The sequence below is a fragment of the Aethalodelphis obliquidens genome, unplaced genomic scaffold (assembly GCF_003676395.1).
Source record: "Aethalodelphis obliquidens isolate GAN/ISIS:26980383/991018 unplaced genomic scaffold, ASM367639v1 scaffold43, whole genome shotgun sequence".
Lineage (NCBI taxonomy): Eukaryota > Metazoa > Chordata > Mammalia > Artiodactyla > Delphinidae > Aethalodelphis > Aethalodelphis obliquidens.
The window spans coordinates 14,815,411-14,869,656 of NW_020837987.1; the positions used below are offsets into that span (position 1 = coordinate 14,815,411).

Genomic DNA, 54,246 nt, shown 5'->3' on the forward strand with positions numbered 1-54,246 from the left:
GGGGGAGAGAAGGAGTGGGGCTCAGAAAGGAGAAGCGGGGAGAGAGGGAGAAACTGAGGGAGGCAGAGAGGAGGGAAGGGAAGGTTTGCCCCCTCCCTCTCGAGTGATAGCGCGCCGAGTCACGGGACAGTGTCCCCGTGTCCCAGTTAACGATGAGCTGCAGGCGGCAGAAACGTGCAGCTGATGGTCCCAGGACCTGGCAGAACATGAAATGAATTCCGTAAGCTGTGAAACATTAATCACAGGACCGTCTGTTCCGAGACAGGATAAAAATACCACCAGCGCGGGGACGCAGCCGTCCCCGCCCCCGTTGGTTACCGCACGGGCCTCCCCAGCTGTGGGAGTCGAGCAAGGACGGGACAGGGACGGGGGACAGGGGCAGGGAGAGCGGGGAGGGGAGACGCTGCAAACCCCAGCTGTATGGCAGCAGGTGTGGGAGAAAGAGACCATGAGAGACGGAGACGAGGCATGCGGTGAGGGCTGAGGGGGCGGTTGGCCCCTCACGCCAGGGAAGGGAGGGCACAAGGACAGGGTGGTAGGAAGGGCAGCGCCGGGAGAGAGGCGGGGAGGCGGGGTACACGGCGGAGGAGAGAGTCAGGAGTAAAAAGCCAATGGAAAGAAGATACAAGGAAAACTGAGTGAGAGCGAGGCTAGGAAGGGAAGGAAATAGGAGCCCCTGTGGGGGAGATGGGAGGAGCAGGAGAGGCTGGTGTGAGACGTAAACGTGAGAAATAGGGACGAGGCGAAGGGGACAAGGGTAGAGAGGAGACACCGCAGCAGCCGAGGAAGGGGGAGCGGAGGGCTAGCCCGAGAGCCCAGAGCGGGAAGCCCAGGGCTGGGGACTCCGCACCCCATCCCATCGGGGGTAGGAGGATGGACGGGGTGGGAGCCAGGAGCGGGGGGCGGGGCAGAGGCAGAAGGAAAAGCAGAAGGGCTCCCAGAAAGGCTGAGAGTGACAGTGCAGGGGAGTCGAGCTGGGGCTGCGGCGGAGGAAGGTGTAAAGGACGGATAGGAGCGCGGTTTAAGGAAGAGAAGTGGGGTGGGGGAGGAGCGTGGGGGTGCGTGAATTAAAGAGGAAGAAACTGAGGATCAGGGTGAAAGACAAGGGTGAGAGGAAGGAAACCTGTGAGCGGGTGGCTGTGGAGAGACGGACAAATGGACAGAAGGTCGAGACAGATCAGAAGGGGGAGGAGGAAGTGGGAGGAGGAGGGGGAAGAGGAGGAGCGGCTGCAGGAAGAAAGAATGAAAAGGACCTGATCTAGGTGTGCGCGAAGCAAACGGCAACACTGTGAGGGAAGTCCTTTCCGGCGGGACGATGCGTGTGTCAAGAGAAACTGATGGGGCAGAGGCAGAGGAAGCGTGTGAGAGACAGGGGAGGAGAGAAAGAGAAAAGATGGAGCGAGAGGTGCGGAGAGAGCGAGGTCCAGAAAATGGGGGGGAGGGGAGAAAGAGCTAGTGAGAGAGCGAGATTGGGAATCGGAGGGAGATCCAGAGAATGGGGGAGAGAGGGGGCCGAGTGGCGGGCGATTCTCCCCGCCCCCCGCCTGAGCCTCAGTTTCCTCAGCTGCTTCTCGGGGGCGGGGGCGGAGCAGAGCGCGCAGGGAGGTGAGGGAAGGGGCCACGAGGGCGACAAGTCAGGACTCAACGACCAGAAGCAGGATGAGCGCCCCTCCTCCCTCCCGTGGGCTTGTTCTAGCACCGTCTATCCTCCTTTCTCTCCTGGTCTCCTTCAGTCACCCCTCCCTCCCCCGCCCTAGGGAGTGGCTATTGTGATCCACATTTTTTTTTCCCCAATGAGGAAATCCAAATGGAGCCCCAGTGGGTCATCAGCTCGCGGTGCCCAGCACCATGAGGTGAAGATGATGGGCCCCTTCTACAGCCGTGGTGGCTGAGATCGCTGCCTACATCCCTTCCTTCTGGAAAAATTGAGAGCTTCCGCTGCAGAGAAGGAAGAGGAGGGGGCAGGGGAGAACACAGGGTCTAAGGAGAGGCAGCAGCGTGTGTGAGCTGCCCAGCACGCAGTTGGTGCTTAATCAGTGCCCCTACCCTTTCCTGGTGGAGCACGCGGAGAGCAGGAAGGGAGAGAAGAGGCGGTAGAGAGGAAGGGAAAGGGAGAGGGAGAGAGTGTGAGGAGGGGACGCTGGGCTTGTGAAGAGCCTGGCACACAGCTGGTGCTCAATCAATGCCCATTCATTCCCTTCGTCAGGAGAGAGGAGCCAAGTCAGAAAGGAAGTGAAGAAACCACCACAGAGGAGAAACGGGAGGAAAGACAGCCAAAGGAGGGAGGGCCAGGGGTGGAAATAGCTAGGAGTACGGTTGGTGCTCTTCAGTGTTGGTTCTCTTCCCGGGAGAAAGAAGACAGGAAGAAAAGGAGCGGGGAGGGGAAACGCCAGCAGAGAGAACGAACAGGAGAAGCTGTGCTGGAAGGAGACAGTGTAGGTAAAGCAGTGGGCATACAATAGGCACTTAATAAATGCCTGTCCCCTTTCCTAGCAGCGAGCAGAGGAGGCAGCCAGGAGGAGGAAAGCAAGCAGAGAGGGAGAGAGAAGGGAGCGCAGGGCCTATGGGGCAAGCCGGGACAGACAGACAGCTGATAGGAGTAGCACACAGCAGGCGCTCAGTACATGCCTAGTTCCTCCCGCAGGAGAGAGCTGACAGGGCAGAGAGGAAGGGGAGAAGCTGGAGGAGAGCAGGAACCAGGGAGAAGAGAGGAAATGAGGAAGAGACCATGCGAGTGTGTGGGTGAGGCACACAGGAGGTGCTCAATGAATGCACACTGTCTTCCTTGGAAGAGAAGGCAAACAAGAGGAAGAGGAAGACACTGGTGAGAGGAAGGTTGGCCGAGGAGGCAATGGGATGGAGCAGAAGGGAGGAGGTGATGTCAGAGGAGGCAGTTCCGGCAAATCATGGGGCACATAGAGGTGCTCAGTTAATGCTTGTTCCCTTCCCCGAGGAAGGCCCAGAAAACACAGGAAGGGAGAAGCTGGCAGAATGAGCGGGGCAGGGAGAAAGAGGCAAGAGAAGATGAGGTGGGGTGTAAATTGCCTGGCATACAATAGGTGCTCCATAATTGCTTGTTTTCTTCCCCCAAGAAAGGAGAGACAGCAGAAAATAAGTCAGAGATGAAGGAACACGGAGAATCGAGGGGGAGGGAGGGGGAGTGGAAGGAAATTACCAGGCACACAATAGGTGCTCTATAAATGCCCAGTTCCTCTCCTGGCAGAGAGCAGAAAGAAGCAGAGGACAGCAGAAACCACGGGTCAGTGGAGATGAGAGGACGAGAGGAGAATAGAGAAAGCACAAGCAATTGCTTGGTATACCATAGGTACTCAATAAATGTGTGTTCCTTGCCTTGGCAGAGAACAGAGAGCCCAGAAAGACAAGGAGAGGACAGAGGAGAGACAGGGAAGGAAGACGGTGTGAGGAAGGGTGAGATGGTGTGCAAACTGCCTGGCACACAGTAGGTCCTCAATATATGTTCATTCCCTCCCCTAGGAGGGAACAGAGTCAGAAAGGAGAGGAAATGAATAGAGAAGGAAGAAAAGAATTAGGGGAGAAAAGGGTGTATATAATAAGAGAGGAGACAGGGTTTGTAAATTCCCTAGCACACAGTAGGTGCTCAATAAATGCCCATTTCCTTGCAGGAGAGACCAGGCAGATCAGGAAGAAGGGAAAGGAAACAGGGTGGAAGGGACAGGAGAGCAAAAAGAGTATAAGGTGCAGAGACAGTGTATGGAAATTGCCTGGCAAACACTAGGAACTTAATAAATGCCCATCTTTTCCAAGGAAGGGAGCCAGAAGCCCAGGAAGAACAAGCAGAGGGCACAGAGGAAGGGACAGGGGAGACAAGAGGGTGTCGGGAGGGGCCGGAGGCATTTCAGGTACATCCAGCAGGTGCTCTGTAAATGCCTGTCCCCTTCCCCGGCAGAGCAGAAAGCAGGCTGGGAGTGCGCAGAGACCCCAGAGGGAGGCTGGCAGGAGGAGGTCGAGGGAGGAGGGAGAGTCTGAGGGTGGAGGCCAAGGCCAGGCTTCTGGTGGCCGCCCCTCCCCCCCAACACCGGGGCCCAGCCAGCCCAGCCCCCAGCTGCCGGACAGAGTCAAGGCCCTGTCAGGACAAGGGCCCGTTGTCTGGGGCCTGGCACCGCCTGGCGGGAGGGGGAGGGGGCTGCCCAGCCCAGTCTGCCGTGTCTGGGGGGATGCGGGGCACCGTCTAACCTCTGTCTCTCGACCTCCCAGTCTCTCTCCGTGTCTCTGCATCTCCCTGTCTCTGAGATGGAGATGTCGCCCTGTCTCACTCTCTGTGTTTCTCTGCGTATCTAGGTCTTGCTGTCCCACTGGCTCTCCCATCTCTGAGTCTGTGGCCCCCATTCCCGTCTGTCTTTCTGTCTCTGAGTCCCTGTCTCTTGCTGTCTCTGGGTCTCTCTCTGCATCCATCTCTCGGTTTTTCTCCCTATCTCCTCCATCTGTCTCTCAGCCTCTGTTTCTTGCAGTCTCTGGGAGGGAGGAACCCCGACCCCGACCCCAGCCCTGGGTTCCCGACCTCCACCCACCCGGGTTCAGGGCGGGGGTGCTGAGCTCAGAGGCAGAGGGGTAAGAAAGGAAAAGAGGCGAGAGGAGCGGAGAGGTGAGGACAGAAACAGCTTTATTCAGCAGAAACCGCAGCAGAGGGCCCAGGCGGCCTCCATCCGGGGCGATGGAGAGGTAGGGCCAGAGAGAGACGGGGAGAGAAAGTCTGGGAGAGGCAGAGAGACAGAGACAGGGAGCGACTGAGAGAGACCAAGAGAGAAGTGAGGAGAGAGACAGACACACACACACACACACACACACACACACACACACACACACGGAAGAAGGGAGAGTGACGGGCGGAAGGGTCAGAGATGGGGAGACAGAGACAGACAAAGAAATGGAAAGAGGAGAGATACACAGAAAGAGATGAAGAGAGATTAGATAGACATGGGAAGACAGAGACAAGAGAGGATGGGGCAAGAGAGACAGAAAGAAGGACAGAGGCAGAGTTAGGAACAGGATGGGGAGAAATGGAGAGCGGGAGGGTCGGAGATTGGAAGAGACAGAAAGACAGATGGAGAGACGAGAGGAAGAGAGAGAGAGAGAGAGAGAGAGAGAGAGACAGGAAAGTCAGAGAGAGAGGGGCAGCGCTGTGCAGGCGGGACGCGGGGAGTCAGGAAGGAGCGCGGCCCCTCTCACCTGGCATCGCTGGCGGCCACCCGCCAGGGCCCGACCGGGTGATTTAAGGGGTGCCCTGGGGGCGGGGCTGCACCCCTCACTGCCTTATCTGGCTAGCCCCGTGCTCCGTCCAAGAGCTAAATTGGGCCTCAGCTGTCAGCACCCGGGGGCACGGGACAGCTGTCACCTCCCCCTGCACCTTCCGCGTGACCGGACCCCCTCCTTCCCTCCTGCAACCAGGCCGGCACAGAGACGCCCCTGGGGGCCTGCGTGGGGCGCCCCCAAAGGGAAACTGGGGATCCCCAGGAGCCCCCGCCAACCGATGCTCTGGGACCAGCCTGGCTGGGCACCCTGGGACAAGGGACAGCCTGACTCAGGCTTGTGCGAAGTGGGGTGGCCCCAGCAGGTGGGGGCTTTCAAGGCTGCATGGGCCCGTCTGCACCCACCATCAGGGGCAAACAGTAAGCGCTCAATCCATGCGCTGGCCCAGCCTGCAGAGCAGGAGGCGTTAGCGCCTGGGGGGGAGCTGGGAGCAGGAGGAGGGAGGCTGCAGGGACCCCCACGCCCCCTGCCCAGGTCCCACCCTTGCCCTCTGGGCTCCCGCTCTGACCATATTAGGCCGCCACTGAGAAGGCACCTGGGGAGGTCACTCAGGCCCAGGAATAGAAACACTCAGGGAGCCCCGCCAGGCTGTCTGGGACCAGATGGGACAGGCGACAGGCACAGGGGGCAGGAGGGGGCCCCAGAAGCTGAGAGCGACACGGAGAGACAGAAACACCCAGAAAGAGAGCCCAAGAGAGGGACCCAAAGGGAGGGACAGAGGGAGTCAGAGACTAGGCGGGTGTTGGGGGCACCCCTGAGCTGGAGTGTCCCGGGACCCCAGCAGTTTCCCCTCACGTGCTGCTTGACTTTTTACTTTACAAGTTGCCCTTTGACCTCTGAGGTCTTGGGAACCAGTGCCCCCATCACCACGGGTCAGCGTGTCCTGCCGGCGCCTGCTTCTCCCGCCTTCTTTCCTGTGTCCCTCTCAGAATTTACTGTCTGGGTGGAGCACAGCCTGAGGCGGGCCCGGGGAGACGCCCCCAGCGGGGCCCTGCCTGTGCCTCCAGGTCCCCCATATCTGCCCGCCACCTAGTGGGGGCCCCCTCTTTTGCCCATGTTCCTCCCTCACAGTTTTAGGCCCATGACCCCTAAAACCATCTCCTGGGTCCCTGACCCTGGTCCTCCTCCCCTGATGTCACCCGGCCTGTCACACTCCTTACACCCCCCTGAGCTCAGCATGTCCCCCACAACCACTCCTCCTCCCTCGGTCCCATCTGTCCCCCAGGCCCCAGGGCCAGACACCGGGTCCTCCTTCCCTGCCCGTCTCCCACCCCCAGAGCCTGCCCTGATCCTCTTGTCACCTCCACTCTGCCCCCAGGGTCCTGAACTCAGGCCCTGACTCGTCCTCTCCCACTGGGACCCTCAGCCTCCTCCCGGGCCTCCCAGCCTCCAGCCTTCCCCCACGTGTCTCCCACTGGGACCCTCAGCCTCCTCCTGGGCCTCCCAGCCTCCAGCCTTCCCCCACGTGGCCCCAGAGGGTCTTTCTGCACTCAGGACCGACCTGCCCCCCTGCTCACAGCCCTACCCATTGCCCTGGACCAGGTCCAGCCCCTCAGCTGCTCTTGGAGGCCCTGTGGGCTGTGGACCTGCCAGGATCCACCCTTATCTCTTTATCACCTCCTCAAATAGCTACTGGAGAAATCATTTCCCTCAACATTCCAGGTCTCAATCTGGGCTGTTTCTAATTCTGGAATGGGCCCTCCCTCCCTTCCCACTGGCTCCCTGGAGAACGCCCCTCAGCCAGCTCCCCCAGGACCCCTCATCTTCCTGTGGCCCCCCACCTTGTCCCATGGGACCCCTGTTAAAACACCCCACCACTGGGACTGGGGGTCTTTACATCCATCCCCTTGTGTCTTCCTCCCAGCCCGAGAGCTGAGGAGGGCAAGCATCCAGCTGCACAGGCCAGACCTGGAGGGACAGGGGGCCCTGGGGGAAGGGTACAGGACAGGATGGGGGCTGCTCAGGGGAGACTGTGGGGAGGACACCCAGTGGGAGTCTGTCCTTCCTCTGCTCAAGTCCCACTGGCCACCATCTTCCCCCTCCGTCACCTCTCCACCCTTTCTCTCCCTCGCTCCCTCAGTTCCAGCCACACCAGCATGCCTCAGGACCTTTGCACTGCCTGTTCTCTGCCTGGAATGCTTCTCCTGCAGACCTCTCCGTGCCTGCCTCTCTCCCTCCCCTTCTTCCAGTCTTTGCTCAAACACCTCCTCAGCAACACCTTCCACTGCCCTGAGGAATTCTACGCTGTGTTCCTTTTCCTGGTGTTCCTTTCCCTGGCTACTCTAGCAAACGTAGTGGCTTATAACAACACACATTGATTCTCTTACATTTCTGGAGGTCGGAAGTCCAAAATGAGTCTCACTGGGTTAGAGTCAAGGTGTGGGCAGGGCTGGTTCCTTCTGGGGGCCTGGGGGAGAATCCGTTTCCTTGTGTATTCCACCTCCTAGAGGCTGCCTGCGTTTCCTGGCCCATGACCCCTCTTGTCTCAAAGCGCCCCCCTCCGTGTAGCATCTCTTTGATGCTGCTTCCTTAGTCATGTCTGAGATTCTCCTCTCCTACCTCCTTCACTTTTTTTTTGGCTGCACCGCCGTGCATGTGGTATTGACCAGGGATTGAACCCATGCCCCCTGCCGTGGAGGAGTGGAGTCTTAGCCACTGGACCACCAGGGAAGTCCCATGCTCGCTTCACGTTTAAGGGCCCTCGGGATTACATCGGGCCGACTCAGACAATGCAGGATAATTTCCCGATTTTAAGGTCAGCGGATTAGCAACCTTCGTTCCCGTTCCCCTTTGCCACGCATCTGAACATATTCGCAGGTTCCGGGGATGAGGATCTGGACATCTTTTGGGGCCATGACTGCAGTTGGTAGATGAGTTGGGAGTCAAGAAGTAAACCCTCTCCTTCTCCTTGGGGCTTATCTCCCTAAACACCCTGGACTGCGTCTCTCTGTTCACTCCTGGTCTCTCCCAGGTGCCTCGAGAGGGCAGGCATTTGCATTGTTTTCCCCTGGGCCCACCCCCATGAGGAAACTGAGGCCCGAGAGATGAGTGACCAAGCCGGGAGGTGGCAGAGAGCTCGGATCCTGGCCAGGCCTGCCTGGGTCTCTCTGATAAACCAGCGTAACTGAAGGAAAGGGGCCCCCAGTGAGACTCAGGCCAGGCTGGGAGCAAATCATCCATCTGGTTTATTGAGGCAGCAGTGGCATGTGGCGGGGGCGGTGCGAGGAAGGGGCTGGGACCTCCGCTGGGTCCAGGAGGTGCGGGGCCTGGCCCTTCCCCCGGCGCTGGGAACTGGATGTGGATGCGCGGGGGCCACGCCCGCGGGCGGCCGTGGTCCCCTCCTCCTCGGGGTCAGTCTGTCCGCAGCCAGGAGCCCTTCTCCTCCACCTCCTTGGTCACCACCAGCAGCACCTCGCACAGGCCCTGAGCCAGCGCGGCTGCCAGGAAGGCCCTGGGCAGAGAAACAGGGAGACTGAGGCCTGGGGGGTGCCTGGGGGTGCCCCCCGGGGAGGGGCGTCTGGCGCCCAGCCCTGGAGTCACCCCCTCTCCTCACCTGACACCATCCTCGTTGCCCAGGACCTCGGGCGCCCGCAGCTTGGAGTCCAGGTTGTAGTAGACGCCGTCCACCTGGCGCAGGGCCACCCAGTGCCGCCGGCGCAGCGGCAGGGAGAGCAGCCCCAGGGACACGGGCGAGGGCAGGTTCAGGATCAGCCCCAGCACCCGGGGCAGCGCCAGCTGGGACAGGGGCCTGCATGGCGGGGCAGGGATGCCACGGTCAGGGCCCGGCCTCCGCAGGCGCCCGCCAGCCCGGCGTTACCGGGTGTGGGGGGCCCAGGCTGGTGGCAGCGGTGGCTGCGCGAGCCACCCAGGGACTCTCTTCCACCGACCCACCCCTTGCTTCCTTCTACTCACCTGCTCCCCCTCCCCACCCAGACCTCCCAGTCAGCCACCCCCCACCCGGCAACTCCCCCTTCACCATCCACCATCTGCCTGTCCATCCATTACCCGTCCCTTATGCACCTACCTCCATCCATCCAAGCGCCCAACAACTCCACCACCCACCCCACTCCCCATCCGCTCCTGACGCATCTACTGCTGATTCTACCCATTATCCATCCATTATACAGCACCTGCCCACCCACTCACCCATCCAGGCCTCCCAGCCATCTAACAATCACCCACCATCCAGCCCATCAACGCTTCACCCCGTCACATCCACCCACTGATTCAATCAACCAGCAGCCAGCCAGCAGCCCAGCGGCTTCTCCACCGTCCACCCAACTCTTCATTCATCCTTTCCATCCACGCATCCATCCATTGATCCGTTCGTCTACCCGACCGCCTATCTGGTAACCACTGCCTACCAGCTGTTCATCCTTTATTCACTCAACCACTCAGCCACCCAACCATTCACATCATCCCATCACCCAACCACCTCCCCAGCACATCCAGCCGCCCGCTCACCATGCATTTACTCACCCAGTTACCATCAACCTATCCCATTGACCCTCGGTCTGCCAGCTGTCCATGACCCACCCATGCAAACCTTCCACCCATCCCCTCCTCCTGCTTTGTCCCACACTGACCACCAACACACCGCACCCACTGTGCCAAGCTCAGTACACAGGACACAGTGCTTTCGGTCGCACCTCCTTCTATCCCACCACACGGCGGCCAGGCCCTGCCCCTGCAGGGCGGCCATGATCACGTTGACGTCATAGTTGCCGGTGCCCAGGAGGCTGCGATGGGGGTTCAGCCGGGAGTCTGGGGCCAACCTGGTTGGGAGGTGGTCAGGGCCTCCTGAGTTGGGGGTTCCCTGGAAAGGCCTCCTCCTCCCCCACAAAGCCAAAGAGTCCCAGGGTCCGTGAGTCACCCAGCCTTGGGACTCTTCCCTCTCTCCAATCCCCTGACTCATCAGCCCCAAGCCCTGCTCCTGTCCCCGTACCCTCTCTGCCCTGGCCTCAAGGATGTGTGCCCTGTCCCTCCCCCAGCTTCCAGTCCTCCCCCTCCTGGGGGCTCTTTCTACACCCAGCATTGCCTCGGCCCTGCCCCTGCTCCCAGCCCTTCCTGGCACCCCCGTCACCCTAGGAGAGAGCCCCAGCCCTTCAGCCTGGCCTTGCAGACCTGTCCCCTGCTGGCCTCCTGGCTTCAGGCCCATCCCACCCGTTGCAGCCACCTGTCCCCAACCACATCTCCTGTGCTGCTACCCCCAGCCTTTCGTCCAGCTGTCCCCAAGCCCAGGAGGCCCACCCCACCACCACTTGTCTCTCTGGGCTCTGCCTCCTCTGGACAATGGCACCTTTGTTCTGTCTCTGGGCCTTTGGTGGGCAGGGCAGGGGGAGGGGTCGGAGAGGGGAAAGCTGTGTATTCTTTTTCTGTGTATCTGTTTCCCTGGCTTCCCTCAGCGCAGGGCTCATAGCGGACTCATCTCTGGGTCTCCAGCATGGCTTTGCCATGGAAGAGTTGATTGATCCCTGTTTTGAACGACAGAGGAGATGAATACATTCTAAAATAATCAGTCTGAGGGGCTGGGACTTTGCCTGAGGATGCCGGGGCAGGGGCACGGGCACGGGAGGGCTGTGAGCAAGAGATGGGGAGAAAGGGTCTAGGAGATGATGGGGCCAGAGCTGTGGGGACAGAGAGGAGGGGATCTGGCAGAGAGATAACAAAGGAGTGATGTTTGAAATCTTGAGTAGTGAGGAGGAACATTCCAGGCTGCCGAGAGGAGAAAGCTGTGCCTGGCAGAAAGAATAGCCTGTGCAAAGGCCCAGAGGCACCGTGGCGGGGCTCCTTCAGGGACTGGAGAGGAGTTTGCTTGGAGGGGAGCAGTGAGATATGAAGCGACAGAGACGGGTGGGGATCACAGCACACAGGGTTTTGGTTATCAGACTGCAGAGCTTGGGACTTCTGCCGGGGTGCTGGGGAGCCATGGGAGCACTGAGAGCAGGGGAGGGGCAGGGTCATCGCGGGAGCTCTATGTAGCCTGGACTGAACGAGATAAACCGGAAGCTGGGAGGCCAGAGGAGAGTGGGGGATGAGGGCCCACATAAAAGGATGTGGCCTGTTCTGGGGCTGAGGAGAGAGGGGTGAACAGGCGCAGGAGGCACTCTCAATCTCTGAGTCCCAGAGTCCAGCCCAGGCAGGGGATGGGGCAGCAGAAAGCCCCGGGGCTCTGCCCCTGCCTTGCTCTGAGACCCAGGTGGGTTGCCCCACCTCTGTGAGCCCTGCTTCTCCAGGGGTTGGGGCGGGTGATGGTCACCTCTTGCAGATCTCATCGGCAGCCTCCTGGCTGAAGAGCTGCTGCTGCAGGACGTTGTTGAGGGCGTGGACGGCACAGAGCTCCAGGCGTTGCCGTTCGTGGTAAACGGAGGGCGGGCTTGGCTGAGCTCCTGGGGCCTGGGACATGCCGTCCTCGGCTCCTGCTTGGGGGTGAGGGTGGGGGAAAAGGTACTCAGGGGCCTGGGATCAGGAAGCCGAACCTGCCAGCAGGCCCTGGGGGCACCGTCATTGAGTGGGGGCTCAGGCAGCCTGAGCGGCCACCGGGCCACTGACTGCTTTCCTGGCGCTCTCCTGGCAACAGAGTACCTCCATCCCCTATTTCTAGGAAAAAAGCTCTCTCTTCTGCTCACTTAGCAACAGAGGACCACCCCCGCCACATCCCTAAGTGAAAGGGTCCCCTATGGTGGTCACCTAGCAACAGAGAACCCCCCTCCCCTGTCCCTAGGAAACAGGCTCCCTCTGGGTTCCCCCAACCAAAGGGCCCCCCCCCCCCCAACTAGGTAACCAGTCTCTCCTCAGGTTACTTAGAGGAAGCAATAGAGGAAGGCTCCTCCCCTGTCTCTAGGTAACAGGGTCTCTTCTGGTCGCCTAGCAACAGAAGACTCCCCTCCCCTGTCACTAACCAACAGAGTTCTCTTCTCCTGTCACCTGGCAACAGGGCCCCCTCCCCGGACACCGAGTAACAGAGCCCTCTCCCCGACCCGTACCCCAACCGTGGCGCTAGCCCGTTGCCTGGCAACGACCCTCACCCCGCCTGCCTCTCTGTTCCCCCGAACCGGGGGCTCCCGCATCCCCCTGGCCGGCAGCTCTGGCCTCCGAGAACAAGGCGGGCAGCACCGCGGTGACTGGGCAGGAGGGACGACCTACAGCTCCCGGCGGCCCCCGCGATCCGGACTACGACTCCCGGCGACCCTCGCGAGAGCTCTTGCTCCGCACGGAACGCCCGGGCGGCGTGGCCCGGAAGTTCGCTGTCGCCCCCGAGAACGCGGGACTACAACTTCCGTCGGCCCCCGCGGTGAGTCCCGGAAATGTGCCCTGAGGCGACCCTCTCCTTCGCACACTTCCACGCCCCCTGCTACTCGAAGGATTATGGGAAATGTAGTGACTAGGCTCTCGCGATAGCTTCCAGGGGTGTTGCTACTCTGTATGCCCGCTCCCTGTGATGACATCATGCCTAGTGTGAAGACAAAGCGTGACGTCACAGAAGGGAAACAAGTGATCAGACACCAGACTATGCAGGGAGAAGCGTCTCCAATATTTACTGAGACAGGAGGGAGGTCTGGGGATACTGAGGCAGCAGCGGGACGGTGGCGGTGGGAGGTAAATAATGAGATGAGGATGTCCTCTTGGGAAGGAGGAGGCTTCTTAGCAGAGATGGATCCCCGGCTTGGAGGGCAGGTGGCAGCAGCCTGCGGAGGAGATACGGGGAATGAAAGGCTGAGACAGAGAGATAAGGAGTGACAGACACTTGGAAGAAGGGACAGACCAAGGTGGAGACCTAGAGGGAGGGACTGAGACCCAGAGAGAGGGACCAAATTCCAGAGATAGAGGGACGGAGACCTGGGGGGTAGACAGAGACTCACATGCTAGAGGCCCAGAGAGAGGGGGACACAGAGGCTCAGAGAGAGGAGACTTGGACAGAGATAGAGATCTATAAAGATTCAGCGTCGTGTAGTAGAAGGTTAAGGAGACTCAGGAATAAAGATGAATCGATAGAGACAGAATCAGAACTGCAGACTCAGAGAGCCTGAGACCCAAGCTCTGCAGAGCACAAGAGCCCAGGGCTTGGGGAGAGGAGCGCCGGGGAGGAGCATGGCCGCACCCAGGAGGCTGCACCAGAAGGTGGTGATGGTGGCAGAACCGGTGACAGCGCCTGGCTCGCTGGGGTTCTCTCTGTGGGTGTGCACAGCAAAGCTTCGGCCTTTGGGGCCCGGGGGTCCGCTCAGCTCCACATCCACCACATGCATGTCCTTGAGGCTGGGGCAAGCAGGGTGGTCAGTCCGGCTGGCCTGGCCCCAGCCCAGACCCCCGCTCAGCTTCGCTCACCTGAAATCGGCCACAAGCACCCCGATCACACGGTCGAAGCCCAGGCTGGGGGCGGCCAGGGCAGCAGCAGCCATGGTGTTGGAGTTTCGGGGGGCAAGGGGGCAGAGCCCGCGGACAGGGCCTTCATAGAGCACAGTGCGAGGCCCAGTGCTGTGCGCCGTAGCCAGGGGTCCCTCAAGCCGGAAGCCATCAGGGTGTGTGGCCATGGTGACACGGAGGCTCTGGAAGTGAGAGCCAGAGTCGGGGGGACTGGGGGCCTCTGTTGGCCCCCTCCGGTTCCCAGGGAGCCCAGCAGGCCCTCACCTGGAGGCCCCCGGCTTCGTCCAATCTGGCGATGTCCTCAGTGCCCCAGAGGGCCCCCCGGGCCACGAACACAGCGTGGCCCCAGCAATGCGAGGCCTCCAGGAGCTGCCGCTCTGTGGCCTGGTCAGCCAGGGCTGAGGGGGATCCCACCTGGGGCAGATGAAGGTAGGGAGGGGCTGAGGTCAAGAGATGGATCCCACTTTAGGGCGGGGTGATGCCAAGGCAGAAGACACAGAGCTCACCAGGAGATTGGCATAGCGCAGGATTTCTGCCCCAGATTCGTGGATTATTTTGGGATGGGCCACTTCCACCACAAGGTCAGGGTGCCTGGGAGAGCGGAGAGAGGCAGCGAGGACCTTGAAGAGGTATTAGACCTCCCCTCCCCAGATTCCCAGAGTCTATGGAGGCCTGTCACTCTTCGCCCTGGCCTGGGAAGGGAAATAAGACAGAGGCTTGTCCTATTTCACATTTGGGTGAACCAAGGTCCAGAGAGGGTAAGGGAATCACGTGAGAGCACACAGCACCTAAGGGAGGCCAGAACAGGAGCTTCAGAGAGTCCCATTCTCTCACAGCGAGGTCACTGACCTCTCCCCGAGGGCAGCAAGGTTCTGGAGCTGAAGGGTAGGGGGCACACTCCCCGCCATTCGTCCTGGGTCACGATTCCAGACAAAAACAAGTTCTAGGCCCAGTTCTGGTCCCTGAGTCAGCAAGTGGGAGACCAGGGACTGTCCTGGGGAGAGGGAAAGAGACTCAGAGAGAGGGGCACAGAGACCCAGAGAGAGGGGGACAGAGACCTGGAGAGAGGGGGACAGAGGCCCGGAGAGGGAATGACAGAGGTGAGGGAGGGAGTACATTGACCCAGAGTCGGGGGACACAAAAACTTAGGTGGGGGGCAGAGACTCGGAAAGGGGAGGACGGAGATCCTGAGGGGGCTGGAGCCCCGCGGTGAGGAGTGGAAGACACTTAGTCAGCCAGAGGCAGCCGAGCCACAGATAAAGACACAGAAGAAAAGTATGTTTGTGGAGGACAGGGGCTTCTGGGGCTCTAGAAAGGGGCCTGGGGAGGAAGCCCCAGACAGTCAAGGACTCACCGAGGCGGCCGTAGCCCAGTACCCCGACCTTCCTCGGGACCGTGTTGAGAGCCATGCCCGCGGATTTGGCGGCCTGCGGTCTGAGCTCCGCAGCTTCTTGCTGCCTCCCATCCCCCCACCTCACCCCACACACGAGGTTTGGGCAGCGGCTGAACTTTGGACATTTGACCCTTGAGCTTCTCTGGAACCCTCCCCCTCCCCCGCTATGGCCCAGAGGTGGGGGTGTGGGGGGTGCCACCTGGGGGCAGGATGAGAATCCTGGGAGGCAGTGGGCGAGATGTTTTGGGGTTCCAGGGCCCTGTGTGGCGCCCCCCCCCCCCCATGTATCCAGCCCATTCCTTCTCTGCATCACATCCTCTTCCTGCTGATGTGGAAAATTTCCTCTGCAGTCCCCTGCCCCCCTTTCTGGCCGGCCAGGTTGTCATGGAAACTGCATCCTGCTTGGGTTGGGGTAGAGAGGATTGGGAGCAAGAGAGAGGAGATGGTGACGGGGGACTCTGGGCTCTGTCTGTCCCCTTGCTCCTGTGTTTCCAGTCCCCACCCTGCGGCCGCTCCCCCCCCCCCCCCCCCCGCCCCCCCCCCCGTGTCTTGGCACCCGTGTTTGTCAGCATTCCTCCTCCAGTGTTTTCCTCCCTTGTTTCTGTCTCCATCTCAGATCTCTCTCACTCCCATCGCTGTCTCTCCACCTTTTCCCGCATCTCCATCCCTCCAGCTGCCGCCCCTGACTCCTCTGGGCTGGCTGCCATTCTGTCTCCAGCCAGGCCCTCATCTCCCCCAAGGTCCGAGGGAGGCCTGGCCTGGTCATGACCCTCTCCCCACAAGACTGCAGGAGCTGGAGTTCGGCTCATCCTAGCCTCAGTGGGCCCCCAACCCCACCAGCTCCCATGGAAGGGTCCCTTCCCCCGGCCCCTCCTCGAACCTCCCTCCCTCCAGCCTGATCATCCTGTTCACCTTGACTTCTCACCTTTTATCCTCCCCTCCCCCGGCCACGATGCCACCAGCCACCCCTCTTTCGCCCCCTTATATTCTCACTCCTATGCCCACCCCTCTGCTCTCCCCACCTCCCATGGCCAAGGAGAAGCCTCCGAGGCCTGTGGAGGCGCCGAGTGCCCCCCCCCCAATGAGCCCCAGCCACGGTGCCTCGCGGGTGCCTGGCATCGGAAATGGCGGAGACTGCGGCAGTGTCGGCTCCCTGCCCCCCACCACCACCTGGTACTCGCTGCAGTGATACCATGGCAACCAGGATCTGGGGGCCCTGAAAGAGGACGAGAGAGAAAGAGAGCATGAAAGCGGGAGCGAGGGGGAGCCAGGCGTCGCACTAGAGGAGAGTCCCAAGCAGACAAGCCAGACAGATAGGGCCAGGGACCCCAGACACGTCGCTGCAGAGGCAGCTGCCACGGGTGATAAGGCAAGAATTTGCTTTAAGAGCTCCAGATGGGGGCGGTGGGGGGAGATAAGATGCTGTGGGGCAGAAACAGGCAGGGAGGAGGCGCAGGGCCAGGCGCATGGACCCGGTCCAGGCCCTCTCAGAGGACACAGGGCCCCGGTGGGGTCGTGGGGGCTTCCTGCCCGCTCCACCTTCAGTCGTGGACTCCAAAGGGCCTGGCCGTCCTGCGCATGCGCCAGGACTGCCCTGTACGCGGGCCAGTCTGGGCCGAGGGGAGGATGGGGCTGAGACGAGAGCTGCTCCCGGGGGCCCAGCCCTGTGTGCCCGCAGCTGTGTCTGCCCAGAGCAGTGCCTCATCCTGCTTCCACTGGCCTCTGTCTGTCTAGACAGCACGAAGCGGCGGCCCTGGGGCGGGGACCTGGCCCTCTGAGGCGGCAACGCTGGTACCTTGGGCTGCCCCAGCCGTACCAGCACCTGCCCCGTGGCCTAGCCGATAGCTGGCATTTGCTGGCATTTGCTCCCACTCGCTGGCTTTTGTCTCTCCGAGGGCTCTGCGTGTGAGCTGCCCTCCTGAGCTGCAGCGTAGCCCCCCCTCCACTTCCTGGGCCTGGGCTCTGCCTCCTGCTGCTGAGTTAACAAGACAAAAGTGCAGCCCCTCCTGCTCCGCTGGCCCCAGCTGGCGCACCCCTCCCCCAGCTCACTCCTCGCCCCCCCTTCGACGTGACCCGCTTTCTCCGCGCGGCAGTGTCTTGAATGGGACCCCTCTGGTTTGGCTCTGAGATGGGATGAATTGCGTCCTCACCTCCACGACCTGTGAATGTGACCTTATTTGGAAATAGGGTCTTTGCAGATGACCAGGATGAGGTTGTACTGGAGTAGGGTGGTTCCCAATCCAATATGACTTATAAAGAGGGGAAATTTGGACAGAGACACACATGCACAGAGGGAAGGTGCTGTGGAGACAAGGGAGAACGCCTTGTGGAGACTGGGGTGACACTGCCACCAGTCAAGGTACATCTGAGGCGACCAGAAGCTGGAAGAGGCAGAGAAGGACCCTCCCCTACAGGTTCTAGAGGGAGCGCGGCCCTGCCCACACCTTGACCTTGGACTCTAGAACTGAGACACTAAATTTCTGTCGTTCTGAGCCACCCAGTCTGTGGTACCTTGTAAGGGCAGCCCCAGGAGATAGGCCCCCTAGGTTTCTTTTCTTTTTTTTTTTTTTTTTGCGGTATGCGGCCTCTCACTGCTGTGGCCTCTCCCGCTGCGGAGCACAGGCTCCGGACGCGCAGGCCCAGCGGCCATGGCTCACAGGCCCAGCCGCTCCGCGGCACGTGGGATCCTCCCGGACCGGGGCACGAACCCGTGTCCCCTGCATCGGCAGGCGGACCCTCAACCACCGCGCTACCAGGGAAGCCCCAGGCCCCCTAGGTTTCTGCTGTGAGGTGGGAGGTTGGGGGAGAGGACCCTAGTACATGCCTCAAAAGGGGTGCAGGCAGAATAAACACAAATGCCAGGCGTGCTGGGTGACCAAGCCCCTCTCCAGGGCCTCGGAGGTGAAAGGGTAGGGGCCTAAGACCACTCAGAGGTGCCGGCTCTCCCACTGACCTTCCACATGGGGCCTGGAGTTTTCCATCTTCTCATTCTACTGCCCACCCATGTTCCCTTTCTTTTCTCTCTCCTCCACGCTTTCATAACCAAAAAAAAAAAAATTTTTTTTTTTTTTTTTTTTTTTTCCGTGTTTTTTTTTTTTTTTTAAAGTAATTACAGAGCAGGTAGTCGTTGACGCAAACCTCCCTTCAGTATCAAAAGAGTCTGTGGGGCAGGAGAGGGCTGGGGGCAACGGTGGGGGGCGGGCTGAGGCCGCCCCGCCCCCGGCCAATGGGGACCAGGGGCCGGGAATGGACTCCCCCAGGGCAGGGCCAGGGGCTCGGGAGGCTCTGACCACGTGGCTGTCTCTTCAGTTTAGAGGGCGGGGCTGGGGGTGGGGTGGGGACAGGCGTCAAACTGCAAAAACTGAATCGTAAAAGGAGGGCTGTTGGGCGTGAGGGGAGAGGACACCCCTGAAAAAAGCTCCTCTCTCCCCCGGAAGGCGGAGGGCCGGGAGCAGTTGGTCGGGAGAGCGAGGAGGAAAAGCGGAGGGTTCCGGCCACTCCCGTCCTGCGTCCCCTCCCGCGACCGGGGAGGGGGGCGAGGCCGGAACCCCGGGGGTTCCATTCCCGGAGCCCCGCACTGTCCTCGCTGGGGCGAGATGCCCTGGGGTGCGGACGCGGGTGGGGCTCCGAGCTGCCTGCCCCGACCTCCCCTGTGCGGGGCTGGGGCTGGGGGCAGGGTCTCGGTCCGGCCCCCGCCCCGGGGGTGCCCCCCTGCCCGGCAGGCCGGAGGCTTCAGATCTGCGTCTCTTGCACGTTCTCCTTGGAACCGCTCTTGAAGAGCAGAGGTTCGTGGATGGAGTTGAGGCCGGGCGGACCCTTGCCCCCGCAGCTCCCGCCACTGGGGTTGCTGCTGTAGTGCGCCTTGAAGGCGGCCGCCACGTAGTGGTGGTGGTTGATGTGGTCGCGCTCCAGGGCGGGCAGGGCCAGGTGGCTGTCCCCGCCCACGCCGCCCCCGCCGGCCACAGCGGCGGCGGCGGCCACGGACACGGCGGAGGCGGCGGGCAGCTCGTCCTCCACGTTGATGATCTCCACTGTGCGCGTGGGCCCGTGGTGCTTGTGGAGCTGGTGCTGCTTGCGCAGCTTGTAGAAGGCCACGAGCATCACGGCGGCCATGAACGTGATGGCCACGAAGCAGCCGATGATGATCTTGGTGGTCTTCATGACGTCGTCCAGGTCCTTGAGGGCGTTCTCCGTCACGTCCGTTATGGGCACCGTGAACGCCTTCTCCGTGGGGCGCGAGGAGCGCGGGGCGGGCGCCGTGGTGGACGACGAGGCCGGGCCGGCCGCCTCCCCCGGCCGGCCCCCGCCCCAGACGCCGTCCGTCGTGGGCCCCGGCGGCTCCTTCTCGGTCCCCCGCGGCTGCAGGGCCTCCTCCCCGGGCTGCGTTTCCAGGGTCTCCACCGTCACCGTGGTGAAGTAGGTGTAGCCGCCGCTGCCCCCGCCGCCGCCCCCGACCCCGGGGCCGCCCCCGCCGCCCCCGGCGCCTCCAGCCGCCACGGGGTCCACGGCCGAGACGTTGAGCGTGGCCGAGGCGGTGGTGTTGCCGGCCGAGTTCGTCACCATGCAGGTGTACTGGCCCGTGTCCTGCACGGTGACGTTGGTGAAGTTGAGCGTGCCGTCGTGCAGGACAGAGATGCGCACGCGGTAGGAGCCGTGGGTCATGAGGGTGCCGTTGGGCGTCAGCCAGTTGACGGAGGTCATAGACGTGCCCGTGCGGCACTTGAGCTCGGCGGCCATGCCCTCGGTGACATTGAGGTCCGTGGGCGGCTCCACGATGACGGGCGCGTAGCAGGTGAAGTGCGACTGGTCCAGCTCGCCGATGTAGCGCCCCTTGAGGCCGGCGGGCGCGTGGCAGCGCGCGCAGCACGTCGTGTTGCTGGGCACCGTCTCCTTGAGCCACCAGCTCAGCCAGAGCACGTCGCAGTTGCAGTGCCAGGGGTTGTGGTTCAGGTGGACGCGCTCGAGGCGGTGCAGGGGCGTGAAGAGGTCGTGGGGCAGCGACATCAGGTTGTTGTGGGACAGGTTGAGCTCCTCCAGCGACTTGAGGTCGTCGAAGGCGTTGCGCTCGATGGTGGCCACCTGGGCGTGCATCAGCCACAGCTTGCGCAGGCTGGTCAGGCCCTGGAAGGAGCCCGGGCGGATCAGGTCCAGCCGGTTGCCCGACAGCTCCAGCTCCTCCAGGCGCACCAGGGCCGTCAGGTTGGGGATGTCCTTGAGGTTGCACATGCCCAGGTTGAGGTAGCGCAGGTTCACCAGGCCCTCGAAGGCTGCCTCGGAGATGTACTCCAGCCGCTTGAGCTCGCCCAGGTCGAGGCGGCGCAGCGAGGGCACGCGGTTGAAGGCGTATGACGGGATGCTCTCGATGGGGTTGTTCCGCAGCCAGAGCTCCCGCAGCTTGGACAGGTACTCGAAGGCCTGCGTGGGCACTGTCGTCAGCCGGTTGTCGAACAGCTCCAGGGTGTTGAGGCTGGGCAGCCCGTTGAAGGCGCCCACCTCGATCTTGCGCACCAGGTTCTTACTCAGCTGCAGGATCTCCAGGTGCCGCAGGTGTTTGAATGTGTCCGTCCGGATCACCTGGGGTCGGGAAGGGGCGACACCATCAGTGATACTGATACTAACGGAGTCGACCGCAGAGGGTTTTTAAAATTTTTTATTTTATTAAAGTATAGTTTATTTATTTATTTATTTATTGGCTGCGCCCTGTGGCTTGCAGGATCTTAGTTCCCCAACCAGGGATCGAACCCGAATCCCCTGCGGTGGAAGCACGGACTCCTAACCACTGGACCGCCAGGGGAGTCCCTAAAGTATAGTTGATTTAATGTTCATTTCTAATGTAAAGCAAAGTGATTCAGTTGTACATATATGAAAATATATGTACATATTCATATATGAAAAAGAATATATATACACATTCTTTTTCACATTCTTTTCCATGATGGTTTATCACAGGATATTGAATATAGTTCTCTGTGCTATACGGTAAGACCTTGTTGTTTATCCATTCTATATATAATACTTTGCATCTGCTAATCCCAAACTCCCACTCCAACCCTCCCCCCTCCCCCCTCCCCCTTGGCAACCACGCGTCTGTTCTCTATGTCTGGATCACAGAGTTTTGAGTGCTGGTGAGGGTGCCGAGCCTCCCCGTCTCTCCACCTTTGCTGTAAGACCATGAGCTCACTGTGGAAAGCAGTTTGATGGTTTCTTATAAAGTTAAACAGAGAGTTAGTTACACAGGACCCGGCCATTCTACGCCCGAGTATTTCCCCAAGAGAAATGACAGCAGATATCCATCCAAAGGCCTGTGACGGGTGCTTGCAGCGTCTGTGTTCATTACAGCCTAAGCCGGAAATGACCCAGCGTCCGGCAGCAGGTGAAGGGCCCACGCTCTGTGTCTGTAGGATGGAACACTATGGCTCAGCAATGACAAGGAATGAACTTGCCACACAATGACTGGGATGGATCTCATGGGCGTCAGGCTGAGCAAAAGCAGGCAGATGCCAAGGAGCACATGCCGTAGGACCCTGTCCATTCCACAAAGGTGTGTGTGTGTGTGTGTGTGTGTGTGTGTGTGTGTGTGTGTTGGGGCAGGGGGAGGCCAGTCTGGGAAGGGGCACGAGAGAACTTTCCGGGCCGATAGGAATGTCCCTAGTTGGGGTGGTGCCTACAAGGGTGAGTGTAACTGTCAAAACTCCCCAGACTGGGGACTTCCCTGGCGGCCCAGTGGTTAAGAATCCACCTTCCAATGCAGGGGATGTGGATTCGATCCCCGGTAGGGGAAATAAGATCCCACATGCCGTGGGGCAAATAAGCCCGCGCGCCAACTAAGCCCGCGGCGCATTACAGCTAGAGAGAAGCCCGCGTGCCGCGACGAAGAGCCCGCATGCCGCAACTAAGACCTGATGGGGCCAAATAAATAAATATTAAAAAGAAAACCAAACTCCCCAAACTGTACCCATCACATGAGAGGCATTTTATTCTATGTAAATTACACCTCAATCAAAAAGATTAAAAATAGGGAACTCCCTGGCCGTCCAGTAGTTAGGACTCTGCGCCCACCCTGTGGAGGACCTGGGTTCGATCCCTGGTTGGGGAACTAAAATTCCACAAGCCGTGTGGCATGGCCAAAAAAAAAAAAAAAGATTAAAAATAGTTATACCAGCAGCTAAGATGCATCGGGCACTTCCTGGGTGCCGGACGCTGTTCTAAGGGCTTTAGAGCCGACAACTCAATCCTCCAAACTGCCCTGTGAGATAGGTGCTTCTTCAATACACACGACTCTGAAATCCACAGAGCTCTGAAAGCCACATTTCTCATAACTTTGGCACCAAACCTGATCAGAAGTCCTGTGAAGCTGTTTAAAGCTTTTATTGATCCCACTCATGTGACGATTCAAAGATTCCACTCTAGAAACATACCCAGATTTGATAAGGGGTATAAGATCAACTGGGGGTGCTGTAAGAATCTATGCTGTATATTAATACCTTTCTAATATCAGGGGCCCAATCAACTAGCCTCAAGTGTTTCACATGAGGGATTAAGAATTATCTCCATCTAAGCGGGAGGAGACGGAGGCACAGAGAGGTGCAGTGACTTGCCCAGGGATGCACAGGAGGGGATGGCAGATCTGGGATTGGACCGAGCTTGTCTGGCTCCAGAGTCACGGCTCTTAATCCCTGAACTTGGCTGCCACCTCTCAGGCCTGAGGCTGATGCACCACAGAAGGGGCAGTGTTGGGCTGGGCACGGAAGGCAGAATCTTACCAGATTCTCCCCACTGATCACTGAGCCAGGTACACTGAGGCACAGAAGACCATGCAGCCATCAGATAGCGTTTCTGAAGCCTCGTTAACGCCATGGAAACACTTGCATTATAATGTTAAGGGGATAATGGTGAACTCTAGGTAGCATACTGTGTGCTTGTCACTTTGTAGAACTAAAAAAAGCAGCTGAGGAATTAGGTATCTGCGTCTATGCACCGAGAAAAGACTGCAAGGAAATGCCCTAACCACTTCTTAGTGGTGAACTCCAGCGGATGAGGATTAGGGGCAATTTTAACTCGTTATTTTTTTCTTTAATGAACAAAAATTACTTTTTTTTTTTGGCCGTGCTGCGCGGTATGTGGGATCCTAGTTCCCTGACCAGGGGTCGAACCCGTGCCCCTGAAGTGGAAGTGCAGAGCTTTAACCACTGGACCGCCAGGGAAGTCTGCAAAATTATTTTTAAGTAGAAAAACACTGTAAAAACTTTAAGAAAAGACTCTACCTGGGAGGCACCCAGCATAAGGAAAATAATATTCCTGGTACAGTTATCATCATAATAACAGCCACCATTTCTGCCAGCGCGATCCAACAGAAATACGACACCAGCTACCTGTTTAATTTTAAATTTCCTAGAGGCTACATTAAAAAAAAAACCAAGACAGATGAAACCAATTTTAATAATTGATTAGCCCAATAGGTCCAAAATATTATGATTTCAACATGTAACCAAGAGGGAAACTTACAAATGAGATATTTTACTCTCTTTTCACACTAAGTCTTCGGGGGTCCGATGTGTGTTTCACAGTCCACGCCCTCGGCAGCAGGTCCTGCATTTCCCCTCAATAACAGTATATTGTGAGCGTTTTCCCATATCATGGGTATGCTTCTAAAACCTGACTTCCGTGGCCACCTAGAATCCCTCCCCGGGGCTACACCTCCTTTCTGATGTTGAGATGGAATTGCCAAGGTCAGTTTTTTGTTGTTGTTGTTTGTTTTTGTTTTTTTGCAATATGCGGGCCTCTCACTGTTGTGGCCTCTCCCGCGGTGGAGCACAGGCTCCGCACGCGCAGGCTCAGCGGCCATGGCTCACGAGCCCAGCCGCTCCGCGGCATGTGGGATCTTCCCAGACCGGGGCACGAACCCGTGTCCCCTGCATCGGCAGGCGGACTCTCAACCACTGCGCCACCAGGGAAGCCCTGACAAGGTCAGTTTTTTATTTTCCTTAACATGCTTCCGCCTCCTCTCATTTCTGGCAGCGAACACGGGCTAATCTTTAGAACTGGACGAGGATCACGAGGGCTGGCCTGGGGTCTCTGCAGCCTGCCGGCGGTGTGGCCCATGCGGCCGTGCCTGTGTGCGGTGAGAAGAAGGGGGCGCCGGAGAGCCTTGGCCAGACAGCCCTCGGGCCCTGGAGCCGCAGCTCTGCTGCGTGGGCCGCTGGAGCCTTGGTTTCCTCCTCTGAGGGACCCCGGGAAGAGCCCAGCCCCTCGCCTCCCACCCCTCGCCTCCCACCGTGTTCTCTTGCTGCCTGTCCATCCCGTGAGGTTCTAAACAGCACAACGAAAAGCTTTCCTGATCAAACAGCCCCCTTTGCTTTGCTCGACTCTTGAGTTTCCCAAATATAATAACCCGAGAACCCTTCTCACAGGCTGCCTTTCATCACTGCCCCGGGAAACGCTGGCAAAGCACCAAGCAGGCCTCTAGTTGCTGTTTCTAATAATAATAATAGTGGTAATAATAATAATAATAATAATAATAAGAGGATCCAGGCATTACTAATCGCTAGGGAGAGAATGAAGTAATGATCCAGTCATTACTAATCGCTAGGGAGAGAATGAAGTCTGAAGGTCAGACTTGAGGGTTTGGACGGACAAATTGAGAACAAAGGGATTGCTGGCCCAGGTGTTGGAGTCGCCCCCTTGCCTGGTCTGAGTCACATGTAGTTCCGGGGGCTCCCCAGTTCCCAGCAAACCCATCTGCATGCCCCACTCTGCCCCCGCTCCTCCCGGGGTCCCTGTTCTCAGCGCGGCCCCTCCAGCCTGCCTTCCCAGTCGAAAGCGGGCCTGCAGCCTAGAGCCCCCTGCATCGTCCACGGCCTCCCCTTGTTAGGGTTGGTCAGCCAGCAAGCCTGCCGGTTCTAATCCTTTTGAATGTCTCATCTTCTCTGTCCCCACGGTCCAGCTCAGGCCTCAAACTGCCTGGCCTCCAGTCTCTCCCCTCAAGTTCATCTCCAGGGCCTTGCCACACCCAGAGCTGGCCCTGCCTCTGCTTTCCTCTAGAGCCCTCCGTGGCTCCCCAGTGCCCTCCAAGGAAATTCAGCCTGCCTTGGAAGGCCCGCTTGGCCTGGCCTGTAGGCTCCCCTCACTTGCAGCCCTCACTCTGGCTACATTTCAGCCAGTATCAACTTCTTGGCGCTATCTCACAGGCACTCCGCCCTTCCATATACTCTTTCCTCTGCTCAGAATTCCCTTCCCTTTTCATCCACCTCGAAAACCCCTGCTCACTCCCTTGGACCCAGCCCAAATGTCTCACACTCATCCATCCATGCTTATTTATTTATTTTTTGTTTGTGGTACACGGGCCTCTCACTGTTGTGGCCTCTCCCGCCGCGGAGCGCAGGCTCCGGACGCGCAGGCTCAGCGGCCATGGCTCACGGGCCCAGCCGCTCCGCGGCCTGTGGGATCTTCCCGGACCGGGGCACGAACCCGTGTCCCCTGCATCGGCAGGCGGACTCTCAACCACTGCGCCGCCAGGGAAGCCCATCGCTTATTTATTGAACGGGGATAAAGGAGTTCTGAAGGGGCAAATGGAGGAGGACCATTCTCTGTGGAAGGGCGTTGTAATGTCAGCCCTGCAGAGCTGTTTCGAGGATGCGAGGTAATCGGTGAGATTCGCTCAGCACAAGGCTTGGCACTTGCAGGTGGCATCTGGGCTACAGTGATGAATGCCAGGCTCTGGGCTGGGTGTCCCCATCCGTCAGCTCAGCTTGTCCCCCACCGGCCCTGCAGGGCGGGGGGTGTTAGCTCACTTTCACAGAAGGAACCACTCAGCGAGGTTACTCGATGAGGGGTTTGAACCAGGGCAGCACACAGGCCAGCATCGTGCCCCGTTTCAGAGATCAGGAGCTGAGGCTCAGTGAGGTCAAGCGACTCAGCAGGGCTGCTCACCTTCCCCGGGGGAAGTGGGAAGCCTGCAGCTGGGAGTCCAGCCCAGGTCTCCCTGATCCTCTGGACAAAGCAACTGAAACCACACCATGGCCATCAGGTGCGTCCTGGCAGAGCCCGAGGCTGCGGCTGCTCCACGTGCTTTGTCCCAGTTGCCATGAGAAGGGGGTGTGTGAAGGGAGATGCAGGGGCACTCCCACAGCGGGTGGGGTCCCCCCGCCAGCCAGTTGAATGATGCACTTGGGAATAAGCAGGACGGGGGTGTTGCTGAGAAGGGAAGTCTGGTTTTATTGAGGATGTGCTGTAGGATTGCTTAAAATAGTGAGTCCCTTTATTTTTAACAGGATTCCAGTCTTTTCTCCCTCCTCCTCTCTGCAGGGTGACTGGGGAGTAGCCTGGTGGGTGGGGGGTGGAGTCAGGGCTGGGTCTGAATCTCGGCTTTGCTGTTGACCAGCTGTGTGAACCTGGCTGAGTGTCCTAACGTCTCTGAGCCCACTTTCCTCGCAGGTCCTGCAGGGTTATTGTGAGGCTTGGACAAGATAATGAATGCTTGGGACATGGCAAGCAGGCAATAATACATATTTTTAAATTGTTGATGCAGCTGATAATGATCATTAACAACTGTCCTGCCTCTGGGCTTCCAGTTTCTTCCCCAGCCTCTTTCCTCTACATCAGCTGTCAGAATTGTCTAAGATGCAGTTCAGACCCTACCAAATCCCTGCTCACAGCCCTCCCATGGCTCCCTATGACCCTCAGCCTGGTGTCAGCGGCTCTGCAGGACCTGCCCCACTGGCCTCTCCTCGACTCCAGCCACAGGGAGATGTGTGGGGTTCTATGCGCTCCCCAGGCTCTGCTCAGCCTCTCTGCCTTTGCACAGGCTGTGCCCTCTGCCTGGAATGCCATCTTCCCCCGAGTTCTCTGGGATGTTCCAATCGCTTTCTGCCGGGAGGCTCTTTGGCCTCGTGTTCACCGACTCAAAACAGGCATTCTCTTATCAGACCCTTCTCACGCTGGTTCAGTGCATCTGTCTCCTTGTCTAGGCTGCGAGTCTTCATGAGTAGAGACTCCATCTGAGTCATTTCTGCATTCCCTGCACTCAGGTCAAGGCCTAGTTCATGGCGGACTTCAGAATGGACAAGGCTCATATTTGGAGAGTACCCACTGTGTGAGTCAATGTGCCTGCACGGCTTTCGTCCTGGGTGACAGCACCCAAAATGTTGAAATCCTCAGTGACAGAACTTGGGAGCTGAAAGAGCACCAGTGTTCTGTTTTTGGTACTGTTTCCAACTTATTCTTCTTTTTGCCTTAAAGTCCATGTGTCTGATATAATTAAAGACACACCAGCTTTCTTTAGGTTAGTGTTTGCCATCATTTTTGCTTTCATCCTTTCTGTCTTTATGTTTTAGGTATGTCTCTTGGATTTTTTTTTTTTTTTTTTGGTGGTACGCGGGCCTCTCACTGCTGTGGCCTCTCCCGTTGTGGAGCACAGCCTCCGGATGCGCAGGCTCAGCAGCCATGGCTCACGGGCCCAGCCGCTCCGTGGCATGTGGGATCTTCCCAGACCGGGGCATGAACCCGTGTCCCCTGCATCGGCAGGTGGACTCTCAACCACTGCGCCACCAGGGAAGCCCTGGATCTTGTTTTTAATTCAGTCTGAAAATCTCTGTCTTTTGACAGGAAGTTTAGTCTGTTTACATTTATTGTAATGACTAATCTATTTGGAATTATTCTTCCTATGTTTTTTCACGCTTTCTATTTGTCCTGATTTTTTTTTTTTTGCAGCCTATTCATTCCCCTTTCCTATGACCTTTTGCAAAGATCGAGTTTCTTATTCTATTTCCCCCATTTACTATCTTAGGATTTATGTATTTTCTCTCCTTTTAGTGGTTAGCCTTAAGATTTAGCATGCATACCTAAAGAGCAAAGCCAAGCAACTCCTCTCCTCTTCTTCCAAACAATACAAGGCGGATCCCATCTCTGACTCTGACAAAGTGCCATGCAGGGCGGGTTTCTAATAAGGCAAAAGGGGGGATCCAGTATGTGTTAAGTGCCTAGTATTCACTGGACCCTGTGCTAAACACTCTGAGGTCATGATCTCCTTGAATCCTTGTGGAAATCCTGTCACATGGAGATTATCAACCACACGTCCCTGCCTTCCTTCTTCATATTTGATGGTTTACAGCCGAGGGAATGGAGGTTCACTGAGGTAAAGTCATTTGCCCTCAGTCTCACAGCTCCAAAGTAGCAGAACTAGGACTCAAAGTCGGCTTCTCCTGAATCTAAACACCAGGTCTCCACCATGCGCACCCACCGAAACCAAGAGGGTTGGGCTGTGTGTGGGTTTTGGTGTGTTTTTTGAGCTGCGGAGCCCGTTCATTATTCAAACATCACCCATGTGGTGATTTGCTCATTTGACAGATATTCTTTGAGTGCCTGCTGTGTGTCAAGCATCATGCCGGTTCTGGGGGTCCTGCATGGACAAGACGGCCATAGCCAAGTTCCCAGAGCCTGACCTTGAGAGGGGAGGAGAAACACTAAACATACTATTATGCAAATGATCATTCAAGTGGTAATGGTATAAAGGGATCTGGATCTGGGGAGCTGCCCTGGTTGCAGGGGGAGAGGCAGGCTTGTGGCCCCTTCACAGCACAATTTGAAACCCCTGAGGCCAGATGATCTCGAATCCTCTTTGAGGCCCAGGGCCTGCTCACTGACACAGAGTGGGATAGACAAGGTGGGGACTGGTTCTCGAAGCAGGCAAATCCCCCTGCCCTCCCAGCCCGACATCTTTGGCCTGATGGGACGCTGACATCCTGTGATGTGGCAGAGGAGCTGGGCCTGGGGTCCTAACTACCCAAGTCACCAAGTCCCCTCCCTCCTTCAGCCCACGTTTGCTAAGCCCTCCCCAACCTGTGCGCCCGGTGCTGTGCTGATTGCCAAGATGCAGACACCAGTCAGGCACCGGAACACGGTCGCATCAGTGACCACCTCCCAGCCTGACGGGGGCTTCTCCCCTCTCTTTCCATCCTGTAACTTGGCCTATTATTTAGGGGACTTTCCACTTTGGTGGTGGTGGGTAAACACTACTAATTCTAGAAAAAACCCTGTTGTGTTCTGTTGGGATTTTTAAGAAAATAAACTGTCAAGAAATCCCTTATTAAAAATTTAACTGTGGTTGGAAAATGATGAAGTAAATTGTTCATCTTAACGCTATTAAGATAAATTGCTTATATGGGTTTTGAATGTAATGAACCGATAACAAAAGTTTAGTAAGCTTACTGTTGGTTTTTTTTTATCTTGTTAATTATTTTACGTTCATAATTTAAAAGCCTTTTTTTTTTTTTTCCCCCCATACCGGCTGTTTTTATGCCAACTCCTCGTATTTCTTCCTTCTCTGAGATCAGGGACTCGTGCATCGCTTTTCAGTAGGGATTTCCCTGACCGCCAGGATGTGGCCAGAGCCGGCCAAGCATGGGGGCCCGTGTAGGCCCCCGCCTTTGCTCACTGAGCCCCCCTGCCCTGCCCCAGGCCTAGGCTCGGCCTCCTGGGGCCTCAGTCTCCTCTGTAACGTGGGGACAGGGGCCCTGAGGACTAAGAGAGAACAAGCATGTACCACGACAACACAACCCAGCTCAGGGGCAGGGTGGCCACTCAGAATGCAGCACCCTCTCCGTTACCCCCTCACCGCCAAAAACAAATCCTAAATTTGTCCCTGCTAGGAGGTTCCAGGCCATGTCAGGCAACCCCTCTAACAGGGGTGGGGGGCATCCTAGAGGCTCCATGTCCCACCCCCAGCGGCCATCCTGGGCGAGGGCAGATGGAACCAGCCTCGGCCTCCACCATGGGCCGGCCAACCTCAGCTACAGGAGGCAGGCAGGAAGGGCTCTGGCCAGAGCGAGAGAGGAGAGAGCCTGATCCCCACGGGTCCTCAGCTGCCCAAATGACCACTGTGCTCAGACAGACCTGTCTCATCCCCGGCCCCCAGCCCTGCCCGGCTGTCATTGCAGGTTGAGCCCTGCGGCCTGGTGGTTAAAGCTCTGGCGTCAGACAGCTGGGGTCCTGATCCAGACTCTGCCCTTTACTGCTTCTATGACTTGGAGCAAATTTCAGACCCCCTGGGGCCACTTCCCCACCTGTACAGCGGGGCTTATAAGATCTGCCTCCTGGAATTGGGGAGAAGTTGCCCTCAACCCCCAACCCAGGAGCCCAGATAGTATGTAAACCTGCGTGCAGACAATGCAGGGGCGAGCTCTACACCAGAGGGGGGTGCCAGCCGCTAAGTGCACCCCAGCTTTGCCTCAGATGGCGGGGGGAGGAGTGGGGTTAGGCTCAGTCTCAAGGCACGCCCCTCCCCCACTTGCACCTCCCTCTCCTCCTTGACTGTTTCCCTCAGCTCATCTCCATCTAAAGCACACTGGCATTGGAATTCCCCGGCGGTCCAGTGGTTAGGGCTCCACGCTTCCACTGCAGGGGGCACAGGTTTGATCCCTGGTCGGGGAACTAAGATCCCACGTGCCGTGTGGCACAGCCCAGAACACCAGCATTGGGACTTCCCTGGTGGCGCCACGGTTAAGAACCTGCCTGCCAATGCAGGGGACACGGGTTCGAGCACTGGTCTGGGAAGATCCCACATGCTGCGGAGCAACTAAGCCCGCGTGCCACAACTACTGAAGCCTCCACGCTTAGAGCCTGGACTCCGCAAAAAGAGAAGCCACCACAATGAGAAGCCCGCGCACCTCAACAAAGAGTAGCCCCTGCTCACTGCAACTAGAGAAAGCCCACGCGCAGCAACGAAGACCCAACGCAGCCAAAAATAAATAACTAAATAACAAAACAAACAAACAAAAAAACACTGGCATTGTGCTGTGCACCTCCTGCACTGTCTCTGTTTCCTCCCAGCTTCACCAGGGCAGGGACGTGAATCTGTCCTGCTCACTGTGCTTACAGCAGTGCCTGGCACACAGTAGGTGCTTAATAAATGAATCAGGTATGTGAATTGGGTGATGGACTAGCCAGGGCTGGTCAGACACGGGAGGGACAGGCAGTGTAGGGAGAGGGACGCGTGAGTCTCAGCCTCCCCTCAGTCGGAGCCTGTTTCCAGGTGGAGACTTCATGGTGGCATCTTGAGGATCACGCCTGTGCCCGGTGTGGGCAAGCACAGAAAGTGACTTTTATCTATTCGGGGACAGCGTGTTTTCCGAAGGGAGGGAAGGGTGTCTGAGCCCAGCAGGGGGCGTCCCTGAGTAAGGTGCGGCTGGGACACCCAGTTTAAGAAGGGTCTTCTCTTGGGGGAACATGGGCCATTTTAAAGCCCAGGAATGACGTGATGATTTTGGCTGAGGGTTGGGGAACAGACTGTGGCCAGGTGGCCGGGAGGAAGCTTGGGGGAGTGTCCTGATGGGCAAGGTCAGGCCAGAGCAGGGACTCCGGAGATGGAGTCAGGACTCGATTACAGTTCTGTCATCAGTTTGCCAGGGTGGAGAGCCCAGTAGCTACGAATTAGGAAGCATCAGGAATGGCACTGAAGAACCCAAGGCAATCTACAGATTCGATGCAATCCCTATCAAATTACCAATGGCATTTTTCACAGAACTAGAACAAAAAATTTAAAAATTCGTATGGAACACAAATGACCCTGAATACCCAAAGTGACCCTGAGAAAGAAAATCGGAGCTGGAGGAATCAGACTCCCTGACTTCAGACTATACTACAAAGCTATAGTAATCAAAACAGTATGGTACTGGCACAAAAACAGAAATACAGATCAAAGGAATGGTGCTGAAGAAATCCAGTCTTGCAGCCTGCCTGCCTGGGCTAAGTCCCAATTCCACTGACTGTGGCCTCTTGCACCAGAGTCTTACTCCTGCACCTCAGTTTCCTCATCTGTACAGTGGGGATAAGAACAGGCCCTGCTCACAGGGTCACCGTGGGAAGGGCTTGGAGCAGTGCTGGGTCTGCATGAATCGTCTTCCACTTTCCGCCTCTGAGGCCCTCAGTCTGCTCAACTGAGAAGTGGGGGTGAGATCTGGGCCTGTGGTGAGGTTCAGAGGCCACATGGCTCGGCAAGACGGCAAGCCATTCTCTGATGCATTAACTTAACAGTTGTATTTGGGGACCTACAGTCCATCAGGCTCTGTGCTGAGTGCTGGGGCCAGCGGCGACCACAAGTGTGACCAACAGATTTGGGCACCAGAGGGACCCGTGGGCCTGACTGGAACGGGGGCTCAGAGAAGGTGCCTCTGAGGCCAAGACATTTCTCTGACTCAAGAAAGATGACAGTGACCGACCCTGATGATGGTCTCGCTATCAACACTAGCTGGACCTCTCAGGAGCTGACCGCTCGCCAGCCCCTCTTCCCTCATCTGAGCTGCTGAGACCACTGAGTCCCCAGGGCCCCCAAGACCACCTGGCATACAGTGGTTCTCATTACATGCTGGTCCAAAGGTTAAAGACATGGAATTTCTTGGTGGCTCTAAGATGGAAGGACTGTTACCCCCATTTTACTGATGACAAAACTGAGGCCCCGATGAGTTCCATAATGTTCTTGAGGAGTTGTGATTCAAACCCCAATGGTTCCTTACAATCTTAAGTGCTGGTGTTACCTAGGTGATTGGGAAACTGGAAGAGTATTCCAGAAAGAGGAAACACCATGTGTGAAGGTGCTGAGCTAGGAGGGAGTGGAAAGGGCCGGTGTGATGCCCGGGGTGCAGGAGGCTGGAGCGGGGAGGAGTGGGGCTGCGTCCTGAAGGACACTTCCTTCATCAGGATAGGTACCAGAGGGGACACCTCAGGGTCTGATGTTCAAAGAAGCGGACCAGCTCTCTGGCATCAGACTTGCCCCGTGAGGTGTGAGGCAGGAAGCGTGTATCCCCCTTTCCTGAGTCGCTCACCAACAAAGTCTGAGACAGCCTTGGTGCCAACCCCCACCTCCTGCCCCAGCCCGAGGCAGGCAGGCCACTCTCACGGAATAAATGGGGGAGGGGCTCCACCCACATCTCCTCCGGCTCGAAGAAACTAAATCTAAAACCAGGCAGAGTGAGAGCCCCAGACTGGAGACGATCTAAATGCCCATCAATAGGAATGCGTACAGGAATTGGGGTATCTGCATCAGATAGAATGGGATCCAAGGATACAAAAGGAAAAGGGGAAAAGCCACAGCACAGGAAACACCAAGGATGCGTCTCGGCAGCTGTGCTGAGCCGAGGAAGCCGGACGTGCAGGAGTGTAGGCGCCTGGAGGACTCTGGGGAGGGTTGTCTCTGGGGAGAAGGGGGAGGAAATGAGGGGAGAGCACAGGGGCTTCAGGGGTCTTTATATTCTATTTCTTACCCTGGTGGCACTGACGTGGCCCTTCTCTTTCTGATGACCTTTTGAGCTGGACATTCACGTCCGTGTTCATATGTGTGTCTTACACGTGATAATAAAAATAAGTCAGGAAGAAACAGACAAGGCATCTGCGGTCCCATTTGACAGGTGTGGAAACTGAGTGCCAGAGGGGGCGACGGGATGATCCGGGGTTCTGGGGGTGCTTCCAGGGGAAGGAAGGAGGAAACCAGAGTCGGGATGGAAGCCGGAAAGGTTGAATTAGGTATCCCGTCCTGGGGGGCCTGGGTGTGGCCCCGGAGGCTGGCTGCTCCTTCCTGCCCAGGTGTCCCGAGTGTCCCACGGCCCTGCAGGTGGGGCTGCCCTTGCTGACCTCTAGAGAGGACAGTGCCGCACCCCTCGGTCCCCCATTCCCTTCCTTCAAGGGCTCTGGCTGGGAAAAGTCCATCTGGTCAAAAACTCCCTGTATTTCCTGATGCCGGGGGGATCGGCCACCCGGAAAATCACAAACTAGCACGTAACTGAAAAGCATTTCTGGTGTCTGCCTTGGTCACGCACTACGGTGGCTTCTTCTTTGCAACAGATCGACTTTCCTAAAGCGGAACCCTGGCTGGCGGGGCCTTGCTTCTCCACGGTGGCTCCTGGGGCCCGGGGCAAGCCCCCGGGCTCACTGCCCTCTGGGGGACCTTGGACAAGCAGGGGAACAAGCCACCTGCGCCTCTGTTTCCACATCCGTCAAGTGGCAACAATCCCACCATCAAGGAAACACGAGTCAGGGCAAATCCTCCACAAACTGTAGTTTCGCCTCCGTCCTCCGGGGAAGGTGAGCAAATCCCAGTGCAGGCCTTTTTCTTCGGCTGGTGTAACGTTTTGTACCTGTTATCTTTACGTTTAATTGTTCCTGATTACAAAAAGTATTAAATGCCCTCACCGAAGAAAATTTAGGGAATAAAGAAAACATAAAGAAGAAATTAAGGGAATTCCTTGGCGTTCCAGTGGTCAAGACTTGGTGCGTTCACTGCCTTGGGCCCAGGGTTCAATCCCTGGTCGGGGAGCTAAGATCCCACAAGCCTGGCGGCGCGGCCAAGGGGAAAAAAAAAAGGCACTGTGAAAGTGTCTGGGCGGTCCCTGAATTTTGTTTCAAATTAAATTTTAGAGACACATTGGACATACTCCTTGCATCCTTTGAAAAGCTCAGCATGACCTTCTAAGCATTCCCCTGTGTCCTTCAATTGTCTTCGAAACTCCATTTTGAATCGCTGCATGAGAATCTGTCGTAAGGATGTGCAGTGATTCACTGAACCGGTGCCCCAGTCGTCAGGAACTGAGACGGCTTCTACGTTTTGACGGTAGTGCCATCCAGCATTCAACACGACTCTCTGGGCACCTCTGAGGATCTCAGGATGGGTTGATCTGTTTCTTAGGATGGAAGCCTATTTCCTTGTCAAGTGACTCCACAGGCCTTGACCACAGGACCTCGTGGTAGACCCCTGGAGGGACCAGGGCAGCCCCCTAAAGGCCTGGGCGGGTCAGCATACTTTGTGAGGTTAAGTACATCCTGTCTTCTGACCCAGCAGTGCCCCCGGTGTACATTCCAAACACATTATCATGCCGCAGCCCCCCAAGGGTTCCTAAAGGAGGCTTTGTGGTAGGTGCAGCTCGAGGCTTCCTGGGGGTGGGTGGGGCAGGAAGGGGGGGGACGCCCATCAAGGAAATTCTGCAGCAGTTAAAGCACCCGAGTACACACACGCACACACAGGGCGATGTGGACGGCTCTTCACAACCCAGGCCAAGTGAAAACAGCGGACAAAGAAAGCCATCTAGAACGCACCTTCATTTACATAAATTAAAAACACCTGCACACAAAGCAACACTAAGCATTTTGCAAGAACTCACACAGGCAGAAAGATCCAGAGTAAACACATGAGGGTGGTTGGCTCTGGGGGAGGCGAGGGGAGCAGAGTAGGGGCAAGGAGACAAGGCTGTGACCTGTGACCGAGGAAGGGGGCCCAGGGAGGACCCCTGCCTGCCTGAGGAGGGGGGAGCTGGCTGAGGCCAGCCCAGCGGCACAGCGTCTATGTGGACCCAAGTGCACAGGGAAACAGAGGTGTCCCTGGGCCCGCCCGGTGGTGGCAGGTGCCCGGCTTGAGTGGCAACAGGGCTACAGGGCAGAGGGAAGGCGAGTCCCCAGGGCTTTGCCTAGAAGGCATCTCTGTAGGCTCAGCCCCTGTCCCCGTGGCCACGTGTGCTTGGAGTCCCCGTGCTCCCTGCGTGGTCCTCGCCCTCGCTGGACCACAGGCCAGGGGTGAGTGGGAACAGGTGATGGGAACCTCAGGGCTGCCCCAGTTCTCAGGGCGGGCACTGCAGGATTCACCCCCTGCTCCCGCTCACGGAGGCTCCCCTGGTCTCTGCCAGGTCCCCTGGGGCTGGCCTTCCATTCTCAAATAACTGCTGATCACCTACTGTGCGCCAGACTCTGGTCTAGGTGCTGCGGACGACACAGGGAGCAGGGCGAAGTCCCTGCCCTCATGGAAGTGACCATCTGGGCAGGAGCCAGATGACAAGCAGGTGACCGTGGACATGGGGGGACTCTCGAATCTCCACAACTCAGGCCACCTCTACAGAGCTTTGGTGCCGGGCCTCGTGTATGTGCACCTTGGTGGGGGGGTCACAGCCTCCGACTCCACAATCCCTCTTCTAGGAATTTACCCCAAGGGCAGCATCCAGAATAGTACAAAGAACAAGAACTGAGGATGTTCACTGCAGTGTTGTTTACATCAGTGAAAACACTGGGTGGCGCAGTGGTTAAGAATCCGCCTGCCAATGCAGGGGACACGGGTTCGAGCCCTGGTCCGGGAAGATCCCACATGCCACGGAGCAGCTAAGCCCGTGTGCCACAACGTGCGCCTGCGCTCTCGAGCCCGTGAGCCACAACTACTGAGCCCGCGTGACACAACTACTGAAACCCATACCCCTAGAGCCTGTGCTCCTCAACAAGAGAAGCCACTGCAATGAGAAGCCCGTGCACCGCAACGAAGAGTAGCCCCCGCTCGCCGCAACTAGAGAAAGCCTGTGAGCAGCAACGAAGACCCAAAAATAAATAAACAAATTTATAAAATAAAATAAAACACTGGAAATAAGATGGGACTAGTTAATTAACTGGACGCTCACGCATCGGAATCCAATGCAGTCATGAAAATCCACGTAATAGACAAGTATCAGAATCAGGGAGAAAGATATTCATGGTTGAACTCCTAGGTGCCAAAAGCCAGTTGCCAGCCAGTAAGAAATGCGGTGATTCCATTTTTTCTTTTTTTTAAAAAAAACAAAATATCCATTTAGAGACCCAACCCTGTCGTGCACACAGAGGTGTGCCTGCAGAGTTTCTGAATAAAAAGACACCAGATGTTAATGGGAGTTACCTGTGGTTGTCGGATTACACTTGGCTTTTGTCCCTGTGTTCTTACTTAGGTATCTTTTCTAGTTTTTCTAAATTAGTTTGTATTCATTCTATAATAAATCAGTTAAAACCACATTTACATAGGCACAGAAAAGAGCCAGGAAGGCTTTAAAACAAAATGTAAACAGTAGTTATGTGTATCTAGGCAGTGGGGCCAGGGTTGAGGTTTTTCATTTCTTATCTGGATAATTAAAAAGTTATTTGGGGGCTTCCATGGTGGCGCGGTGGTTGAGAGTCCGCCTGCTGATGCAGGGGACACGGGTTCGTGCCCCAGTCTGGGAAGATCCCACGTGCCGCGGAGCGGCTGGGCCCGTGAGCCATGGCCGCGGAGCCTGCGCGTCCGGAGCCTGTGCCCCGCAACGGGAGAGGCCACAGCAGTGAGAGGCGCGCGTAACGCAAAAAAAAAAAAAAAAAAATATTTGGTAAAACCCCTCTAATGGCGGCCCCACTCCTCCCGCCATCTGCGAGGTGTCCACTGAGGGAGGAAGATTCCATTGAACATTTTGAATCGTTCACTTTTGCAGACTGGACATTCCCTGGCCTCAGGGAATGTGCAGTCTGGGGGTGGGGTGGGGTCGGAGGTCTCCAGAGCAGGGGGCTGCAAGAATCCCCAGGGGTGAGAAACGAAAGCGTTAGGATTTCAAGACATGCTTCCCATCCTTCAACGTGGCCATTTTTGTGCAAGTTGTATAATATACACGACCCATGGATGCTGTAGACGTTTGCATGACTTTAGTAATAAAATTCATATATGTATATTCTGACAGGGATGTGGGTCACATCGTTTGGAGACCAGTGGCCTGGGAGATGGGGTGAGAGACACACGAGCAGACAGGTCCAACCAAGGGGTCCACTCAGACCTACAGAGTCATCCTCTCTCCTTTTCCCATATCCACTTTGCTGGAAAATCCTGCGGTCTCCACCTTCAAAACAGACCCAGGGTCTTCCCTCGTGTTGCAGTGGTTAAGAATCCGCCTGCCAGTGCAGGAGAAACAGATTCGAGCCATGGTCAGGGAAGATCCTACATGCCGTGGAGCAACTAAGCCCGTGCACCACAACTACTGAGCCTGCATGCCACAACTACTGAAGCCCGCATGCTTAGAGCCCGTGCTCCACAAGAGAAGCCCGCTCACCGCAGTGAAGAGTAGCTACCCCTTGTCGCAACTGGAGAAAGCCCGTGCACAGCAACAAAGACCCAACGCAGCCAAAAAACCAACCAACCAACCAACCAACCAAACAAAAAGCACCACCAAAAAACAGACCCAGAATCTGTCTGCTCCCCACACCTCCACTGCAACCAGTCTGGGCCAACCTGGGGCCGCCAGTCTCTCTTTCTCATGAACTCTGCACCAGCCTCCGAACAGGCCTCTCTGCCATCGCCCTTGCCCCTACAGTCCCCACACCTTGGCCAGAGAGAGACCCAAGTCAGAGCCCGTCTGTCCTCTGTTCAAAGCCTCCTCTGGCTCCTGTCTCATGCAGAGAAGAGCCCAAGTCCTCACCGTGACCCTGAGGCCCCTTTGTCCCATCTCTGTCCTCACCCCCCGCCCTCTCCCCATAGTTCACTCCGCTCCAGCCACGCCAGGCTCGTGGCTTTTCCTCCTACACAGGCAGGCTCTACCCCAGGGCCTTTGCACCTGCTGCCCCCTGCCTGGAATGCCCCACAAGGCTCCCACCATCACCCCCTCCAAACATTTGGTCAGATGTCACCTTCTCCATGAGGCCACCCTGATATCCATGTCTTTTTTGGGTTTTTTTTTGGCGGATCCGAGAAGCTTGCGGGATCTTACTTCCCCGACCAGGGATTGAAACCGGGCCCCTGGCAGTGAGAGCACCGGGTCCTAACCACTGGACCACCAGGGAATTCCCAGAGAACCACTGTTTTAAAGGCATTTGGTCAATCCCCTGTCCCCATGCAGGCCTCTCCTATCCCAGCCCATGGAACCAGGAGAGAAGAGGGCTCCGAGCTAAACTTCCCCTCCCCCACTGCACATCCTGGTCTGACCCTGGGGAAGAGGAAGGGATCAGGGCCCCCATCTGACTGTCCTGGACAGCCTGGGGACCAGAGCCCCCCTCTGTGGGGGCAGAGAGGGGACCTCTTAGGGGGTCAATGCCAAGGGCAAGGCTGTCCCTTCCTGGGTGGCCGTGGGGCAAGGACCGCTGAAGCTGGAGTTGCGTCACATCACCACACCCCTGCCCCTGCAGGACTGCGTCCCTGGGCTCCAGGCCCACCTCCAGCTGCCTCCACCTAGAGGCTACCTTTTCTGCTCGTGTGGTTTGAGTCAGCCTCGCACACATCAAGCTGCAGTCTCAGCTGCTCTGTCCATGCCTCCCTTCAGGGGGCGACACCCTCCCTTCATTCTCACCATCCACCTGCCCCCTTGTTGCCGGTGCTCCAGGCATCCTTTGTGTATTCATGTGACAGTCCACAGATGCTGCTAGGACCAGCTCTGGGCAAAGCCCTTCCCTGCCCCTGAGTGGCTTACATTCTAGAAGGGAAGAGGCAGTCCACCAATAAACAGGATGGCACGCCAGGCTGGGATAACCGGGAAATGGGAGCCGGAAGGGGGGAGGTTAGAGCATCAAGGGTCGCGTCTGCGAGGAGGAGCCGCTGAGGTCACACCACCAGCAGCATCCCTTTGGAGGAACTGGGCCGTTTTCTCTTTGGGGGGGCTCATGGAACAATTCAGTCCCACCAACAGCTGCTCAGTGGCCGGCACTGCACTAGGTGCGCGCCCCCCAGTCCAGGGCAGGGCACTGGCTGACATGTGACAGCGACCAAGCGACACCGGTGCCACAGCTCCGCCACCTCCTAACGGCATACACTCAACCCATCCTCCCAGGGGCTACCACACAAGCCCGATGGTGCCCTCTGCCTAAAGCCCTCCAGAGCCCCCCTGGACTCTGTGGAATGAAGTCCAGCCTCTTCTGTGATAACCAGTCCCCCTCCCAGCCCTGAGGGGCTGCTCAGACGATCCCTCTGCCTGAATACGCCTCTCTTGGGTCCTGGGGTCCCGCAGGCAAACCTCCCCTCACCATCTTCCTCTCCGGGCCCCAAGCGCCCCAGCATCTCCGTCCTCCCCCTTAGCGCTTTGGTCCGTTCAGCATCTCTTGGTTGTCTTACACGTGGGAGGCCGTAGTCTAGGCACTCGGGACACATCAGTGAGTAAAACTGACAGCCACACGCGCCCTCCCTGATCTCACACTCCAGGCCTCTGTCTAGAAGTAAACGGGCATTGTGTTAAATGCTGAGGGCCGTGGGGGACGGAACTGGATGGGGGAAGGGGGTGGTGGCTGCAGGAGGAGCGGTTGCTGGCTGTAGCTTTAAAGACATGGAGGTCAGGGGAATTCCCTGGTGGTCCAGCGGTTAGCGCTTGCACTGTGGTGGCCCAGGCTCAAAAAAAAAAAAAACCAGTGTTTCTCAACCGGGGGTGGGGGTGGGGAAATTCCCTCCCTCTCCAGGGAATATCTGGCAACATCTGGAGACACATTTGGAACTGGGGGGCGGGATGCTACTGGCCTCTAGTGGCCGGGGAAGCTGCCCCACGTCCTACAGTGCACAGGATGCCCGCCCCCTACCCCACTGAGGGTGATCCAGCCCCAGCGTCAATAAAGCAGAGCGGGGGAGACCCTGCTTCAAAATAGCACGGCTCTGCCCCCAAAGCATCACTTACGGCCCATCTTTTTTTTTTTTTTTTTTTTGCGGTACGCGGGCCTCTCACTGCTGTGGCCTCTCCCGTTGCGGAGCACAGGCTCCAGACGCACAGGCTCAGCGGCCATGGCTCACAGGCCCAGGCGCTCCGCGGCATGTGGGATCTTCCCAGACCGGGGCACGAACCCGTGTCCCCTGCATCGGCAGGCGGACTCCCAACCACGGCGCCACCAGGGAAGCCCACAGCCCATCTTAATGACAATTATAATCGGATGGCAGCTGCCCCGTCCGAGTGCCAGCCAGGTACTGGGGAGCACAGGGCTCTCACACCGACTCCGGCAAGTGGGGATGTGATCCCCGTACCACACAGCATATGAGCGCTCGCCCGGGGCCAGAGCGATTCTAAACCCTTGACAAGTGTGACACCATCAGCCCTCGCACCAGCCCCTTGGGGCAGGGATCATATCATCGCCATTTTGCAGATGAAGAAACTGAGGGGCAGAGTCATGCATCATGTGTGGCCAACGCCACGCGGCAGGTGCGGTGGTGCAGGTGGCACAGGGGCCTCAGGGAAGGGTCACTCCCAGCACAACCTGTGGCTCCGGGGCCAGGCTGAGGGCTCACCTGTGCCGTGCTGTGGGAGGAGGGCAGATGGTCCTGCCCTGGGGCCCCGTGTGCTGGTACAGACACAGGGAGCCTTGCGCCGAGAAAACCCAGACAGCCTCGGCTCAAGTGACTAGGATGCAAACAGCATCTCATAAGTGCCCAGGGTACGGGCGTGAAGAGCTGGTGGGGACGCCCAGGAGGCTCTGCCAGCTCAGGGAGGTGGGACTGGCCACCCCCGGGCCCCTCCCCCACCCCCCGGGCTGCCAGCCCAGCTCACCTGGATGCCGTTCTCCTGCAGGTTCAGGTACCGCGTGTTGACGGGGATGCTGGCCGGGACCTCGGCCAGCTCCCTCCTTGTGCAGATCACCCGGCTGGCCTGGTTGCTGCAGGAGCAGGCCGCGGGGCAGGAGGTGGCCGGCGGGGAGCCCCCTGCGGCGGCAGATGTCACGGCCACGCCGCCCCCGCCGGCCCCCAGGGGTGGGGAGAAGAGCCAGAGGAAGAGCAGGGCCCCATGGGGCCAGGACATCCTACTGGGCGGCAGTGGGGGGCACGGGGAGCCGCGGGCGCGCGCCATCCTCAATGTTCATGCTCCGCCTGGGCGCCGGGGGGCTGTCAGGGAGAGAGAGGGAGAGGCTCAGTGAGGGACGGGGACCCCCCGAGTGGCCCAGCTCCTCCCCGACATCCAGGCCGCTCTCTGCCTCTGCTGCCACCACCATCACCTCCCTGCCCAGGCGCAGGACCCAAGGGGGCAAGACTCCTGCAGACCCCCTGTGGAGGGAGAGGCCACCCCTGATGATGAGGGCCCAGCAGGGCAGGATGAGGGGGGCAGAGAGGAGGGCCAGCCCTGTGCACCCTACACTCATCTCACCCTCTCTGTGCTGGGAAGACTTTATGCCCATTTCGCAGAACAGAAAACTGAGTCTGGGGGAGAGGAAGTGCTCACCCAGGGGCGCTTGGCCGGCAAGTGGAGACGTCGGCCAGATAAAAACTTGGTTCTTTGCATGATTTCAAAAAGGGACATAAATAGGTCGAGATGGAGTGAGAGACAAGACAGACAAGACATAAGTGACAGAGAAGAGGTGAAAAACCAAGCTGGGAATGAGGATCTGGCTCCCGTCCCAGCAGCCACCCAAGTCCCCTCTCCACCTGCATGCACTTCTGGGAGGGGACCAGCCTCCTGGACGCCCCCCCCATCACTTCTCCCTTCAGGGAGTGTTTGTAGAGGCCAAGTTTCCCAGCAAGCCAGACTCCCTGCCATCACCCGTGGTCCATGCGCCTTGAAGCAGTGGCAGCTGTGGCAGCGGCTGGAGGGATCTGAGTTCGACTCAAACGGCGGATTTGAAGGAGAAGGTGCCAGACAAGGCAAGGGGGGAGGGGCCGGGTGTGGGCAGGTGAGGCAGCTGCGGAGGGAGGACACCGGAGACGATAACGGGGGAGGAGGAGGTCGAGGGTGGCAGGTGCTCGAGGCCACGATGGCAGCTGGTGGGTCCGTGCCAGCGGCTGCTACACGCAGGATGGTGCTGGAGAAGGGGCTGGGGGGCCGGAGAGCCTGAGCCTGAGCTCTGGGAGGGGAGTGGGCAGCGTGGGGGTCAGGTCCTCCCACCCGCGTTTCCACAGGACCAGAGACGGAGAGGGGGATGGGCTAGTCATGACAGTAACAATGAAAACAACAATAATAATGGCTCCGGAATTGCGAGTGTGCCCCTTCTCTGCGCCAGACCTGCACACGCTTGTTTAAGCTTCCTGGGAGCCACAGGAGGAAGCTGTTAGGATGCCCAGTTGACAGATGAGGCCGCTGAGGAGCACGGAGCTGGCTGGGTAGCGACAGAAGGGGTTTGCGGTCCTGGCTTTATCCCTCGGGCTCCCCAACCCTAACCCTTCCACGCAGCGTCTCCGCCTCGAGCGCACACAAACGCGCCCACGCCCGCGAGCTCTGCTCCAACACGGCCGACCCAAGAGTTCCCCACGAGTGGGGCGAACAGGGGGACAGAGGAGCCGTCTGCACAAACACGCACAGCAACAGCGGTGACAGGGGCGCGCCCTCGCACTCCCAGACCCGCGGACACAGGGCCGCCGGGCCTCCCCACCGCCCCGCACACGCACGCGCACACACACACACGCTCCCTCCCGCGGTTTCCAACATCATTTTAACTCAGATAAAAAGACATGTGCGCATGTCTGTGTGTCTGAACGCATGTGTGAGGGGAAGAGCAACAGCTAGACGGAGACACAGAGACAGAGAGAGAGAGATGGGGGTGGGATAGGGGGAGGGTTGGTCCTGTGTCTACACTCCAGACTCATTTTTCTGCCTGGAGGGCTGGGGGCTGTGAGCGCCTCCATCTATGCGGTCTGTGAGGGCGGTGGGGTCTTTGCATATCCCTGAGTGACAAGGAGCGCTACGCTCTGTCCCCGTCCTGTTCCCACCTCAAGACACTGGTGATAAGCCAGCCCACACCCTCGGAGCCAAGCGCCGGCGCAGCCCAAGGGGGCCAGCCTTCGAGGCCGGGGAACCCCCAGACCGGGATGCCGCTCGGGCGGTGGGAGCCCGCAGCGCCCACCGCAGGTCCAGACCCGCCGCCGCTGTGTCTCTACCTCCGCCTCGGTCCCCATCTCGCTTGCTGCCAGCCCGCACCACTGCCCCCCCTCCCCCAGGACGGCTTCTGCAGAGCCTGGGCCTCCCTTCCCTCCCTCGTCGCCCTCCGCCATCTCCATCCTTGTCTCCCCCCACACAGAGCGACACTCACCCCAGTGGCTCGGCTTCCGCTGGGCCTCTCCCTGCGCCCCAGGTCCCTCCCTCCACATGCCTCCAGCCGCCGGGGGCTCTGCCTCCCCAGTTCTCCAGGGCTTCCCGTCGAGGTTGTGCTGGGGGGGGCGCAGGGGCTTTTGGGGTCTCCCCGCGCCCCCCCCCCTCCTCGCCTGTCGCCCTTCCCACCCCGCCCCCCGCAGGCCCGTCTAGGCCACTGCAGCAACTGTCTCCCGCCCTCCCTGCTCGCCTCCTCCAGTCTCTTACCCTCTACCTCCACTCTCCCCCACCTCCGCCGGCCTCAGCCCCCTGCTCTCTCCCTGCCCCTCTGCCTCTGCGCCCCGCCCCCCCTCAGGCCCCCCCTCACTGTCTCGCCAGCCTTGGGACCACCAGGCCCCCCACTCCTTCTCCATCTCCTCCTCACTCTGTCTCCGTCCCCATCACCCTCTCGCAGGTAGGTCGGGGAGCCCGTCTCGGTCGGATTCTCTGTCTGTCTGTCCGTCTGTCTGTCTCCGTCTCCCTCGGCCGGGCTCTGTCTGTCTCTCTCTCTCCGCGATTACAATTTCTAGTCACACGGCAGTGCAGAGCCAAGCTGTGCCTCAGCTCCCTCCCTCCCCACCCCTCCCTCCTTTCTCGCCTCCTGAGCGGGGAGGGCGCCTCTCCTCCCTCCTCCTCCAGCCCCCCTTCTCAGCGCTGGAGGCCTCCCCCTCCCCCGTTAATCAAAGGCTCTGTTATCTAATTAACCCATTGGTTCTGGGCAGCCGGGGAAGGGCGGGGAAGTCGGGGAGGAAGGTTGAAGGCTGGGCTGCCCAGGGAAGGGGGTGGGGGGGGGTGTCTGGGCTATGCCAGGCCTGGCCTCCTGGCACAGACAACCTCATCGGCCGCATAACCAGGCTGGGCCAACGCTGACCCACCCCGCCTCGTGCACCTGCCCCCCAGCCCGAGTGCAGACAACCTAGTGCGGGCTCCTCTGCAGGCAGGCACTCCCCCAGGACCCCCCCAAAGCCCCCCACCACACCGCACAACCAGGCACTCTAACCTCCACCCCTGATACACCAGCGAACCTGGGCCCATGTCACCGTCACCCCAGTCCTTCAGCCGAGGGCCAACCCCTGTTCACGCCACAAAGAAACCCATCCCCAGATGCAGCCCTCTCCCCTGGACCTCGGCCGTATCCTGCTATCCACCTCCCGATACACTTCTGCAAAATGGGCAGGGCAGCCTCTCCCATTCATTCTGTTCATCAGTTTTAATCCATCCATCCATCCATCCAACAAATATTTTCTGCGTCCCTACTGTGTGCGGACACTGGTGTAGATGCTGACTAACGCTACCCCCACCCTCCAAACCCAACATCCACAGGCCCCCAAAGACAAGTAGCGATAACAGAGCACATTGACCAAGTGCCAGGGGGCCTGGGTTTCAGTCCCGGATCTGCTGTTGGTTTGCTGTGTGACCTTAGGCCAGTGACTTCATTTTTCTGAGCTGCAGAAAAATGCTGTGCAACAGGGATAATAATAGTATCTATCTCACGGGGCCACTCGGGGACTGGCTCAGTAAATGGCTCTCTCTTTACAAAAAAATGCAGATCTGACCACTTCTCATCCCCGCCACCATCTCCCCTAGATGATCACAGTTGCCTCCTCAGTTGTCTCCCCACTTTGACTCTCGCTCTCCCTCCCAGACGGTTCTCACAGGCAGCTGGAGGGGTCCTGACAGCATCCAAGTCAGATCCTGCCCCTCCTCCACTAAACAGCTCTGACACCCTGTCTCACGGGGTGTAAGCGCAGAGACTTCACCGAGGTTTAGCAGACCCCTCTCCCCAGGATGGGCTGCTCCTAGCCCCGCTCACCCACCCTCAGGCCACACTGGCCTCTGCACTGTTTCTGGAATGGCGTGCACGGTCCTGCCTCAGGGCCTTTGCACGTGCTCTTCCCTCTGCCTGGACCGCTCATCCTCAGGCGTCCCTGTCCTCCTTCAGGTCTTTGCCCTTCAGGTCTTTTCAGTGAGGCCTCCTTGCATCTCACAGCACCCCTACCCCACACCAGAACCTTCTCTGCTTTGTCTATATCGCATTTGTTACCCTCTGACCTCTTAGAAGCCCACATACTTGAGTGTAAGCTCCCCGAGGGCAGGGACCGCGTCTGTTTTGTGCACAGTTTGGTTCCCTGGCACAGGGTAGGTGCTCAGTGAACGTCGGGTGGAGGCATTAGTTATCAGCGCCATCATTTAGATCCCCCCCCCCCGTTTCCCCGCCTTCTCTCCTATAGTCACACAGAGACGCACCTGCTTGGCCACATGCCCCTCTCTGCACACCCAGCCCAGGACACACTCACCCAGCTGCACATCTCGGGCTCATCCCACAGACGTCCAGACCCCCCAGGGTCCCCTCCCAACCCAGGAGGCCGCTCCCATCCCAGGAGGCCAGCCTGGCAGACTCAGCACCTCCATACGCCGCCGCCGCTGCAAACACACTGCCTTCAGCTCAATTTCTGCACCCACAGCATGCCGCCATCTGGCTGGCAGGGCCCCAGGTACTACACCGTAGGTCCCCAGGGCAGCTGCGTGCACCCCACTAAATGCAGGCCCTGAGGGGAGCCACACCTCCGATGCCACCTGTGTGGGCTACATTCCAGGATATGGCTTTGCGCCGAGGGGACACCTGGCCCCAGTTACAGCCCTCCAGCACAGCTAATAGGGGTGCTGGCTAACCCTCTTCTTCTGAGCATGTTCTCAAAGCCAGGGGCTGTGCACATGCCTGACTCATACCAACTCCTTGAATAACCCACCACCAGTGATGGTAACGTCCACCGTGTACCCGGCACCAACAGGGCAGAGTCCTGGGAGTTTGACTCACATGAACTGTAGTTCTCCCATTGACCCTGACAGGGGACCGCTCTCACCCCCACTTCACAGACAGGGAAGCTGAGGCGCAGAGAGGCAAAGTCGCTTGCTCAAGGCCAAACACGCAGCTGGGAAGCGGCCCCTCCCTGGTCAGCCTCCCCAGAGCCGAGGGGCCCCAGAGACGCTCGAGCTTGTCATGATAGCAGGGACAGTTCCCTTGGAGGTCTCCTGGGGGCCTGCTGAACTGTGACCTGCCTTCTGCCACCCTCATTGGCCACGGCCCACCCCTGATAGTGACGGGAATCTCTGTTGAGCATTTGCTATGGGCCTAGGGCCGTGCTTAGCCGTGCCCTCGTCTCCAGATGCTGGCTTCTCCCTGCGGCCCTAGGAAGAAGGCTTTGTCCCTGTGTCCATTTTCCAGATGGAGAAGCAGATCCTGAGGGCTGAAGGTACTGGCCGATGGTCACACAGCCTGGATACGGGGCAGCTGGGATTGGAACCCAAGGCCCAGCCCTGGGCCAGGTCACCCCACTGCCTCTCTCACCCCGGGGCCCTGGGAGAAGCCTCAACCTGAGGGTCCTCCACCCCCACCTGGTGTAAGGGACCGAAGCAGACACGGAGATGCAAGAGGCCCCAGAGAGAAGAGGTGTGAAAGGCAGAAAGGGGCAGAGACACAGCACGAGAGAGAAACAGAGACAGAGACCAACGCGAGCCCTGGGAGGTGGCAAGGGAGAGTGAGAGAGGCGTTAAGGGGGAACAGAGGAACCTACAAAGCGAGCCGAGATCCAGGGGAAGGCGGAGGCACGGAGGGCCAGGCACTCGAGGCGACGGGCCGAAGCCCCACCAGCTTCGCCGTCCTCCCCAAGTCCTGAGAGATCTCGGGCATCGTGCCTGAGAGGATTCAGGCAGATGGCAGATCGGAGACTCAGGGGCCCAGGAGAGGCGGGGTGAGGAGAAAAGAGAGGCAGGGAACATTCCAGTCAGGCGTACTCATTTTTTTCTGGGGGAAGTTCAGGAGGTGAGAGAAAAGATAGGAAATTGACTGCCATCGCAGCAAGAGGGATGGAGGTTAGATCTAAAGAAGAACTTCCCAACTGTGAGGGACTGGGGCGGAAGTGGAGCCTGGAGCCAGGAGGGCGGAGAGACATCAAAGCCAGGGAGAGATGAACACTTCTCTCCCTGGATGTCTGTCATACGGGCATGGCCGGGAGCTGTTAAGGTGGGGGGAAGAGGGGCAGGGTACAGGCAGCACAGGCTTCAGGGATGGATGAAACAACTTCACACGTGTGTCCCTCTGAGCCTGTCCGTGTCCTGAATGCTTTTAAAATAAAAGCAACCCCAAAGCCCCGAGAATCGACAGTCCGCTAACTTTTGAGATAGAATCACCCTGGGAAAAGGGTGGCTCAGGCCCCTCGTAGCTGCTGCGGAGGAAACAGAGTTGGGGGCTCAGCTCAGGACTTGCCCAAGCTTCCTGAGGCAGGGGTGGGCTGGGGAGAGATGACTTGCTTGGTGAGGGGGGCTGTCTTCTCCTGTCTTCCCCCAACTCCCGACCGAGAAGCACTGACGGGTCATTTATTTGGTCTTTCATATGTTCATTTAACAAATATTTACCGGTGACTCCACCAGCCCGAGTCTCCGCCCACACACCAGGCACGTTCCCACCTCAGGGCCTTTGCCCTTGCTGTTCCCTCTGCCTGGAGCGGTCCTCCTTGGGTCTGCGTTGCTCTCTCTGTCTCCATTCTGGACTCTGTTCCGTGCCCGCTCCGGGAGGGTTTCTTTGCCCCCCGCCCCCCAGCCCGTCCCTTACACTTCTCTTCCTTTCCTTCACAACCCTCTCGTCAGCTGGCCCGACATCATATGATGGATAACGCCTGGTCCTGCACATTGTCTGTCTCCCCACTAGAAGGTGAGCTCCCCAGACAGGGAGTTTGTCTGTCTGGCTGCATCCCAGGTGCCTAGGACGCGCCCGGCTCCTACAGAGCCTCATCGATACCCGCAGAATGAAGGAGCGAGCGAGCGCCCCCTACCGCTGGATTCCCTGCCGGCGCCGGGGGCGCAGGGGCAGAGGAGACCTGCCTTTGTCTTTGGGGAGTTAGTGGTCCGGAGGGGAGACATACAAAGGCCGAGTGAGAGGGTGAGCACAGGGTGGAGGCCCTGGAACGTCTGCGGGAGGAAGTGATGGCAAAACGGCGCGAGGCATGCGGGTGAAGAAGGGCGCGTCAGGCAGAGGGACGCCTGTGTGTAAAGGCCTGGGGGCCAGAGAGGCAGATGGGGGGACTGCAGAGTCCAGCTCAGTTACAAAGACGTCCTGCTCCACAGCGGACTGAGAGGCGGGGGGTGCTGGGAGTTGAGGGTGGGAGGCTGTGACAGGAGAGGGGCAGGGTCAGCTCTGGGTTGGAAAGTTCCCTCTGAGTGGACTCTTGGGAGAGACTGAGGCCGGGCAGGAGCTGGGCCAAAGGTCCAGGGAGAGAGGATGAGTCTGGGGCCGGGGCCACAGGGGTGGCGAGGAGGAAAAGAGTGAAAAGATACTGACAATTTGCAAAAAGTGGCAGAACTTGGAGATGAGGCAGAGGGAGGGGCCAGGTTCTTCTTATAGATTTGGGGGGTCACATTCTTAAAGCCAAGAAAGGGGAGAGGGCAGGGAAGAAGGTTGGGGAGAGGAGATTGGAGCGGTCCAGTCTTTGCTTGTAGGTGGCGAACCCGCTCACGCCAGCACCCCAGATGCTACGGGGGGTGGAGGGACCCGCAGCCTGGTTGCCATCGGTCGCTGGCTGTGTTACCTTGGGCCAGGCCCTCCCCCTCTCTGGGCTCCCATTTCCTCCTTTAAAACAGGACATCAGTGACAGTCAGCGCTGCCCGGGGCTGGGGAAAGGGGGCCCAGAAGATGGTCTGGTCAGCAAGTGCCTGGCAAACGTGAGCTGGGACGCGAAGTCTGCCTGGTGAGCGGGGACAGAAGCAAACCCGCTCCGGTCCCAGGCAGCTGCCGATTTTCTGCTGGGAACCAGAGCTCGCCGTCCCCGTTTCTTCGTCTGAGAAATGGGAATTGATAACAGGTAGCATATGACACAGGGCTGGGGAGGCAGGGGGTGGGGGGAGAACAGCAGCTGTTTGCCAGCCGGTGTGGAACCGGTTCAGTGTTTGAGCGGGTCGCTGTCCCCCACTGAAGTGCTATCCGCGCCGTCGGGTATGGTGGCCGCCAGCATATGTGGCCATCAAGCACTTGCCGCGTGGTGTGAGTGAGGAGCTGAATTGCTGATTTACTTTAAATTAATCGAGAATTTTTTTTTTTTTGGCTGTGCCCTGCAGCACGCAGATTCTTAAGTTCCCCGACCAGGGATCGAACCTGTGGCCCCTGCGGTGGAAGCTCAGAGTCTTAACCACTGGACCGCCAGGGAAGCCCCTCTCTAAATTAATCTAAATGTCGATGGCCACACATGGCTGTGGCCGTAGTGGTTCCTGTATCGGACGGCGTGGTATGGCCATCCCAGTGCCTCCCGGTTCAGCCTCCGTCCCGCTTGGAACCAGTCCTGAGTCCCCAGAGCTTGGGCTCCTCTGCTCGGAGGCTCTGCCCAACAACCTCGCAGGGCTCTCCCAGGATTCTGGAAGGACTTGGAAGGAGATCAAAGTGAGAGAAACAAACTCAACTGAGAGTAGGGCACGCAAGCCAGGCTGGCTCTGCCTTTGTCGTATGAAGCCTGCTCTGTGCCAGGCCTCTGCTGAGGCAGCCTTGGGCCCACAGGGGAGGAACTACGGCAGTTCCACTTCACGGAAGGGCATACTGAGGCGTGGTGAGGTCCTGAGTCCTCGTTGTACCCATGACCGCCCGGACCCGGGCAGGAACCAAGAGATGGAAGGAAGCTGAACACCCAGGGCCCCTCTACTGTGTGACTCTGGGAGGTGGGGCGGCCTCACACCGCCCTGAACTGAATCCGCCCAGGGAGAGAGCTAGGACCTAGCCTGGTACTGGCGGTTTTCCAAACAGCGGTTATTGCCAAGGCTTTGCAGGGGTGCATGGGGGTGAGTTTGCAGGTGGGGAGGGCCCGAGTGTGAGCCAGCCTGACTGTGGCCTCCCGCCCCCCTGCTCCCCTCCCTGTCCCCTGGAAGGGCAATGCTGCCATCTGTTTTCCATCTCAGGGCGTGCAGAACTACTACTCTTTAAAAAAGGGGGGGGGGGGTTCTACTAAAAGTAACCAAGAGCTGAAAACTCCTTGGACGGGATCAGTGTTCCTTAGACATCGGCGCGCATCCAGGTGAGCTGGGGGCTTTGTGAAAGTGCAGGTTCTGATTTGGTGGATCCAGGACCAGGCCAAGATCCCACATTTCCCAGGGATGCTGGTCCTGGAGGAAGGGGTCAAGGGTCCCCTAGGTGTGCAATCCGCTCCCACAGTCCATTTCCAGATGAGTAATGAACCCTCCCCTCCCCCACCCTGTCTAGAGGTGTGCTGGGAGGGGCTGCAGACCGGGGTTAGAACCTCGATCGTCACTCGTATCAGACATGGGGCCTTGGAAAGGGGACATCGCCTCTCATGGCCTCAGTTTGCTCATCCGTAAAATGAGGAAAAGAGCTAATCGACCTCCTCGGGTGGTGGGGAGTCAGTGGTCCCCGTATCTGTGGCGCTGCGGAGCACAGTGTCTGGCTCATAGAAAGGTCAATACAGCTCTTCTATGACCGTGACTATTCTCCTCCTCCTGGATAGTGTCACACTATCACTTTAGGAAGGATGGACAGGGGGAAAGAGCAAGGGTGTCAGGGAGACCTGGGTTTACACTCTGACCCGCCGCTTTCTCACTGTGTCCCCCTCCGACCCCCCCCAGGCTGTCTGTGAAGGTAATGACACCTAGCTTGGTGTCATTACCTGTCCAGTGCTGGGCACCTCAATGACAGTGTTATCAGTAATAAATCATTAATAACCGTTATCACTTATTCTCACTGGGTCAGAAGAACAAATCTTTTCCTCCTTTTTACTCCACCCCCCACCCCCCCTTATGTTAATCCAGTGTTTCTGGCTGGATCAGAAACACCCATTTATCACTGGGGGGGGGACCCACAGAATCACCTGAAGGATCTTCGTTCCCCCCAGACCCAGCTGGACCTGGACTGGACACCCCCACCCTGGTAAGGAAAGTCCGCCGTGAGAATGGGCCTGGGTATGTCCTCTCCCCTCTGGGCATAAACAAGATCGAGAGGCCAGGAGCCTGTGAGTTACCAGAACTCCGATATCTCTTTTAAACTCTAATCTTCTGAATCTGTCATTCTTAACAATCTGATTATTGTTATTATTAATGATCCTAATTTCCACTCGGAGGGCCTGATGGGCCAGCATGTTGCCCTCTCTGTTTCCCCCTTTGGAAAGCAGTGATCTCAGCTGGGGGAGGCAATCTGCAGAGTGGCCAGTGCCCAGGTTTGCAGTCCCAGCTCTGCCACTTCTACCTTGGTGATCTCGGGTAAGGGACCTCATCTCTCCCGCATCAGTTCCCCCTTTTGTCAAATAAGGATGATGATCGTGCCTCCCTCCCAGGACTCCTGTGAGGAGAGAACAGAACAAATCCACATGGAATCACCAGCACAGAGCCTGGCCCAGGGTAAGCGCTAATGAATGTCAGCTCTTGTCATCATTATCTCCGGCCCTGGGTTTGAGGGTTCCAGGCAAGTGGACGGCAAATCTCCGCGTTTACCGCCTGGGGCTGCCCCTCTGGGAGAGCTGGGGCTGCCGCTGTTTTCTGACCTTTGTCACAGCGCTTGAACAAGAGCTCTGGGGCCTAAGCTCAACACTCTGACAGGAGTGTGGGCTGAGGGGTTCAGGGGGACACAGCTGAGACAGGAAGGGAGTGGCCTGGGTCGCTGCCCCAGCCCTACCTCGCTCCCTCTCTGCTAGCCATCTGGGTCATACACAGGCTTCTCAACACCCCCACCAGGACCCAGAGTCCTCACTCTCTGCAGCCCTCTTGAGGACCCAGCTGCCCCCTGGGATGGACTTCTGCCTGCAGGGGCCCTACCAGCCCATCTCCCAGGCCTCAGAAGCAGCCCCTCCCCTCCACCTGCCATGACAACAGTTGCATGTAGGTTTCCAGGCAACAAGGGGGCATCTTGGCACTCTTTTTACTCTCCTGCCACCCCGTCTCCGGCAGAGTCACTCCACTCTCAGGGACTGGGAAGGGAAGGGAAAGGGGGTTTCTCCCCAGCAAAGATGGAGGGTTCCTAAACTCAGGGATGAGACTTCCTACACTCTGCCAGAGAGGAAACACAGACATTCTCCCTACACCCCAACAAGGGTGATGGTGGAGGAACTGCTGGTGGGGTTGAGCACTGTCATGGCACAAAGGGGACCCCTGTCATCTGCACCCTGACCCGGAGATGAGACCAGGTGAAGCCCCTCGTCCCCCGGAACATAGCCTCTTGTCCTCTGAGACCTGCACTGGGACCAGGTGAACTTTCAACTGTGTACCTGCCCTCCCTTCAACACACAGGGAAATCCACCCCTGCCTGTGGGCTGCAATCTGACCCACGGGGGACAAGGGTGGGGTCTGGGGCCCACCCTGGCTGTCAGCCAACCAAGGATGGGCTGCAACAGCACTTGTGTGTGCTCTGCAGCCTGGCAGTCTTAAGAGTCTTCCCGCCCTTGGTGTGGCAGGGAGGCAGGCCCTGGCTCCAGGGAGGCCCAGAGCTGGGGCAAAACTGCCCCGAAGAATGATGGGGCAGGAAGGGCAGGCAGAGAGAGCCCCCGGCAAAGGGGCTCCGATTCTGGAAGAAAATCAATGGTAGGAGTGTGGAGAGAGTGGTGGGGGATGGGGTGGGAGAGGTGGGAAGAACCACTTGGAGAGGAACAGAAGAGAAAATAGCAGAGGTGGAAAACTCAGCTGACTATAGTGCTGGGCAGGTAAGAAAGATGGATGAAGCAGGTAAGAACAGAGCAGGGAGGGTTGGCCCTTGGGTCACCTGAGCACAGGGCACTGCTACCCCAGGGGGAGAATTATGCAAAAGCAGCTGAGAAGCTGGAGTTTTGAGATAGAATTGAATAAAACATCACATTGGCTTTAGGTGTATCACACAATGATTCAATACGTGCAAAACGATCACCACGATCATCACTACTTACAAATCACCACGCGAAGTTACACATTTTTTTCTTGTGATGTGAATGAGTTTTCATGTGAAATTGCTAAGTTTTTTCAAAAAGTTGGCAACACATTAAACACTTGGAAAGCAGTAGGGGGAAATAACGCTCGCCGTCCACAGGACACTAGTGTAAGTGCTCAGGGCTGTGGGGAGGGCGAGTGCAGGGGAAAAGGAAGAGGAAGGAAGACAGAGGGGCGGCTAGAAACAGATGGCTGGAGGTGAGGGAGAGCGACAACAGAGAAACGGAGAAGAAAGTGCAGGGAGCGAGTGCGGCTGGAAAGAAGTGGAAAAGAAAGCAAGGGTAGACAGAGGAGGGAAGACCGGAAGGCACTGGGCTGGGGGGCGGGGTGAAGGGTTAGCTGAGGGGAGAGAGGTGGGAGATGGAGGTGCAGAGATAGAGACACGAGGTCCAGGTGACACCTTAGGACAGATGCCCAGCCAGAGAGGTCGGGGAAGGGAAGAAGGATGCGGAGGGTGTGATAACAAGAGGGTGCACTGTCCTATCAGAGGAGACAGGTGAGCCATGGGGGGGG

The 54,246-nt window shown here is 58.2% G+C and overlaps 3 protein-coding genes across 15 annotated transcripts; all 3 read right to left on the reverse strand.

The window, feature by feature from the left end:
- Window positions 1-8,454: 8,454 nt before the first annotated feature.
- JOSD2 (Josephin domain containing 2) lies at window positions 8,455-12,537 on the reverse strand. Of its 9 annotated transcripts, none has more exons than XM_027079163.1 (5): window positions 12,318-12,537; window positions 11,549-11,708; window positions 9,939-10,064; window positions 8,843-9,037; window positions 8,455-8,740 (listed from the first exon to the last, which is right to left on the reverse strand). In XM_027079163.1, exons 2-5 carry the CDS (start codon window positions 11,692-11,694, stop codon window positions 8,641-8,643), a joined length of 567 nt encoding a protein of 188 aa, XP_026934964.1. In that variant the 5' UTR covers window positions 11,695-11,708; window positions 12,318-12,537; the 3' UTR covers window positions 8,455-8,640. The 9 variants fall into 9 exon arrangements, with proteins under 9 accessions (XP_026934964.1, XP_026934966.1, XP_026934963.1 ...); XM_027079165.1 differs by having other exon boundaries at window positions 11,549-11,711; XM_027079162.1 differs by having other exon boundaries at window positions 11,503-11,708; window positions 12,318-12,447.
- A 263-nt stretch (window positions 12,538-12,800) lies between these two features.
- On the reverse strand, window positions 12,801-16,804 carry ASPDH (aspartate dehydrogenase domain containing). Of its 5 annotated transcripts, none has more exons than XM_027079141.1 (7): window positions 16,069-16,804; window positions 15,246-15,444; window positions 14,503-14,647; window positions 14,160-14,244; window positions 13,918-14,067; window positions 13,615-13,835; window positions 12,801-13,545 (listed from the first exon to the last, which is right to left on the reverse strand). In XM_027079141.1, the coding sequence occupies exons 2-7, from the start codon at window positions 15,430-15,432 to the stop codon at window positions 13,293-13,295; spliced, it is 1,041 nt and encodes a 346-aa protein (XP_026934942.1). In that variant the 5' UTR covers window positions 15,433-15,444; window positions 16,069-16,804; the 3' UTR covers window positions 12,801-13,292. The 5 variants fall into 5 exon arrangements, with proteins under 5 accessions (XP_026934942.1, XP_026934941.1, XP_026934940.1 ...); XM_027079140.1 differs by lacking the exons at window positions 15,246-15,444; window positions 16,069-16,804 and adding an exon at window positions 15,008-15,122 and having other exon boundaries at window positions 12,801-12,977; window positions 13,391-13,545; XM_027079139.1 differs by lacking the exons at window positions 15,246-15,444; window positions 16,069-16,804 and adding an exon at window positions 15,008-15,123.
- Window positions 16,805-18,672: 1,868 nt separating this feature from the next.
- On the reverse strand, window positions 18,673-41,614 carry LRRC4B (leucine rich repeat containing 4B). The gene is made up of 2 exons (XM_027079198.1): window positions 41,287-41,614; window positions 18,673-20,620 (listed from the first exon to the last, which is right to left on the reverse strand). The coding sequence occupies exons 1-2, from the start codon at window positions 41,581-41,583 to the stop codon at window positions 18,779-18,781; spliced, it is 2,139 nt and encodes a 712-aa protein (XP_026934999.1). The 5' UTR covers window positions 41,584-41,614; the 3' UTR covers window positions 18,673-18,778.
- Window positions 41,615-54,246: the final 12,632 nt, after the last annotated feature.

Excerpts from the sequence above, each read along its gene's own strand:
- JOSD2 (XM_027079159.1), bottom strand. The coding sequence starts at position 10,447 with ATGGGCCTGAAGCCAGGAGGCCAGCAGGGGACAGGTCTGCAAGGCCAG. Across the intron at positions 9,038-9,938 it reads GTGTGGTGGGATAGAAGGAG|GCCCCTGTCCCAGCTGGCGC; the intron begins GTGCGACCGAAA and ends CCCGCCATGCAG. Across the intron at positions 8,741-8,842 it reads GGCAACGAGGATGGTGTCAG|GGCCTTCCTGGCAGCCGCGC; the intron begins GTGAGGAGAGGG and ends TTCTCTGCCCAG.
- ASPDH (XM_027079141.1), bottom strand. The coding sequence starts at position 15,432 with ATGACAACCTGGCCGGCCAGAAAGGGGGGCAGGGGACTGCAGAGGAAA. Across the intron at positions 14,648-15,245 it reads GATTCTCATCCTGCCCCCAG|GACAGTCCCTGGTCTCCCAC; the intron begins GTGGCACCCCCC and ends CCCTCTCCCCAG. Across the intron at positions 13,836-13,917 it reads ACGAAGCCGGGGGCCTCCAG|AGCCTCCGTGTCACCATGGC; the intron begins GTGAGGGCCTGC and ends TCTCACTTCCAG.
- LRRC4B (XM_027079198.1), bottom strand. The coding sequence starts at position 41,583 with ATGGCGCGCGCCCGCGGCTCCCCGTGCCCCCCACTGCCGCCCAGTAGG. Across the intron at positions 20,621-41,286 it reads TGCAGGAGAACGGCATCCAG|GTGATCCGGACGGACACATT; the intron begins GTGAGCTGGGCT and ends TCCCGACCCCAG.